The 72,089-nt window shown below is 36.3% G+C and overlaps 4 protein-coding genes across 7 annotated transcripts; all 4 read right to left on the reverse strand.

Moving 5' to 3' along the window:
- Positions 1-8,036: 8,036 nt before the first annotated feature.
- On the reverse strand, positions 8,037-14,452 carry LOC107767218 (homeotic protein knotted-1-like). Of its 2 annotated transcripts, none has more exons than XM_016586137.2 (5): positions 13,561-14,452; positions 12,980-13,102; positions 12,771-12,876; positions 9,234-9,487; positions 8,037-8,537 (listed from the first exon to the last, which is right to left on the reverse strand). In XM_016586137.2, exons 1-5 carry the CDS (start codon positions 13,939-13,941, stop codon positions 8,331-8,333), a joined length of 1,071 nt encoding a protein of 356 aa, XP_016441623.1. In that variant the 5' UTR covers positions 13,942-14,452; the 3' UTR covers positions 8,037-8,330.
- Positions 14,453-23,781: 9,329 nt separating this feature from the next.
- On the reverse strand, positions 23,782-26,518 carry LOC142167053 (uncharacterized). The gene is made up of 6 exons (XM_075227206.1): positions 26,100-26,518; positions 25,525-26,029; positions 25,009-25,201; positions 24,555-24,680; positions 24,160-24,392; positions 23,782-23,955 (listed from the first exon to the last, which is right to left on the reverse strand). The coding sequence occupies exons 1-6, from the start codon at positions 26,516-26,518 to the stop codon at positions 23,782-23,784; spliced, it is 1,650 nt and encodes a 549-aa protein (XP_075083307.1).
- Positions 26,519-41,825: 15,307 nt separating this feature from the next.
- LOC107767224 (endo-1,4-beta-xylanase 2-like) lies at positions 41,826-50,883 on the reverse strand. Its single transcript, XM_075226252.1, has 6 exons — positions 50,759-50,883; positions 50,573-50,638; positions 49,675-50,012; positions 49,433-49,592; positions 49,029-49,091; positions 41,826-42,089 (listed from the first exon to the last, which is right to left on the reverse strand). The coding sequence occupies exons 2-6, from the start codon at positions 50,606-50,608 to the stop codon at positions 41,958-41,960; spliced, it is 729 nt and encodes a 242-aa protein (XP_075082353.1). The 5' UTR covers positions 50,609-50,638; positions 50,759-50,883; the 3' UTR covers positions 41,826-41,957.
- A 9,357-nt stretch (positions 50,884-60,240) lies between these two features.
- On the reverse strand, positions 60,241-65,447 carry LOC107767219 (endo-1,4-beta-xylanase A-like). Of its 3 annotated transcripts, XM_075225984.1 has the most exons (9): positions 65,377-65,395; positions 65,232-65,283; positions 65,084-65,146; positions 63,977-64,344; positions 63,735-63,894; positions 63,266-63,618; positions 62,518-62,695; positions 61,727-62,260; positions 60,241-61,537 (listed from the first exon to the last, which is right to left on the reverse strand). In XM_075225984.1, the coding sequence occupies exons 3-9, from the start codon at positions 65,129-65,131 to the stop codon at positions 60,422-60,424; spliced, it is 2,757 nt and encodes a 918-aa protein (XP_075082085.1). In that variant the 5' UTR covers positions 65,132-65,146; positions 65,232-65,283; positions 65,377-65,395; the 3' UTR covers positions 60,241-60,421.
- Between the last annotated feature and the right edge of the window lie 6,642 nt (positions 65,448-72,089).

Below are 72,089 nucleotides of genomic sequence, written 5' to 3' on the forward strand. Positions count from 1 at the left end.
AATACAATTTACATACAACTTTAATACAATTTCGTAAGTATATTGTACGTCATGTCTTCTTCTTCTTGTTCGAGTTTCAATCTGAAATTCAGCCAAAATAAAATCCAATCCTCACCAAACACTCTCAAAAGTGAGATATAAATTCCAAAAAATATTTTTAATTCTTTACAACAACACCAAATTTAAACAAACAATAATTTTTGAAAGTCTAAATTCGAATTTAAAGCTTTTTTGGAGCTTTTTAATGGTTGTCAATGGTGAGGAATCAAATACCTTCAAAATTTATTGATTGATAATTTCAATTCAAACACCAATTGTGCAATATGAAAGGAGATTGCTAAGTTAAAACTCTATATTATAACAATTACAATTCATTGATGAATTCTTGGGGAAAAAAAGAGAGGATGAAAAGCAGAGAAAAAGAAGGAAAAAATTGGGAAAAGAACAAAGAAGGAGAGAGAGAGAGAGAGAGAGAGAGAGAGAGAGAGAGAGAGAGAGAGAGAGAGAGAGAGAGACGAAGAGAGAGAGAGAGAGAGCGCAGGGATGTAGATTCCCTATTCAATTCCTAATATAAAGGGATATTCATTTAAAACTAATTTGTATATAATTGGTAAATTGTATATGCCCATATAATTAAATTAAAACTTGATTATGGAGGGTAATAAAGTTTCATATAAAGTATATGAAGGTAAAAATCCCTAAATATATAGACATGTTTAGCATATATATTTTCATTTTCATTGTTATTATTATTTTTCATATATCTGTGAACTTTAAAAAAAAAACGTGCTAGAGTAAACCTCTTTAAATGCGGCTTCCACTTTTAAATATGGAACATCAAAATTTGAATGGAAAGGTTAATTATTTTTTTAAAAAAAATACAATGTAATTGTGTAACATGCTAACCAGAGATTTATGTAATATTGTGCTGAATTTACTTCTAATATGATGGTCTACTTCCATTTTGTTATAAAATAAAGACTATAAAGTAAAGACAAGTATAGAGAGAAACTGATATATTATTCAAACTTCAAACTTATGTACATAATGAATTGAAAACTCCTCTATTTATAGAAGAAAGGAAGCAGCTGCGAGGCTTTTCAGGAAGCAGCTGCAAGGCTTTTCTTTAGCTGCTTGTAAGCTGTCTGCATGAGCTGCTTGCAACCTGCCTGTTTAATAAGAAGCTGCTGCAAATCATTTCATTGAGCTGCTTGCAACCTGCCTGCATCAGCTGCTTGTAGATAAATTTCAACAGAGTACTAAATGGATAATCTTCTTCAGAAAGATTATCTATAGCGGAGTAATAAATGGACATCCACAATATAATTATTTTCATAACACTCCCCCTTGGATGTTCATTAAAAGGTATTGTGCCTCATTAAAACCTTACTAGGAAATAATCCTATGGAATACAATCCTAGTGAAGGAAAAAGAGTATACATATTTAGTAATACGCATTGCTAGCTGCCTTATTAAAAATCTTATAAGAAAAACCCTGTGGGAAAAAATTTTAGTAAGAAAAAAAGAGTACATCGCGTATTTTACTCCCCCTGATGAAAACCTTGTTTCAAATATTCGAGTCTCTACATTCCAATCTTGTATACCATCTTCTCAAAAGTTGAAGTTGGTAAAGATTTAGTGAATAAATCTGCCGGATTGTCACTTGAACGGATTTGTTGCACATCAATGTCACCATTTTTCTTAAGATCGTGTGTGTAGAATAATTTTGATGAAATGTGCTCCGTTCTATCTCCTTTTATAAATCCTCCTTTCAATTGGGCTATGCATGCAGTATTGTCTTTGTATAAAATTGTGGGTCTTTTCTCACATTCCAAACCACATTTTTTTCGAATAAAATGAATTATTGATCTCAACCATACGCATTCCCTACTTGCTTCATGAATAGCTATTATTTCAGCATGATTTGAAGAAGTAGCAATAATAGATTGCTTTGTGGAGCGCCATGATATGATAGTACCTCCACATGTAAACACGTACCCGATTTGAGATCTAGCTTTATGGGGATCAGATAAATAACTTGCATCTGCATAACCAACAAGATCTACACTACCTTTGTTAGAATAAAATAAACTCATATCAAGAGTTCCCTTTAAATATCGCAATATATGCTTAATCTTGTTCCAATGTCTCCGTGTAGGAGAAGAACTATATCTTGTAAGTAAATTAACAGAAAATGCTATGTCAGGCCTTGTAGCATTAGCAAGATACATTAGTGCACCAATTGCACTGAGATAGGGTACTTCGGGACCAAGGAGTTCCCCATCCTCTTCTGGAGGTTGGAACAAATCTTTATTCACTTCAAGTAATCGAACAACTATTGGTGTACTCAATGGGTGCGCTTTGTCCATGTAAAAGCATTTTAATACCCTTTCTGTATAGGCAGATTGATGGATAAAGACCCTGTCTGCTAAATATTCAATTTGCAGACCAAGACAAAGTTTTATCTTTCCATGATCTTTCATCTCAAATTCTTTCTTAAGATATTCAATTGCCTTTTGGAGCTTTTCTGGAGTTCCAACAAGATTTATGCCATCAACATAAATAGCAAGTATAACAAATTCTGAAGCATTTTCTTTATAAAAATACATGGACAAATAACATCATTTATGTAACCCTCTTTCAGCAAATATTCACTGAGGCGATTATATAACATGCGCCCAGATTGTTTTAAACCGTACAAAGATCTTTGTAATCTGATGGAATACATTTCCCGAGATTTTGAATATGATTCAGGCATTTTAAATCCTTCAGGGATTTTCATGTAAATTTTATTATCAAGTGACCCGTACAGATAAGTTGTAACCACATCCATTAGATGTATTTCAAACCTTTCATGTAAGGCTAAACTGATGAGATATAGAAATGTTATGACATCCATAACGGGTGAATATGTTTCTTCATAATCGACTCCAGGTCGTTGTGAGAATCCTTGTACAACAAGGAGAGCCTTGTATCTTTCAACTTCATTTATCATTCCTTTTTCGCACAAAAATCCATTTATGACCAACTGGTTTTATACCAGCAGGTGTTTGGACTACTGGTCCAAAGACCTCTCTTTTAGCAAGTGACTTCAATTCCGATTGAATTGACTCTTGCCATTTTGGTCAATCAGATCTTTGTCGATATTCTTCGACAGATCGGAGTTCAAGATTCTCACTATCTTGCATAATGTTAAGTGCAACATTATATGCGAAAATATTATCCACCACTATTTTAGATCGATTTAAATTAATCATATCACCAGTAGAACTTATTAAAAGTTCCTCACTCACTTGAGTTTCGGGTTCATTGATTTCTTCGGGAATCTCAAAACTAATCAGATCTTGGGTCTCTTCAGGAGATCCCTCATAATATCATTTTGATCATTTGTCGATTTTTTTTTCTAGGATTTTGATCCTTAGAACCCAAAGGCCGACCACGCTTCAGGCGTGCTTTAGGTTCACTAGCTCTCATGCTAGTAGATGGTCCTACTGGGACATTAATTCGGATAGGAATATTCTCTGTAGGGATATATGACTTAGTTATTCTTTTCAAATCAGTAAATGCGTCTGCCATTTGATTTGATATATTTTGTAAATGGATGATCTTCTGGACCTCCTGATTACATATAGAGGTACGTGGATCAAAGCGAGATAATGATAAAACTTTTCACACAATTTCTCTTTTGATTTCCTTTTTATATCCCCCTAATTGTCGGAAATTTGTTTCATCAAATCGACAATCTGCAAATCGAGCAGTAAATAAATTTTCCGTCAATGGTTCAAGATAGCGAATAATAGAGAGTGATTCAAACCCAATATATATTCCTAACCTTCTTTGGAAGCCCATCTTATTGCGTTGTGGTGGTGCTACTAGCACATATACAGCACATCCAAAAATTCGTAGATGGGCAATATTTGGTTCATGACGAAAAACTAATTGTGACGGAGAATATTTATTATAATGTGTCGGTCTGAAACGGATAAGTGATGTTGCGTGCAAGATAGCATGGCCCCAAACAGTAATGGGCAATTTTGTTTTCATAAGTAATGGTCTTGCTATCAATTGCAGTCGTTTGATAAATGACTCTGCAAGACCATTTTGAGTATGAACATAAGCTATAGGATATTCAACTTTTATCCCAACTGATAGACAGTAATTATCAAAAGTTTGAGATGAGAATTCTCCAGCATTATCAAGGAAAATAGCCTTTATATGATAATCTAGGAATTGTGCCCTTAATCGAATTATTTGGGCTAATAACTTTGCAAACGCCAGGTTGCGAGATGATAGTAGGCACACATGAGAATATCTTGAAGAAGCATCTATTAGGACCATAAAATATCTAAACAGCCCACTTGGTGGGTGAATAGGTCCACATATATTCCCATGTATACGTTCTAAAAAGGCAGGGGATTCAATGCTAACCGTCATTGGTGATGGTCTAGTGATCATTTTGCCTTGATAACAAGCATCACAAGAAAATTCATTATTTGTAAGAATCTTCATGTTCTTTAATGGATGCCCACTCGAATTTTCAGTAATTCGTCTCATCATTATTGATTCAGGATGGCCCAAACGGCCATGCCAAAGCACAAAAGTATTTGAATCAATAAACTTCTGGTTTACGATAGAGTATGCTTCAATTGTACTAATCTTTGAATAATATAAGCCAGAAGATAAAGTTGGTAACTTTTCTATAATGCATTTCTGGCCAGAAATATTCTTTGTAATACAAAGATATTCCACCTTCATTTCATCTATTGTCTCAACATGATATCCATCTCGGCGAATATCTATAAAACTCAACAAGTTTCTTCGGAACTTGGAGGGGAACAATGCATTGTCGATAATAAGTTTTGTTCCTTTAGGCAGAAATACAGTAGCTCTTCCGGAGCCTTCAATCAAACTTATATTACCAGAAATTGTAGAAACATTTGTTTTTTCCTTATGCAAATAAGAAAAGTATTTCTGATCTTTGAATATGGCATGAGTTGTTCCACTATCAATTACACAAATATCTTCATGATTGGTCTTTGATCCAAACATAATTTGAGGATTATCCATATTCTTCAAAATGACTTAAACAAAATAAATATGATAGTAAACATCATTTTCAAAGCATAACTTTTATTTATGTACAACAATTACATAACCATGCTATCTACTACAAACAACAAAAATTAAAATATTTACATTTCTACAAATTCACTACCGATCACATAACTTGTTTCTCCTTCTGGGAGTGCAAAATAATCAGCTACATCCAAATGCATGAAGTCTAAATTATCTTCAAAAATAAAATTTGCTTCAGCACTTTTCTTTGTCTTCTTCAGGGAGGTTTGATACAGCTCTACCAGGTGCTTTGGCGTACGACATGTACGTGACCAGTGCCCTTTTCCTCCGCATCTATAGCATGCATTTTCTGGCTTTGCTGTTTGCACTGCTTTATGTTTTTGTTCCTTCCTTTTCCACTGCTGGTGGTGAGGAGGGCTCTTTGGTGCATTATTATTACCACGATTAGAGTTTCCTCCCCGACCACGGTCATGAACACGACTGGGGCCACGTTCTTTTTCACGCTTAGCTTGGTGGAAGTTCGTCTCATTCACTTCAGGGAATGGGCAAGAACCAGTAAGTCGGCTTTCATGGTTTTTCATTAATAGCCCATTATGTTGCTCGGCTACAAGAAGATGTGAGATAAGTTCAGAATACTTTTTGAATCCCATCTCTCGATATTGTTGCTGCAGGAGCATATTCGAGGCATGAAAAGTGGTAAAAGTTTTCTCCAATATATCATGATCAGTAATATTATCACCACATAGTTTCAATTGGGAAATAACTCTGAACATAGCAGAATTATACTCACTGATAGATTTAAAATCTTGTAGCCTTAGATGAGTCCAATCATAACATGCCTGTGGAAGAACGACCATCTTTAGGTGGTCATATCTATCTTTCAAATTATTCCACAGTATGACTGGATCTTTAACAGTAAGTTATTCCATTTTCAGGCCCTCATCAAGGTGATGGCGTAGGAATATCATTATTTTGGCACGGTCTTGGTTTGATGCCTGATTTTTATCTTTGATGGTGTCTGTCAGACCCATCGCATCAAGATGAATTTCGGCATCAAGCACCCAAGGCATGTAGCTTTTGCTCGATATATCCAGGGCTACAAACTCAAGTTTAGAAAGATTTGACATTATTTAGAAAAAAAAAGTTCGTACCTCTGATACTTTCAAAGTATTTTCTCGAGATGGCAGAGTCTCGTGCTGATAACGTGTTATAAAATAAAGACTGTAAGAGAAACTGATATATTATTCAAACTTCAAACTTATGTACATAATGAACTGAAAACTCCTCTATTTATAGAAGAAAGGAAGCAGTTGCGAGGCTTTTCAGGAAGCAGCTGCAAGGCTTTTCTTTAGCTTCTTGTAAGTTGTCTGCATGAGCTGCTTGCAACTAGCCTGTTTAATAAGAAGCTGCTGCAAATCATTTCATTGAGCTGCTTGCAACGTGCATGCATCAGCTGCTTGTAGATAAACTTCAACAGAGTACTAAATGGATTGTCTTCTTCAAGAAGATTATCTATAGCAGAGTAATAAATGGACATCCACAATATAATTATTTTCATAACACATTTATTTTTTTCCCTTCTTTTTCATGTTGGGAGAATACATAATTACCCCCTCAACTAGTTTTAGTTTATCAATTACACACTTAAACTTTGCGAAAATTTTATAACCCCCCTAAACTATTTTGAAGTGGAATTATCACCCTTTTTTGCTGGCATGGCATAGAAAATGACTACACTCTCCATCAAACGCGTGAGAAGCAAGTAGAAAGCACTCTTGACTAGAAAATCGATAACGTTGACAGGAAAACTCCATTTTTGACCGGCCAAGCTCCATTACTCCACTTTTTCTTTCACTCCATCTATAAATTTTTTGCTCCATTCTTTCAAAGACCCGTCATTTATATCTCACTAACCACAAATCTAACTCTTTTATCTCACTAAAATTATTTGTTTGAATCATAGAAAGTAAAACCCAGATCATAAAAATTATTTAGTTGAGCTAAAGAAAACAACAGGTCATCCTTTATGCTTTATCTAGAAATTTACTTCAATGACAAATTTATATTTTTTTCTTTATCGAGTCTAGTATTTTTGTCAAAATATTCACTACATCACTTTTGAGCAATTTTTTCGCTTTGAAACATTTATTCGTTAACGAGGATAATAGTATTTCTAAGGTTTTAAATTTTTCATTATTTACATAAGAACGCAAAGGTGAAATGAGATTAGTCTTCTCACAGTTTTTTCTTTACTTTTTGAGCAAGCTCTCTACATTTGTTGATTTTTCAATTGGACGTTGGTGACTTGGTAGTGGTTTGGATTTGGTGGTTTCTTCGTGATGATTCAACGGGTGGTTTTAGTTTGATGGTTGTTTGGTGGTTCAAAAATAGTGAAAATATGATGAATAGAAGATGGTGGGAGAAAAAGTGAAAAAGAAAGCAAAAAATCACATTTAAAAAAATGACGTGGCAATACGTATGTAGTGCGTGAGTATCACTGTCCAACTAAAATCCTTAAGGTGTAGTTGGAAAAATAAGACAAGTTAAAAGAGGGTAATTTTATACGGCAGACCACGTGAAAATTTTATGCAATCCTCTGAATTGTAATTAAGATCATACCACCAAAAATTTCTGTTGATACAATATTTTCACTAATGTTAACAATATAATGCACAATAATAATAGTACTCCTTTTTCCGACAGTACAATGTTATTCCTAATATTTGTACTAGGACTTTTTATTTTGTTTATTTCAATCTCCAGGATTAATTTGTTCAATCAAAAGAGAATAAATTAGGATACATTTTCAAAATGGCTGATTATATCTATTTATCTTTTGCATGAAAAGTCTGAATAACTCGATGGGTCGAAATGAGTTTCAAGAGGATGCAATTCCATCCCTAAATATAAATTTGACACCAATATGATCCACAACGCTCATTAAATTACAGATTTAACACTTTCGCAGTAAAAACCATATATGGTTCATTACTATTTAAAATACCAAGTACAAAGGATACTCATCATATACAATTGATAAATTGAACAAGCTATTAATAAATACCCTTGCATATGCTTACAAGGCTACAAACATACTACTACAACAAAGCAACCATAATTAAACACCCTAATTTTACCTATTCATACTCACCTTACAAGGAACATGACTGTCACTCAAAGACAGATTTCCAAATGTGAAATTCTGCAAATACACTTCTCCAAAATCTCAAAGCATGTGAACAACTATGTTGCATTTACTGTCCCAAACGAAAAGGACCTTCTCCCATATAGTGACCTTCCATATAAAGAGCAGCTGCATTCTGAGGATGAAGACCATCCATTACCATGAACTGCATGTCTTCTGAAGGTTTCCAGTGTCTTTTCCTTTGGTTTATGAACCAGTTGTTTATTTGTTTCTGGTCCAAACCTGTTGTTTCAGCCAATGCCACCTTCTCTGACTCCTGCAAATTTATTACAAACTTAAATTGACACTAGACCAAGACCATAGAATTTAGAAATTTCTACATTAATTGTATATGTTTTTAAACTAGGTAACCTACCTTATTTTACAGAAAATAATTTCATTTTTTTTATAAACAATGACGTATAGTTAGGGGCGGAGCTGTCGTGACGCAAGATTAGAATTCTACCCCTTCTAGAGTGGTATCTCACTAATGGCTCGGGCCCCCCGGAAGGAGGCCTTCTTCGCCTTCCACCTAAGCTTCAGGAAAGTCCCAAAGCCAATCCCAAGGAACAATAAAGCTTCATAGGGTCTTTCTGTCCAGGTGCAGGTAGTCCGCATCTTCACATATCTATTTCACTGAGTCTATGAGACAGTGCCCAAATCGTTACGCCTTTCGTGCGGGTCGGAACTTACCCAACAAGGAATTTCGCTATCTTAGGACAACATACAGGTTCAGTCGAACCCAGTAGCTTTAGTCCAAGCTCCGTATTTGTATTAATAAATCTACTAAATATGTACAAAAATTAAATTTAGAACCTATACAATTTAAAACATGACTCCGCCTCTGCCTATAGTAATATTTTAGATGATTTAATAGTCTAAAAGTTCTTTTACACCGTTACTGTATAGAAGTTAAACTCATACCATATTAGGTGAAACAACGAGTAGTGCATATTTGTGTAGAGTTTCATACCGAAGGATATGGCCACTTGTAATGTAATTCCCACCAACTGAGCAGCTTCTGGCGTGCATCTTTGGGCAATTTCCCCTTTTTCTTCTTCTTGGAAAGTTCTTGTTTGAGACTACTTAAATAGCCACTGTATTTTCTCAGTAAGTGGTTCTTGAGTTCACGGTCTTCTGCTCGTGGATCAATTTCAGGAATTTCAGTTTCTCCACCACTGTTGTCCTGCTCCTCTTCCGACGATCCGACGCCTTCACACTTGTCCTCTGTCCATTTATTTATATCAATAAAGAAGATATAGGTTAATTATTCTTCACCTTGCTGCCTGAAATCAATAGTATCTAGTTTCACTCTCAATAATTGCAAAAGTTAAGTTCTTCAAAAAAAATCATGTCGATAAACTATTTTCAGTGGTGGATACTATAGCAACCAACTACTATGCTTATGTCTCAGGCAAATTAGATTTGGCTATAAGAATCCTAAACGTTGTTGCATAAACACTGAAAATTCTATATATTTTCTACTGGCGTATCAATCTTTAGTAAAGTCAAAAGACTGGTGGAAACTTAGTCCTTTTTTGTTTAACTATAAAGGATTCTCAAGTAGCTAATTTTCCTCCTCAAGCACAGTTTGGTTTTATTGTTCTTTTCTATCTAATGACACTAAACAGTTATAGTTTAATTCTTTGTTGTTTTTTTGGCTCACACAAAAGCATGAATTTTGCACAAATCGACCTAACAGCAAAGTAAAACGATGAACATTCTGTTTCAAGAGGGATCGATTCTCTATCAAGTATGTGTGAGAATTAAGTGGAATTTGTTTGGAACTCCTGCTGAAAAGATATTTATGAAAACCAATCACGTATGAGATGAATCCTGAATTGAGATTTTCTGTAATAGTGATTAAACAAAAGTTTAAATGAAGATATGCCTTACAATCAAAGCACCTTTCCAATTACTATATACGACAAGTATTCTTCCACATAGAGACAAATATATATTATATAAGTAATCCTCTAGAGTTGGCAACTTAATAGTAGAGGGGCAACAGACCTTATTCGACCAAAGAATTATTCTTGTAAAGTGTCTTATTCAATATGTTGATAAGATCCCAAAAGAGGAAACTTCTTTATCACTTCCAAAGAAGGAAACAACCCTTTCTTGTCATGCTTCTTCAATAATATTATACAAAAGAGTACTTTAAGGAAACAAAAGAGAAGTGTAGATGTTATCTTTTAAACTTCACGCAAGTGAGATAAATCCATATAATATTTCTGGTTGGAGGACTGTTTTATGATTGGTTCAAGAATAATTTCAAGCCCATACTATTTGGTACTTATTCATAGGGAGGGCAAGGGCAGCCTAGTGCATGAAGTATCCGCATTTACGCAGGAACCGAAGAAGGAATGGACCCAAGGAATATGATGTAGGTAGTCTATCCTGATACAAGTATTAGTGACTGATTCCACGGCTTGAACTCGTGACCTATAGGTACAGAGACAACTTTACCAACCCGTGACCTTGGTTGGAGGATAGTTTTATGATTGGTTGATGAATAATTTCAAGCTCATACCATTGGGTACTTGTTCATAGGGAGACAAAAATTAATTTCATTCTCAATCATTTCCATGGCACATTATGGATTGTTTTGATAACCAAGAAATTCCAAGGCGCATGGTTCGAAATTCGATCGATAATGCGCTCTCCTCTTTACTTTTTCGAATAAAATATTAAATTTTTATTTGTTGCAGTTTCGATCATGATATGTGCTTAACTGACACATTGTGCTCCGCTCTCTTACAATTAAACCAAAATCTGGATGGACAGCCAAGATACACGTGTATTAGACTCCAATCTTTTTTTAAAAAGAGGAAAAGAGAAGTCTAAGATAAACATAAAAGGAAAGAAGCTAAGAGGAATGTGGTACTCGAAGCAACAATAGTATTACATCTTTTTTCTCTCATATATTTTTCATGTCCATTTTCCTTAGCTCGTTGTTGTACCTTGCTTTACGAAATTACTTTTTGTACAGAAAACTGCTGCTTATAATCGCAAAAGAAGCAATTACAAAAATATATGATTAGAAAATGGAATCAACATGTCCCGAGAGACGTAGAAATTAAATACAGAAACTAGTGAAAAGAACAACTAGTTAGTTGAGAAGACCAAAATTAAAACTAAAGAGGAAATAAAATATTGGAAAAAAGATATCTGACAAACATGGCAGGCTACATGGTATAGCACTGATCATGAACAGAACCCAAATGGTCTTCATTTTCCAATGCCTATTAGCTACCGCAGAAGACCACGTTCAAAAGCAAACTCTACTTGGAAATGACAGCAATATTATTATACAATCTACCTTCGGATACATGCACGTATTTACATTTTTGTTTGTTGTATGAATCCGTGTTCAGCGGTAAAATTAGAAATTTCTCCGAAGATATTTAAATTTAAAAAAAATGAAAAAAATATTTGATAAAGGGTGTTTAATATGTGTTATATACCTCTAAAATATACAATATTTTGCCTATATGTACAGTATAATTTTTCGACAAAGAATAATAAACTACCATCCTTTTGACCACATGGCTTCGCTCTAATCACATTCTATTTTCTCTTTTAAGGAAGCAGTAATTTTACACCAAGTATATCCATTTATAAGATTGTGTTTAATCATACTATAACACAGGAAATTTAATATTACGAGTACATAGGAAAGTTAGGCAAGTACGTACTACTATAAAGACTCAAGTAGTTACTGTGGAGTGTCAGACAAATGTGTTTGTGAGAGAAAGATCATATATATATGTAGTGCAGAATTTATTTAGTGGGAACAATATTACCATTAAGAATTTGTCAGAATACACTGGAAATCTGGACCCATAAAGCTAAAGAAAAATTAAAGAAGATTAGAGAAACAAACGTGTGGCTTCCTCGTTGTTTATATCTGGAAGATTTGTCTGTCTCCCCATTTATTTATTGCATAATGCAACCAAATTATCTCTTTTTTTAACAATGAAGTATATACTATATTTGCATAATGCAACCAAATCATATATCTTCTTATTTTTAAGATTAAAGTAGTAGGAGTATGTACTATTACTCCACTCGTACAGTCGTAAATAGGGTTTTCTTACTCGACGCAGAAAAGCATTGGAAATGGAGACTGATGTTTTCGGTCAAAGCTGTCTTGAACGGAAATAGCACAAACATAGGCACAGTATTAAATGAACCAACACAAATTCTTTCTTTTTTCCTTCTTTAAGCATTCAAATAAGGAACTTTAACCAGTCCCTTTGTTTATTCTTCTCTCATTCTTTCCATGCTTGACAATTTCGATGAAGAACAAACTTCACTGTTCTCTACTAATAGTACCAAAGTTCAAAGAGGCAAAGTTACGATTTTAAGTATATGGATTTGGGTACGGGAAAACTACTTAATTCTGCGGAACTCGTAAGTAGAATTGTAGCTCCGCTAGTGCTAATATTTATGAGGAAGAAGAAAAGGAAGTAAGTACCAGAGTTGAAGATCCGGACGGGACCATTACCAAGCATATTAAGTTGAGTTTCGATTTTTCGCATGAAATCCATTGCTTCATGTAAGGGCCTTGTAAGCTCCTCTCTGTACTTCACTAGCATGTCATAATAAGCTTCCTGGATATAAATACAAAGAAATTCATGCCTACATTATTAAATATTAAATTGAAAAAGTAAAATAAAAAATGTTACTAGGATAAAGATATTAAAAGAAACTGACCATAAATTGATCAAGTTCTGGGTCCTTGGAAACATCCCTGTCGGTCGATGAATCTCGCTGCCTCACTTCAAACTCTTGCCGTACTGCCGATAGCCTCGCCACCACTTCCGGCGGTGCTCCCACCTATATAAAAATAATGACAGTATTAATAATTTTTAATTATCAATGTAATTAATTTATTATAACATGTTAATCTTATTTTTAAAATAACTAGTTGCATTTATTATGTGAGTAGTTATTTGTAATTATCTAGCCAACAAAGAGATCGACTACCTAAAAGAAAGAAAGTTCATTTCGCTTGAGCAAAGGTATGATTTAAGTGAAAACGGCTACTAAGGTTGAGCCTAACTGATTTAAAAGAGTCATATTCAATCACTCAAAATTATTCATAAAATTTATTTATACAGTCAAAATATGAAAATTAAACTAGTTTTCGGAGAAACGGAGACAAAGAATCAATTTATTTTTTATAAGTGAATTAATTCACTTTGGAATGTCTCAAGAAAAAAGATGAGCACTGAGCAAGCAATTTGTTCAAGCTATGTCAATATATTTACATTTAAGAAAAAAGTTGATACTACCTTTTGACAATCCATGTAAGCGTCCAAAAGGTTAGAACACTGAGGATGAGCAATAATCTTGGCTTTTAAAGCATCAACTTCACTACCAGAACTCTCACTCTCGTGATGATTTTGAACCGTCTGATGGTGATATCCACTACGAATAATCGAAGGGTACTGAAATGTATGATGATGATGAGAAGTGCTGCTGCCTCCTTCTGTCTTCACTATGGGATGTACCACTGCTTGAGATTGATCATAACAATCGCCTCCGCCTCCGCCGCCACTTGTTCTTCCATAAATAGATGAATTTGGGGATGAAAGAAGCGGAATTCCACCGTACAAGAAGTTATTACCTCTTTGAGATGAGTTCTCCCCCAGTTGATTGTAATTATTCTCCATTAATTACCCTAACAAGATATGGTAAAAAAAATATATGAAGATCGGCAACCCTAAATCAAAGATGTGGATAAACAGTTGAGAACTAGATGAAACCCTAAACAAAGTCTAGAATACTTATTATTCGTCAAACTAACACAACTATAGGGGGAAAGTTCATTTAACTCTTCGAGATCTCTTCTTTATTTGGTAAAAGAAACACACACAAAAAATAATAATAATTGGATATTTTTACTAGTGTTGTCTGGTTAAGGAGGCCAAGGAGATGAAGTTGTACTGAAGAAGTTTTGGAATGAACTTATCTTGACAACATAGAAGATAGTGGCTGTGAACAAAGAAAAAAGGAAAGGAAAGGAAGGGAAGGGGTAAGCTAGTGGCCGCTCCTGGTAGCGGCTTCGTAGATGACAAGACGTTCTTACGTTGAAGAATAAGGAAATGTATTGGAAAATATTAGTCTTTAGTTTAACTATACCCCCTATAATCCTATGCAGAGAAAACCACTCAATTATAAAGAAAGCATAATTATTTTATTCAATATATATATATATATATAGAGTTAGTTAGTTAGATCTTTTAACTTTCTCTTTCTTTTTGTATTCTTTTGCTTTTCCTATTACTTCCATGGGAAGCCCTTTTCATTTTCTTTTTCCTTTTGTGAGGTCTTTCTTTTTCTATTGATTATTTATTTCACTACCTTGGAAAAGTTAGTTTCTTATAATTGATAGAAAAATTGAGTTATATAAATTGGTTCAATTGTTTACATTATCAAAGAGGATGATGGCAAGGAATTGATAGAAGAAGCGTGTATTAGGCCTAGGTGGCAAACGTAGTTCCATAAACTCATGAACGATAAAGGAAATAGGAACATTGTGCTCGTGAGTTGAAGAACTCAGAGATACAGAGTGATTTTGGGTTTTGTAGCCGTATCAAGGTTGTGGAGTTTAAGGAGGCAATGCGGAAGATAAGCAGGGGTAAGGCGACTGCCTGACGAGATCCCATTGAAATTTTGGAAGAGCGCTGGTCGGGCTAGCGTAGAGTGACTTACTGATTTGTTTAATGTCATTTTCAAGATGGAGAAGATTCCTGAAGATTGGAGGTGGAGTTTGATGATTCCGTTGTACAAATACAAAGGTGACATCCAGAACTGCAATAACTATAGGGGTATCAAACTGCTGATTTACACTATGAAAGTTTTGGAGAGGGTGGTGGAGAGGAGGTTGAGGAGAAGTGTGTCTATTTTCGAGAATCAGTTCGGATTTATGCCGGAGCGGTCAACTACCGAAGACATTCACCTTGTGCGAAGATTGGTGAAGTAGAATCAGGAGAGGAAAAAGGACTTCCATATGGTGTTCGTTGACCTAGAGAAGCCTACGACAAAGTTACGAGGGAGGTTCTAAGGAGATGTTTGGAGGTTAGCGGTATTCCGGTAGCGTACATTATAGTGATTAAGAATATGTACGAGGGAGCTAAGACTCGGGTGGGGATTGTGGATGGTGACTCGGAGCATTTCCTAGTGGAGATGGGGTTACATCATGGATTAACTTTTAGCCCGTTTTATTTTGCCGTAGCATTAGTTGTGCTAACGTGACAAAAACAAGGGGAGATGCCATGGTGTATGCTTTTTGCTGATGACATAGTATTGATTGACGATACGCAAGGCGGGGTTAACGCTAAGTTGGAGGTTTAGAGGCAGATACTGGAGTCTAAAGATTTCAAGTAGAACAGGTCAAAAATAGAGTACTTGGAGTGCAATTTCAGATGACTAAAGCAGAAGTGAAAGTGAAGATTGATACACAAGTCATCCCCAGAAAGGATAGTTTCAAATATATTGGGTTTATAATCCAAGGCAACGGAAAGATTGACGATGATGTTGCTCATCGGATTGGTACGGCGTAGATGAAATGGAAGCTCACTTATAGGGTTCTCTGTGATAAGAATGTGCCAACAAGACTTAAAGGCAAGTTCTACAGAGTGGTGGTTAGACCGACTATGTTGTATGGAGCAGAGTGTTGGACCGTCAAGAAATCTCATGTCCAGAAGATGAAGGTAGCTGAGATGAGGATGTTGAGATGGATGTGTGGGCATACCAGAAAAGACAAGATTAGGAACGAAGTTATTAGGGAAAAAGTGAGTGTTGCATCGGTGGAGAACAAATTGCGGGAACCGATGCTGAGATGGTTCGAGTACGTGCAGATGAGAGACATAAATGCCCCGGTCAGAAGGTGTGAGAGATTGACCATGGCGGGACTAAGGAAGGGTAGGGGTAGGCCTAAGAAGTATTGGGTTGAGGTGATTAGGCATGATATATTATTGCTCCAGCTTACTAAGGACATGACCTTCGATAGGAAAGGGTGGAGGTCGAGAATTAGAGTGGAAGGGGACAGGTAGTGTCTCTTAGTCTTTCCCGTAGTACTAGTACTATTTTTGTATTTCTCTTATTCTCGTTTCTTTATTACTACATGTTATATCATTTGTGTCTATTGCATTATTGTTGCTATTGCTTGTTACTTTATTTTCACTATTCATTGAGCCGAGGGTCTATCAAAAAATGTTTTTCTGGCTTAACAAGGTAGGGATAAGGTCTGCATATGCATTACCCTCCCTAGACCTCACATGTGAATTACATTGGGTTTGTTGTTGTTGTTTACGTTATCAGAATAAATATCCAATTATAACATAAACTATTACTTAATGTTTATGACAAAAATGTAATTGTGTAATTCGAAATATTTTGTGCATAAAATTTAGTCTCTATAAATAATTCCAGTCAATATCAAAATTAATTCTCCTATTATTTAATGAAATGCTAATACTAGAATCTTAAGACTCAAACTTTTTTTTATATGACTATAGTACTATGATTCTATATGCTATAAATGATTGATTGGCTCCATATTTAGGTTACTAGTTAAGTGTTGAACATCATTCTAGGTGCCGAGACTTGACAAATGTGGAAGTAGGCATTTGTCGGAAGCAATATTTTTACCAAAAGAAATAAAAAATAAAAAATACAAATAAGCGAAAAAATCCTGCTAGTAGGTAAGTTTCTACGAAAGTCGCAAAATCAGACCCATCTCACATATAGGTGAAAGACTATATAAAAGCTAGGCCCAAAATCTTAATTTTTCTTGCACGACTCTCTCCAATGATAAAATGGTGCTCCGTGTAGCTATTCCCCTTTTGAAGAAAGCATACTAAAATTTTAATTTAACAGTATCATTTTTTAACTTTGTCCTAATGATCCTGTCAAAGGAAAAAACAAATAAAAACCGTCTTCAACCTTTAACATTGTATGTGCTTCTAAAAATGATAGAGACTAAGGGTCACTAAACTATATAGAGAATCAGGTTCTCTATTAGTTTCCACAGAACATACACAGCAGCAATTAGTAAATAACACAATAGAGTTTTACGTGAAAAACTCTCAACTCACGGGATTAAAAACCACGATCTACACTCGTAGGATTTCAACTTCACTACTGAGCGAACTTCAGATTACAAACTATTGTAACCTAGGAATTAACCTCTTAATCCCTCACTAACTTGTAATAACTCTATTACAAGTCCCTTTGTAATAACTCTATTACAAAGCTTACAACTCGACTAATTCTAACCAAGACACAAACACAAGGTTTATGGTTTTACAAAAGGTTTCCTACACAATGCTTCTAACTAAGCTAAGTAGGAATTACAAGTAAATCACTTTAACAAACGTGCAACACAACTAAGGACATATAATGACTCAATGCAGGAAACAGGTCCTTCGTTATGTTATTCTCTGTTCTTGACGCCTTGAACGTCACTTTCAAGTTGGCAACACACTTGAGAGGAATCTGATGAATTCTGAAATGTGCAAGTGCAATGTTTTACCTTTGCTTCATGTTAATATTACATAAATGCATCACTTGAATGATGTAAGCATATTTGGTACAAAGGCATTCCCCATAAAGTGACTGATGCACTATTTGCATTATTGCGTGCGTGCTGAGAAACAGTTGCAACCACTTTACAGTTGTGGGGAGTTGACTGGTACAGTCAGCAAGGGAATTGATCTCCATCTATTCCCTCTGTTATTTCTTTGACTCTGAGTGTTGGAACATGTCTCAGACTCGAGACTTGTTGATCTTGAGCACTTTAAGGATGTGGAGCAGGTTCCCCATCTGGTTCTGAACATTAAGTTTGTTAGATCATCAAAACATAACAGGACACATAACATATCAATTTCTCCATTTTTGATGATGACAAACTTGTAATTGAAATTTTCCCTGAGAACGAGAGTACCGTAAATAGTACCAAAAAAAATTATATTCCCCCTGAACCTGTTTCCCCTATGTTCCCCCTCAATTACTTTTCCCCATTTTGGCATCATAAAAAGACTAGTAATAAGCAATAAGCAAAGACGTCTACCAAGCTTAACTCATGCCACATGTGTCCACACAAACATAACTAAAAATATAGTAGAAGAGCAAAGCATGCATAGCAAAAGGACGGGATATACATTAACTTTGAAAATCAACAGGGAGTAGTGTCATTTGTTACATAATTATCCACAAAATAAAACAACAAAAAAGAAGTACCAGCCATTAAACATATCCAAACAGAGGAGACCAAAATAGAGGACATACAACTTGAACTTGACACTGGGAAGGGAACGATTTTAAGGAGCACTGGAAGGGGGAGGCAGAGATGAAGAGGCAAGAGTTCTAAGGGGGGTATACATTCGAGCATTTGCGGCCCCTTGCTCAGTGAGTAACCTCTCCTTCAGGTCCTCAAGCTGTTTCCTGAGATCAGTATTCTCCTTGGTTAGACGGGCAACCTCTGCGCCTTGTGTACTGCTGGAACCAGGTGCCTCCTGGACCTGAATAAGTTGTCCCTCAAGAATAACATTTCGTGCCTTCAACTTCCTTATCTCTTCAGTGGCAATGTTCTAAGATTCAATCAGTTGAGAGATAGTGGAATTGCTGACATTTTTTCTTATCGATGCACTCATACTCTTCTAAGGTGGTCTTGGAGAAGGTCTGCTTGTGAGTACCTACTGTAGCCTTTCTCAAAGGGAATTTGAAGAACTCAAATACTTTGGTGAGTAAAAACCCGTAGGGCAGGCCATTATTACCATCCTTGAAATCTGCAATTTTCTTCATGTGCTCAATCATGATACCCGGCAGATTGATAGTGGAGTATGCATCTAGTGCTTCCATGAGGAACAGGTCTACTCATGACGTAATGGAACGCCTTTCTGCACAAGGGAGCAAAACCTTGTTCACCATCTCGAATAACAACTGGTATACTGGAAAAAGGGCCTTCTTGTGTACCTGTTCCCCCTGTTGTACTGCATCATCCTTCAAAATGGTATTTCTGAAGTTTAAAGAACAAGTCCCCTCAATGGAGGATATTCTGTCAGTAGGCACTCCCAAGATAGTTCCGAACACAGCCTCATCCATCACAAAGTCAACACCATTCACATTCATGCAGATATTGTCATCCTTGACTGTGAAAAAGTCAGCATAAAAATTGTGCACCTCTGCCTCATACACCTTAGGACTCTTATTTGTGAACAAATGTATCCACTGTTGAAAGTCACAGATATTAACTAGTTGGCGCATTCCTGTCATGTCAAGAATATCATGGGCAAATGTTCTACCCCACAGCACCTTCTGGTTTCTCAGATTTTCCATTCCTTCATTCTTGGCCACACCCACCTTACTTCTTGGAAGAACCATGTTCCTTATTGGCACTAGCCTTCCGTTTCACTGATTTTCTCACATTTTTTTCTTTCTTTGCAGATTTCTCAGACACTTTCTCACCAGACTCCTCATCCACTTTCTTACCAGACTCTCCCACTTCAACATTGCCAACCTCTATCACTCTCACAGATGACTCTTTCCCAGATTTTGGAACAATAGGTTTATTAGAGGACTTACGAATTAAAGGACTGGGTTCCTCATTCACCTCGTCATCAACGTCAAAAACAAGTGTTGTAGGTGCTACCTCTTCATGTACTAACTTTCCACCCTTCACCAACCTTCTTCTCTTCTTTTCTTTCTTATTTTTCTTCAGATCTAACTCAAGAGCTTCCTTCTTTTGCAGCCTAGTAGTAGGTATTTTAGGAGTGGGCATTTTGGGAGTTGCCCTTCTACTCATAGCACTAATAAAGTTTGCAAAAGCCACATTGTCATAGTCCTCTTCACTACCCTCATTCTCTTTCTCAGACAGAGATCTCATCTCATAAGCGACAATGGTCAATGGCTTAGCATAGAAATGATGAGAGAGAGCGGGATCAGTACTGACCTGGGGTTCTTTTGAAGAACAGGGGGTTTCATCCCAAGTAGGAGCAGAGGGCTCTCCTTGGGCGGAGGGATCAGGTCCCTCATGTGGTTCCCTAGTAGTACTTTCAGGTGCAAGATTTTCGACAGGCACCAGTTCCCTACCCTCTTCTTGTAGACTATCACCTTTCCCCTGAGACCCATTGGTTTCAGACACACTTTCATAACCACCAACCAAATATCTCTCAATAGCTATTGACAACATATTCTCTATGGCCTCTTGTTCTTTCAACCCTAAAGTAAACTCAGAAGGCACATGAAGAATATTACATATAAAATCGGCAACATTCAAATCGAGACCTGGGGTAGTCATCGCTGATTCATCACCAGTACGAACCACACCTTGTTGTGCCTCGGAACTCTCTTCCAAACACAGACTGGAGACTTCTTGATTTTCTTCTCCCTCTATTGTTTCTCCCTCAGCCATTTTTTTTGGCGAGGCAGAAGGAGAGGTCGTAGCCATAAACCTCTTGGGATTTGAAGTTTTGCGACTCCGATGAGAACCAGAACTTGATTGGGTTGGAGAAGAGGCAGTGGGTGGTTGGTAATCTTGCTTAGGGATTGGACTGAGTGGCATAGGGTACTTAGACTCTATCACCGGTGTTTCAAGAGATGAAGACACAGTGGGGATGATACTGGGAATATTTGAGGCTTCGAGATTCTCAGACATTATGGAGTATAGTGAGAGTTTATGGAAGAAGTGAGTGTTTGGTTGTTGGGAGAAAAGGGAATTTTTGGCTTTTGATGTGAATAGTTATGAGAGTGATAGCTTTTGGGTTTATCTAAAAGGGGTGAGGGACCGGTTAGGAAAGGGCATTGATTTTCTAGGTAGGCGGGTCATTTCGTAACGGGTAGGACGCTTGGGTTCTAAAAAGGGATAAAAGGAGATATTGACATTTTAATCACGTGGCACCTTTTTAACCATTTAAAAATTATGCATGAGAGTACAAAAGAACTACTAACCTGTGTCAAAGGAACCAGGTTCTCTGACAGATTTTGTAAATATGAGCCTCATCCTTTTACCAAAGTGCAATACCATTAGTTCCTTGTTTGCTCTGTAATCGCCATGCTGTCTACCTGTAACGGTATAAAAATGAGTTAGACCTTGTTAGAAAATACTTTTTAGCTATTTTACATGTTCATTTCTTTCATAGATAATCATCGAGGGACCAGGTTCTCAGCTTGATTTTATCAACCCAAGTGCCAGACGATTCTTTTCAAAGTGCTCTCTGCTCAGTGCTTTGGTAAAAATGTCTGTAATTTGATCTTCTGTGCTGCAAAACTTCATGCAGATAAGCCCTTTTTCAATATTGTCTTTGAGAAAATGATGCCGCACATCAATGTGCTTTGTTCTCTTATGCTAAACTGGGTTCTTTGCCATGTTGAGAGCACTGGTGTTATCACACAGTAATGGCACATAATCAAAAAATACGCCAAAATCTTCTAACTGCTGCTTGATCCAAAATAATTGAGCACAGGAAGAGGCAGCTGCCACATACTCAGCTTCTGCAGTTGAAAGAGCCACTGAGTGTTGTTTTCTTGTACCCCATAAAATTAGACATGATCCCAGAAAGTGTGCCATGCCAGAAGTGCTTTCCTATCCACCAGATAACCAGCATAATCAGCGTCAGCATACCCAATCAAGTCGAAATTGTCTTCTGAGGGATAGTAGAGAACTCCTGCGTTCCTTTTAGATACCTCAGGATTCTCTTGGCAGCCTTCAGATGAGATTCCATTGGATTTGATTGAAACCTGGCACATAGTCCCACACTAAAAATGATATCTGGTCTGCTTGTTGTGAGATACAAGAGTGACCCAATAATGCCTCTATACATGGTCTCGTTCACAGGGGAACCAGGTTCATCCATGTCCAGACGAGTGGCAGTGGCAATAAAAGTATCAATGATTTTTTAGCTTTCATTTCAAATCTCTTCAGAAGCTCTTTGATGTACTTATGTTGATTTATTATTGTGCCCTTAGGAGTTTGCATGACTTGCAGGCCCAAGAAGAAATTCAACTCCCCATCATGCTCATTTCAAGCTCATTTCCCATGAGCTTTTCAAACTCCTCACACGGAGAATCATTTGTTGCACCAAAGATGATGTCGTCAACATAAACTTGCACAATGAGCGGGTTCCTCCCCCGTTTATTTAGAAATAAGGTGTTGTCAATTTTTCCTCTTGTAAAGCTATCTTATAGGAGAAAATTTGACAACCTTTCATACCTTGCATGAGGAGCCTGCTTCAGCTCATATAAAGCTTTGTCAAGCTTAAAAATATGCTCAGGATGCTCATGACATTCGAAGCCAAGCGGTTGCTTGACGAAGACTTCTTCTTTTAGAAAATCATTCAGAAATGCATTTTAACATCCTTTTGGAACAATTTGAATTCCATATGAGATGCAAAGGCAATGAGAATTCTGATGGCTTCCATTCGAGCAGCTAGAGCAAAAAATTTATTATAGTCGATCCCTTCTTCTTGATTGTAGCCTTGAACTACTAATCTTGCCTTGTTCCTTGTTGTGTTCCCAAACTTCTCAAGCTTATTTCTGAATACCCACCTCGTTCCTATGATAGTTCTGTCAGTAGGTTGAGGGACCAGGTGTCACACGCTATTCCTCTCAAATTGATGGAGTTCATCTTGCATGGCAGTAATCCAGTCAGCAACTTTCAATGCTTCCTTGATATTTTTAGGCTTAATTTGAGAGAGAAAGGCTGAGAAGGCAAGTGAGTGTCTTGACTTTGATCTAGTTTGAATCCCTAAGTCAAGAGGAGTGATCACATTCTGAAGAGGGTGTGAACTTTTGTGCTTCCAGTTAGACACCTGAAACTCATTGTGAGAGGGTCCAGGTTCTTCTAAATGTGACCCATTGTTGATTTGAGTCCTGCTTCTCTACTCAATATCTGGGGTTCCTTGCACAGCATCAATGACTATGTTCTCAGCTTCAGTTGTTGTGATGGGGGAACCAGGTTACTCTGCATCAGCTGGAGATACATCTGCATTATCATCATTTGATTCCTTGACATGACTCATCATGTCATCCTTTCCATTTGTCATATAAATGACTTCACCGGGAACTGTTGACTGCTCTACTTCTTGATCAATCTTATCATGTGAATCTTTCTCACATAGGTGGTGTGATTCATCAAAGATCATATGTATGCTTTCCTCAACACATTGAGTTCTTTTGTTGTAGACTTTGTAAGCTTTGCTTTGTGATGAATAGCCCAGAAAGATTTCTTCATCACTTTTAGCATCAAATTTTCCAAGTGCTTCTTTGCCATTGTTGAGGACAAAATATTTGCAGCCAAATGTCCTTAAATGTGTTAGCTTGGGTTTCCTCCTGTTCAGCAGTTCATACGGAGTTTTGTTCAGAAGGGACCTGATGATGCACCTGTTCACCAAGTAGCATGCAGTGTTAACTACTTCTGCCCAGAAGCTTTTTGCAATACCACTGTCAATCAACATTGTCCTTGCTATGTCTTCAAGAGTCCTATTTTTCCTCTCTACAATATCATTTTGTTAAGGTGTTCGTAGAGCTGAAAAATTGTGACTTATGTCATTTTCAGCACAGAATTCATCAAAATTTGCATTGTCAAACTCTGCGTCATGGTCAGATCTTATACACACAACATTATAGCTCATCTTCACCTGGATTTTCTTTACAAATGCAGCAAACACTGGAAAAGTTTCATCCTTGGTTTTGAGGAACAATGTCCAGGTGAATCTAGAATAGTCGTCCACTATAACAAAAATGTACTTCTTTCCTCCTCTACTTGGCACCCTCATAGGCCCACATAGATCCATATGGAGAAGATCAAGTGACCTTGAGGTGATGACCTCCTTTTTGGGATTGAAGGAGGACCTGATTTGCTTTTCTTTTGCACATGCATCACACACCTTGTGATCTTTGAAGCTTGACTTAGGCAGGCCACGAACCAGGTCCTTCCTAACCAAATTGTTCAGCAATGTAAAGCTTGCATGACCTAATCTTCTGTGCCATAGTTCAACATCATCATCAACAGCACTCAGACAAGTAAGATCCCCATTTTGCAAGGACTCAAAATCAGCAACATAGATGTTTTTGTATCTTTTTTCCATCAAGACCACTTCATCGGTCATAAGATTTGTGACTGTGCAGACTTTTGACACAAATTACACTTTATTTCCTTTGTCGCATATTTGGGAAACACTCAGTAGGCTATATTTCAAGCCATTCACATAGTACATATTTTTAATTGAGTGAGTGAGTGACTTCCCAATTCTTCCTACTCCCAGAATGTATCCCTTTTTGCCATTGCCAAAGGACACACTCCCTCCTTGTAGGGCTTTGAGTGAAAGGAAATTATCGATGTTTCCCATCATGTGCTTAGAACAGCCACTATTCATGTACCATTTTGGTTGTTTCCTTTCACTGCTCCCTGCACAAGAGAATCAAGGATTAGACTTAGGAACCCAAATAAGTTTGGGTCCCTTGTAGTGAGGAAAACGGAAAATTAAACTTCGTTTTATCCAGGTAGGCAATACACGTTTTTTAACGGAGGGACCAAGTTCCTTAGCAGTAGTTATCTTTTCAATAAAAACCTTATTTTTTCTGTTGGGCCTGAATTCTAGCCTTACAGTTTTCTTTAAAGTAACCAGTGTTGCCACAATGAGTGCAAAGCTAGTTATCAGGGACAGTAACATACTTGCTATGTGGATTGTAGGGAGTCTTTTCCTTTTGTAACCCGACTCCCTGTCTGTTCCCACCATTGCTTGTATACATGGCAGCAATTGTTTCAGAGGACCAGGTCCACTTTAGAGATTTTTTCAGGTCATTTTTAACTCTGCCTAGATCTTCTTGAAGCTGTCTGTTTCTTTCAAGTTCAACACACAGACTAGATTTCACAGATTTGAGTTCAATTTCAAGCTCAATGTGTGCCTCACTTGCAACTTCCTTTCCCTTTTGGACAATCCCAGAACAGTTTCCCTTTTTTAATTCCTCTATTGTTTCTTTTAGGTATATGAATACTACCAACAAGTCATCTCTCTCGTTTTCTATGTCCTCACCTTTTTTAATCAGAACACTCTTTTCTCTCATTTGATCCTCGATGGTTTTTTTAGGTCAACTACTACGATTACCAAATCATCTCTCTCATTTTCTACCTCTCCTAGCTCAATAGTTAAAATATTTTTATCATTTATAAGATTATGATAAGCATCAATTAAAATATTTTCCAAAGATATAAGCTTTTTCTGAGAGTGAGAATTCAGATTTCTTTGAACGTCTAGAAAGTTTAGCTCATCATCATCAGATTTTGCAATCAGGGCAAAGATAGAATCATAGTCAGCTGCTGCACTTTCAACTGCCATCATGGAACTGTCACCTTGTTCATCATCTTCTCCAGATTCGCTGGAAGAGTCTCCCCATGCAGCAAGAGCTTGTTTCATAACATTATCAGTGGTATCTTTTCTCTTGAATCTTTTGTTAGGAACCGGGTTCCTTTTGACTGCTTTGTCTGTGTTGTGCTTGTACTGATCTTGCTTGAGTAGAGGACAATCCTTGATGAAATGACCTGGCTTCCCGCACTTATGACATAAGCCATACCCTCTTGGCTTGCTGGAGCTGCCCCTTTTTGGAATGCCTCCATTTCTGCGAACCATCTTCTGAAATCTCTTTGTCAAGTAAGCCATATCAGCATCCTCACAACTTGATTCATTGTTGTCTATCTTGAGGACCAGATTCTTCTCCCTTTTGGGATCTCTTCTCTCATGATCTTTTTTTCTTCTTCTTCATTTCATAAGTTTTCAAATTACCAATGAGTTCATCAATGGTCAGCTTTTGTAGATCCTTTGCCCACGTGATAGCATTTACTTTGCTTTTCCAAGAACTAGGTAGTACGCTGAGTATTTTCCTGATAAGTTTGTTCCTTAGAATAGTTTCTCCGAGAGAATGGAGCTCATTGATGATGGAGGTGAAACAAGTGTGCATGTCCTGAATGGACTCATCGTCCTTCATCCTGAAGAGTTCATACTCAGTGGTTAGCATATCAATCTTCGACTGCTTGACTTGAGTTGTCCCTTCATGTGTTGTTTGGAGAGCTTCCCAGATCTGCTTGGCAGATTGACATGCGAAAATCTTGTTGTATTCGTCTGGCCCAATACCACAGACGAGGATCTTTTTTGCTCGAAAGTTCTTCTCTATAGCCTTGCGGTCAGCATCGTTGTACTCCTTCCTAGTCTTGGGAACTGTCACCGCTGATTCCCCAATGGTCTTCATAGGAACGAAGGGACCATCGCAAATACAATCCTAGAGCAGATAACATCCCAGAGCTCTGAATCTTCATCATGCATCCATGTCTTCCACCATCCGTAGTATTGGCCATTAAATCTTGGTGGTCTGTAGGTAGATTGACCTTCTTCAAAGTTTGGTGGAGCAGCCATGAGGATCCTTTCTAGGTGTTAGCCTGATAGAAAGAAACCGCTCTAATACCAATTGATAGAAACTAAGGTCCACCAAACTATATAAAGAACCAAGTTCTCTATTAGTTCTCACAGAATACACACACACACACACACACACACACACACACACACACACACACACACACACACACACACACACACACACACACACACACCAGTAAATAAATAACACAATAGAGTTTTACGTGAAAAACTCCCAGCTCACGAGATTAAAAACCACGACCTACACTCGTAGGATTTCAACTTCAGTCTGAGCAAACTTTAGATTACAAACTATTGTAACCTAGGAATTAACCTCTTAATCCCTCACTAACTTGCAATAACTCTATTACAAGCCCATTTGTAATAACTCTATTACAAAGCTTACAACTCGACTAACTCTAACCAAGACACAAACACAAGGCTTATGGTTTTACAAAAGGTTTCCTACACAATACTTCTAACTAAGCTAAGTAGGAATTACAAGTAAATCACTTTAACAAAGGTGCAATACAATTAAGGACATATAATGATTCAATGCAGGAAAGAAAGAAAGAGAAGAGAAGAAAACGGGGAAAATAAAAAAGAAAAAAGGAATTTTTTAGAAAGGGTTAGTATTACATTAAATACAACTAATTAAGTGTAATTAAATGTAACAACCAATAAAGAAATGACATCTATATAATTTAAGCATATTTTAATATTTTTCATCTTCCCACTCGCTTTGAGTGACGTGAACCCACCTTCTCTGTCACCTCATCTTTGAAGGAGATATTAATTTCACTATTGATAAGAATAGGATGGTATTAGAACGCCCGTAAAGGTTGATTCTGAAACTAACTTTTCGGGGCAAGTACAAGGTGCAACTTATGTATTTTTCCTATTTATAATATAAACATTATAAATTTAAATATTTATTTTAAACTTAATGAAAAAATTTAAAATCTTACAAATATTATTACATATTTAAAATCACAAGTTTTAAAAGTCTTATAGGTTATAATCACACAAACACACTGACATTATAAATTTTAAAATTTACAGTTTTTAAATTTATTAATTTTTTTCTTTAAGTTCCTCGTATAAATTGAAACACCAACAGGTAGGTACGGGTTCGCGCAATTCACATTTCATATGTTAGCTTGTGTGTCCCATGTGATCCAAGCACGCTATATAATTTGGAAATTCCTTTTAACATTTTGAGTGTAATATAAATAATTTATACTATGACTTTGTTCAATAATTAAGAATTTGGTGACCTAGCATATATATTTTCATGTTCATATGCCAAAAGTTCCTAGACTTTAAACAGTTTCGTAATTTTTTGCTTTTGAAATTTATGTTATTTCTGCATTTTTACAAGAAAATTCAACGATAAACAGTAGAAAAGGCAGTGACCACTGTGTTTCACTCTCATCTTTGTTTTTCTCTGTTGCATGAGTCTCTAAAACTCAGGGAAAACACTCAGCTGGGATAATAGCAGAGAGTACTGTTAGTGATAGCACAGATTTGCAGAAGAGCACATGCACTAGCTTAACATGGAGTCAGACTTTAGTTATTCAACTTTCACCTTGACTGCTGACAGCTCCCAACTCAGTGGAGGAGCGGCCGAACCGAATAGTTTTATTCCAAATACTATATTTGCTTAAAATATTAATTAAATTATATACAAATTATTAATTTTGAATCAAGTTGCTTAGAAGAACAATAATTCTGAACTCATAAACCTTCAAATCCTGGCTCCGTCTCTGTACCAACTGAGTTCTTCTCAATGTGGCATAGAGTCGAAGGGACACGTACGATATTAAACTTAAACCACTAGTTATCAATATATGTGTATTATCGTATGTGTATATCTTATTTTTAAACTAGTGAATTAAAATCTTCACAATTATAATTTCAGTAACTTATTGATCATAAACTTAACGACCCCTTGGAGACCGGAAGATGGGAAAGAGAGACAAGAATGACATATAAACGCTGGATTGATTAGGTTTCCATCCTGTTCGCTGTGGGGGTAGGAAACTGACTTTTCATATAGCTGCCGCGAAACCCCCACCACTCCACAAATTAAAGGCAAATCTAGGTGTATGTTTATTACTGTATACTAATAGTGTACAAATCTTTTACACAAATAGGCTAAGATAATTTACGGTAACATAAATTCAATCCTTCCCAAAAAAAATGAACTTTTCGAATTTTAAAAGTCAATTTTTTAAAATTTTAATTGCAAATTTTGACATAGAATTCTAAAGTTTTTTTAAACAAAATTTATAGGAAAAATGACACTGTATAATCGCTCTCAAAATAATATATATATATATATATTTTTATATATATATATATATATATATATATATATATATATATATATATATATATATATATACAAAAATTAAACAAATTTTATCGACTACTGAATATAAATAGTTTCTGGCGCGACCTAGAAGTGATAATACCCCAAATTTATATATTCAAAAACTATATTAAAAATATTATATGTCTAGCCCACTAGTAATCCTGTCCACTTTGGGCTCAGGCTCGCACGACTTTAAAACCCGTCACTAGGGTCTAAGTCTTGTTTACCGATGAGATTTTACCCTACCGTCGTTCAAGGTTGCACGCGGAGTGGTTCTGATACCACATGTAACAGCACAACCCCTAATGATATGGTCCGCTTAGGGCACAAGTTTATACGACTTTAAAATGCGTCACTAGAGTCTAAGACTTGTTTACTTATATACCTAGCATTTCTCTCGTGTTTTGTCGATGTACAACTTGTCTAAAGTGTCGCACTATAAGTCACAATAATTAACAATTTAAAATATTTAAAGGCATATAAACATACTGCAGTCGAAAAAATAACTTGTTTGACTCTCGAAATTTAAAAATTATTACTATTTTTTTGGGACGAGAGAAATACTTTTCTATAATAGTGTAAAATCAATGGCACTGTTAATATGTATGAAAGTTAAATAGAGAGAGACAGAATTAAACTCACACAACATATAATTATGTCACACTCCATTCCTAATTCAGCAGGAAGAAGTGGAATTTCAGCAGAAAGATAGAAAGATGGGGAGTTAGGAATGACTAAACAGAGAACACAAACTGACGACTGACTGAGGATTTTGTATCTTTTGGGGACTGTATACACTATTTGAGGACAGTGAGTGAGTTACTGGGAAATTCTGACTACGATTCGCCCGTAAGTCTCGCGCTACAAACCAGAAAGGGACCTCAATTCGACTACTGTTTGTGGCCCCCCAAACAGTTCCTTAGGTCCTGCCCAACACAAACCACTTTATCATCTTTCTCTTCTCACTCAACTTTTTCCGTTAACTATTAACGTAAATGTAAATAAATCTCCACTCTTTAAACTTAACAGTTTAATCGTCACATGTTTTTAGTGCCTAACCAATTTTTTCTAACAAACAGATTAAAAATTTGCAAAAATGTTACTATATAGTTAGCAGCTCGTTTTATGTAGAGGGATTTCAATAATTTATATATATACAAAAAAAATTATTTTTACTCTAAGCATCTTTTTCATTTTCTATGTCACTCATTATCATGTTAGGAGTGTGTGAACAAAGTCACATCGAAAAGTAGAAAAGAAAAATAAGCTAACTATAAGGAGTTGTATTCTTTTACTAGTGTGAGGCTTTTCGAAAAAATCATGCGGGCTTTGTCCAAAGCGGACAATATCACATCATATTAAGAGTATTTTTGAGCGGTTCTAGCCCAACGTATCAAAGAATGAATCTTCGTATATTTGACCCATAAAAAAGAATTAAATATACCTATTAAGAAGATAAAATTAAGTAAGTAAAAATATGTTATTTTTAATAATTTAAAATTTTAATTGAAATGATCACATTAATTAAACAAGCCTAATGCATGAACATTGGATGAGAGCTTTTATTTTAAAAAGCAGCAAAAAGACAATTAAACCAACTCCAATCAATATCATTTCTAATTCTGAAGTCAAGTAAAGTTTGTCCCGTACATGTTGATTAATGACAGTTTTCAATAAATAATTAATCACTGTGGAAATTAAATTACTACTCCTACTAATCACCTATCAGCAACAGTTCACAAACCTTTTCATTGGGGAACATTATATACTGTTTGACTAATCATATGATGTTAATTAAAGACTAGAAATTTAATGATCAGATAACAACTAGGTTTAATTAATATATTTGTGGGATAATGATAGGTTAATTTAACAATCAAATAAAAATAAATAGAATCCTAGGAGATAATATGCTTCGTACATATATGGTTCATGCATTTGTACTACAAGCAACGTGGATTAGCGTGGTTCACACATAATTATACTTTTACTAAGCAAGCTGGATAGATTTCATTTATCATCATACTCCTTTCCTACAGCTGCTTCAGCATTATTTGCTTTTATTAACAATAAGCTCACCCAACTGATAGGAGAGCTACATCATTTGCTAGGTTTACGCAAAGCTTAAGCATCACTCTTTCCATCTCATAATCCACATTGAAGTCCCCTTTTTTGTTTCCCAATTGGTGTCTTGATATGTGTATCGGGGATTTGATTAATCCGAATTTGTGAATAATAAAATTTATTAAAAGTTAAGTGTTTCATATTAGAATTTTATTCATTTACATCGCTCGAACATCAGACATCTAGTTAATAGTGAAGGAAACATATCTATCTCATCACAACATTTAATTTGGTAGTGCTAATATTACTCATACATGGACAATAAAATAAGACTTGGACCTACCCGAAAACCACGTAATTAAAAGGTTTATGTTAACCTAATCATGTTAAAATTTTCTCAACTTTTTAACCATTAAAAAGATAATCAATCTTCTACTTTTAACCATCAAAAAGGATAAATAATCTTCGCTTTTAGGTAGCATAGGCTCACTAAACAAAGTAAATTAATTTGCATGTCAATCGATGACAAAGGCGTTCAACGAAGGACAATGTTACCTTTCTCCTCGCTTTGCGACCTTTATGGAAAATATTTAATATTAATAAACACTTTAATTAAGTAAAGGTTACGAAAACAATAATGATCTCTACCATTTATTTCGTTTTCTATTTTTTTACACCAAAATAGCTCGACATTCTAAAACAACCTGTCTAATCAATGTCCTTTCCATGAAAATTAAAATTATTCGGCTCTTAAGAAGTAGTAATTGTGAAAATTCATAATAGTAACGCTTTTGCAGTACACATAGGAAGTGCATTATTATAACTAAGCGGCCCTAATGATAGCAAGTATTCCCAAACTATTAAGTATTAGGAAATCAGTCTCATGAATAAGCAATTCAAATACTAGTAAATTAAGGTTTAATAATGGCAAAACATCTCTAGACCTTGTGCTTGAAAGGAAAAATTTCTTAATATAACAAGTTTAAAAATGTAAAGAAATAATTTTGAATTTTAAAATTTTAAATTAGAGGACCTTTTACAATATATCAAAATTTTTATTTAAATCATAATGACATAAAATATAATATTAATTTAAAATTTACTAGATATAAAAAAGGTATATTTTTTAAATAGATTAAAAGAAAAAATACACAAATAAACTAGAACGTAGGGATAAAATTTTTAAGGAAGATAAAAAATCTCAGTTGGTTGGTATAATGAAGTTTTATCTTATTAGCAAGGATTCAATTTCCACATTATATTCCCTTCACTCATTTCCCCTTCCCTTCTCCTGTGAAGTAAAATAATAAAATAATAAATTAATAAAGATAAATAAGGGAGACATGTGAAGCTCAAACTCAGAAATCTGGTACACCGTTTTAATAAAAGGTTGTATTATAATACGTTTTACTGCTCCAAACTTAAAGCCATTCTTGGTTAAGTTTCATATGGTTGAGCCATTCTGATTCTGGACAGAAACCTTTGTCAGTCCATCGCGTCCTATCAACAGAAACCTTTGTCAGTCCCCACCCATCTTCACCACCTACCCTGCTACATAAGTCAAAAAGAAAAAACACAAACCAAACCACAAAAAATAAAAATTGCTTTCTCTTCCTTGGGTCATATTCTATAATGTAATTTATATATTTTATACATTTAACTCTTTTTTGGAAAAAATAAACTTTTAAAATTTTGCTACTTTAAAGATAATTATATACCTTTTTTGGGTAACTGATAACTATTTACCTAATATGTAAAAAGCTGGCATAAATCACAAATAATTTTATGGAAAAGAATTTTTATTTTGTCACTTGATCTCATTTTGAAGTTGTTTTCTTGTGAGCAAGAAGGTTAGCATAGAAGCAGTTAATTCTTTTAGTGAACTCAACAGCATATTGTAAGAGTTACTTTAAATTCTGCAATATTTTCATTAATTTATAACGGCCTTTATACTTTTTGATGGAAGATGAATCTATCATATGTGGGATGAAATTATGTTTTTGGGCAATCTGTTTGACCCAAAATTTAGATCTAAGTTTAAAAATTAGATTTAATAAAATAGAGTTAATCTTAGTCGATATTAATATCCAAAAGATATATTAACCGATTTTGTAACGGGATATCACGAATATTATTTAAGTAGCAATGAATGGCGACAATAGTGCTATATTCAATGATCCAAAAAATAATGAAAGTGACATTAAATAATAATAAATAGTAATGAATGATATTTATGTAAATAAAAGTATGCGAGTCACCCGAAAAGGGTGAGATTAATAAATGATTGATAAGCCTTTGAATATTCGGATTCTCTTTGGATCGTGGGAGAAAAGTTGGCTAAAGATCCGAAGAAAAGGTGTATTTGGTATGATATAGCAAAAATCTTCAAAGAATGTCAATGTGTTATTTTTTACAATGAGTGTCGAATCTCTCCTATAGCTACATATCTTTCTATTTATATGGGCACATGGGCCACAAAAAATCCTAATAGTACGGATTCGAGGAATATTCATTGAAATATTCTCTTTAAAATCTTATTTCTAAAACTAGTCTTTACTACTCTGCTAAAGGGAGTACTCGTCCTCGACCTCGCCTTCATCCTTCGTTGACATCAAATTGATGACACGTGGCGGCCTTTGAATGTGGGACCCATCTAAAAGAAATAAAGAAAAAGTTAGAAAAAGTTGCAAGTTGGGTTGCTGGAAAAAGATTAGCAAGTTGGGCGGCTAAGTCACAAAAATGTATTTCAACCGATGGCAATTTGCACTGCAAATTACAAAGAATAAATGTGATTGGTCTAATGGTAGGCAAGTTTTTTCTATAAATAGGAGGCTTCATTTCTCTTTTGAAACACACCAAAAATAAAGAGAAGCTAAGTAGAAAGCAAAGTAGTGAGAGTAATCCACAGATTGTTGTCTGTGAGATAAATAGTGAGTGGCAGTATTATTGTAGTGATGTGTTTTAAAATAAAGAGTGTTATTTCTTTCGAAGTTGTAGTAGTCTCTTGACACTACTAAGTTGTAATATTATAGTGATAATATTGCTCCGTTCGGGTATTGTATTTTGCCCCGTTAAAAAATTTAGTATTATTGTTACTCTCTTGTGTTATTATTGTTTGCTGTGGATATTATTTCTAGGCGGGATATATTTATTTTCCCAACAATATGGTATCAGAGCCATGAAAAATAATGGTACGCTATCTTTTCAGTACTCCCGTCTCACAAAAGATAATTATGAGAAATTATGTCTACGTATGAAAGCCATTCTTGGCTCTCAGGATGTATGGGAAATCGTAGACAGAGAGTATGCAAAACCCGATAATGAGGAAGCTCTGCCTCAAAATGAAAAAAAAAGGTTTTGGTAAAGACGAGGAAGAAGAATCAACAAGCCCTCACGCTCATCCATCAATGTTTGGATGATGCTATATTTGAGAAGGTGGTAGATGCTACCACCTCAAAGGAAGCTTCGGGGATTTTACAAAATTCTCTTCAAGGAATTGACAAGGTAAGAAAGGTAAAACTTTAAATTCTAAGGGCTGATTTTGAAGTTTTAAAAATGAAAGAATGCGAATGCATTTCGAATTATTGTTCAAAAGTAAAGGATGTTGTAAATCAACTATGAAGATATGGGGAGGACATAGAAGATGTCCGTGTGGTAGAAAAGATCCTTCGCACTTTAACACCTAAATTTGATTTGGTAGTGTGTGCTATTGGGGAGTCTAAAGATTTAGACTCTTTGATGGTAGAGCAATTGGAGGGCTCTTTACATGCCCACGAAGAAAAGATCAAAAAGAGACAAGAAGTGCTATTGGAGCAACTTCTTAAAACCCAGGCATCCTTCAAGGATTATGGAGATGAAAAGAGCTATCGAGGGAATGGACGGGAATGAGGTCGTGGCGGTCATGGAAGAGGAAGAAGTAACGGTAACAACTTCAACAATGAAGTTAAAATCCACCAGACATTCAGAGGTCGTGGTCGTGGACATAGAAAAGGAAGAGGACGTGGCTATTACCAAGAAAATAATGGACAAAAGTATGACAAATCAAAAATTGAGTATTATAATTGTCATACATTTGACCATTACTCTTGGGAATGTCGTAGCAATGTTGAAGAAAAAGCTAACCGTGTTGACGACAAGAAAGAAGAAGTTGAGTCAACGTTATTGATGGCACTCAAGGAAGAAGACAAGGATGATTGCAGCTCGTGGTATTTGGACAATGGAGAAAGCAATCATATATGTGGATGCAAAGAGAAGTTTGTGGAGATCAATAAAACGGTGAGAGGTAATGTGTCCTTTAGAGATACCTCAAAGATTCAAATCGAAGGAATAGGTACGATTATGATCTTCTGTAAAAATGGTGACCACAAGTTAATTCAAGATGTTTATTATGTCCCTAAACTAAAAAGTAATATTTTGAGTTTGGGCCAACTTCTTGAAAAGAAATATGACATCCACATGAAAAATATTCATCTTTGGCTTAGAGATTCAAGTGAAATTTTAATTGCTAAAGTGCATACGGCTAAGAATAGATTATTCTCTCTGAATCTTAAGACAATTGATGCAAAGTGTTTGAAGGCTAATGTGCAAGATGAATTATGGTATTGGCACATGCGATTTGGGCACTTGAATTTTGAAGCGCTCAAAACAATGGGAGAAAAGAACATGGTGCATGGGATACCATCAATCAACCATCCCAATCAATTGTGTGAAGCTTGTTTTCTTGGAAAACATGCAAGGAGGAGTATTCCAAAGGAGTCCATGTCAAGATCAACCAAACCGCTCCAGCTTCTTCACACTGATGTGTGTGGGCCAATCAATCCACCTTTCTTTGGAAAAAGTAAATACTTTCTACTCTTCATTGATGACTTTAGTAGAAAGATTTGGGTTTATTTCTTGAATCAAAAATCTGAAGCTTTTGCTGCTTTTAAAAATTTCAAAGTACTTGTAAAAAAAGAAAGTGTCTATGAAATAAAAGCTTTAAGGTCCAATAGAGAAGGCGAATTCACTTCAAAAGAATTTAATGACTTTTGTCAATCTCATGGAATTCATCGGCCTCTAACGGTGACTTATTCACCCTAACAAAATAGAGTTGTAGAGAGAAAGAATCGAACGATTCTTAATATGGCTAGATGTATGTTAAAAGATAAAAGTATACCCAGGGAATTTTGGGCAGAAGCTATATCTTGTGCAGTTTATTTGAACAACAGGTCTCCAACCAAGAATATTAGAGATCAACCCCCTCAAGAATCATAGAGTGGAAGAAAGCCAAGTGTCAAGCACTTGAGAATCTTTGAGAGCATAACCTATGCTCATGTGCCATATCAAGGGAGAGCGAAGCTTGACGATCGAAGTGTCAAGCATGTGTTTGTTTGCTATGATACGAGTTCAAAAAGCTACAAGCTATACAACCCAAGTAGCGGCAAGATGGTGGTGAGTCGTGATGTTGAATTTGATGAAGAATTGGCATGGAATTGGAAAGCTCAGGAAGAAACTTATATGATTTTTTTCTATACTTTGGCGATGAAGAAGAACCAGAGACCATGAAACTTGTGCATGATACAACTCCACCTCCTTCTCCAACCAATGTTGCATCTACTTCTTATCAACAAAGTTCAAATGAGCAGTCGCAAAGGACAAGGAGCATTCAAGAGCTCTATGATGGCACAGAAGAAGTTACTAATTTGATTTTTTATATTGTCTCTTTGCTGATAGTGAACCAATAAACTTTGATGAAGTTGTTATAGAAAAAGGTGGAAACAAGCGATGGAGGAGGAGATCAAGTCAATAGAGAAGAACAACACTTGGGAGTTAATAACTCTTCCCAAGGGTCATCGTGCAATTGGAGTAAAATAGGTATACAAGACAAAGAAGAATGCTGATGGAGATGTGGAGAGATACAAGGCACAACTTGTGGCTAAAGGCTACAAGCAAAGGCAAGGCATTGACTATGAAGAAGTTTATGCACATGTTGACCGCATGGAGACCATTCGTTTGGTGATCTCTTTGGCGGCGCAAATGAAGTGGAAGATCCATCAACTAGACGTCAAGTCAGCCTTTTTGAATGGCTATCTTGAAGAAGAAGTCTATGTTGAATAACCATTGGGCTTTATGGTCAAAAACCATGAAGATAAAGTGTTGCAGTTGAAAAAAGCTTTATATGGATTAAAGCAAGCTCCATGCGTATGGAGTAGTTGCATCGACAAAAATTTTCAAGACAATGGGTTTACTCGTTGTCTCCATAGCTATGCTCTTTACCTTAAAGTTTATACTAATGGAGATATCTTGCTTGTTTGTTTTTATGTTGATGTTCTTATTTTCACGGGTAATAACCCAAGTTTGTTTGAAGCTTTTAAGAAAGATATGTCCCGTGAGTTCGAGATGACAGACGTAGAGCTTATGTCATAGTACCTGGGCCTAGAAGTGAAGCAGATGGATGATGGAATTTTCATCTCTCAAGAAAGCTATACGAATGAGATCTTGAAGAAGTTAACATGCTCGACTGCAACCTCGTGAACACATCGATGGAGAGTGGGATAAAATTGTCCAAGTTTGATGAAGGAGAAAATATTGATCCCACATTTTTCAAAAGTCTTGCGGGAAGTTTGAGATACTTGACTTGTACCAGGCCGGATATACTCTTTGCAGTTGGAGTAGTAAATCGCTTCATGGAAGCTCCTACCTCCACCCATTTGAAAGTCACTAGAAGAATTCTTCGTTACCTAAAAGGTACGATTGACTTTGGGCTATTTTATTCTTGTTCTAGTGATTTCAACCTTATGGGATTTTGTGATAGTGATTATGCGGGAGATATTAATGATAGAAAAAGCACAACTGGTTTTGTATTTTTCTTGGGTGATTCTGTTATTTCTTGGAGTTCAAAGAAACAGTCTATAGTTACTCTCTTGACTTCTAAAGCCGAATATATAGCAGTAACATCTTGTACCCGTCATGCTATTTGGCTAAGAAGATTATTGAAGGAGCTCAATTTGTCACAAATTGAAGCTATAGAGATTTGTATTGATAACAAATCTGCACATACACAAGATATCATGATCGAAGAAAGCATATAGATACAAGATATCATTTCATCAGAGAATGCATTGCCAAGAAAGAAGTCGAGCTCAAGTATGGGAGATCTCATGATCAAGTTGCAGATATCTTCACAAAGCCTCTCAAGTTTGAAGATTTTCAAATGTTGAGATCAACACTCGGAATGACCAAGAAAATTTAAAATTAAGGGGGAGATTTGTGGGACCCATCTAGAAGAAATAAAGAAAAAGTTGCAAGTTGGGTTGCTGGAAAAAGATTGGCAAGTTGGGCGGCTAAGTCACAAAAACGTGTTTCAACCGAAGGCAATTTGCACTGCAAATTACAAAGAATAAATGTGATTGGTCTAATGGTAGGCACATTTTTTTTATAAATAGGAGGCTCCATTTCTCTTTTGAAACACACCAAAAACAAAGAGAAGCTAAGTAGAAAGCAAATTAGTGAGAGTAATCTAATGATTATTGTATCTGAGATAAATAGTGAGTGACAATATTATTGTAGTGAGGTGTTTTAAAATAAAGAGTGTTATTTCTTTCGAAGTTGTAGTAGTTTCTTGACACTACTAAGTTGTAATAATATAGTGGTAATATTGTTTCACTCGGGTATTGTATTTTGCCCCGTTAAAAGATTTGGTGTTATTGTTACTCTCTTGTGTTATTATTATTTGCCGTAGATATTATTTCTGAGCGGGATATATTTATTTTCTCAACATTGAAGACTTTCTTAATACTGATTAAGCTCACATATAATTATGATAATTTTTAGCCCATACACAATCCTTATATCATTAGCTATTTTTTAAAGTTAGTTTCAAGGTTCATTAGGTATTAGCCAAACAGTAAGGAACATTATGAACCATTTAATGGAGAATCTCAAGCTAATATGCAATGAGTGCGAAACGAATGGGATCGAGTTTAGCGCTTGAAAGCTATTGAAGACGAGTGAGTCAATTCAATGCTCAAGAGTCAAGACTAAGAGAAAATTCCACTTATTCAATAGAAGAGAAGTCTATATATGCGGATCCTCATTCAATATAATCTACGAGCTTTAAACTATTTCAATGGAGAATCAGATGAATCATAGGACTTTGCTTTCGACGCTTTAAAGACTCAATAACAATTTCATATCGTCCTTATTTGTTGCAGGCAGTTTATAGAAATATAATAAGCTCACGTCTGTCGGTTTACATCATAATATGGAAAAATAAAAGAAGAAGAAAGGATTCACATGTTGACTGTAAGCCCATTTCCTTAACTAATTCGTACCTCATTTTGTCCTCATTAGACCCCCTTTTATTCTAATTTCAATTCTTAATTGTTTGATTTAAAATTTTAAAGTGAACAAGGACAAAACTGTACACTCAATCTTGATTTCTTCAAATAATTAGTATGACCTGGATAATTACTTTATTTATTAGGATTACCTCCATTTCCCAGCTTTCCTTAAATTCTCTTGTTTTGCATTTTTACTATACTAGTGTGCTACCATTTTTGTGTAGTTCCATGAGAATAATAGTCTCTATACTAGTTTACCACTTTCATAAACTTCCCTTAAAAAAAAATTAATAGTAGTAGTAACTAGTAAGGGCTTCAAAATTCAGAGAGGAAAGATAGGCTAACAATGAACCCATGTGGAGTGGGGCAAGAAGAAGCAGTTACATGAGACAGGGAAAGGTACTGTGTTTGGGAGTTTGATGGCCTAACAAATAGTTTAATCATACATACTAAGGCAAGCAGATGGTGGGAGTCTATCAACTCGATTCTGACTTGTGGGCCCTATTTAAAGTTGGGCCGTGGGCCCCTTGACAATCTTGGATTATTGGAAGTCACAATTTTTTAATTTTAAATTTAGTAATGTCGATAGTATTATTTTCGACTTCTCTATTATCGATTTTTTTAAAATGATGTGAATATGCTTTTTTGAGTCGAGGATATATTAAAAACAGTATATTTATCTTCACAAGTTAGAGATAAAATCTACGTACAAAGTACTCTCTTAGACATCTGTTGTAAGATTACAGTGGGCATGTTATGTTGTTATTGTACATAATATTATTAATAGTGTCTTGTCTTGTTTTCTACAGACCCAATTTTCATCTTTTACCTTTTCTTTTTTAACCTCAACCTAAAAATGTGTCCATCTTATTCCAGGAGGAGCACCAAGGTCTATGGAACTCGGCCCAAGTGAGAATATATATACTTAGACATTGGGCTATACAAAAAGAATGGCAAAACATCTCTAGACCTTGTGCTTGAAAATACTCCAATGATTTTGACCCTATCCAAGGGCAATTGCGTAGATAGTCATTCTCAGAGATACTATTTAAGGATTAACCCGTATTTATTTTGTCCTGAAATTTTAAACTAAAAATCTCAACCCAAGACATTTATGTCCTGTAAAATTGAACTTAAAAGGTGAAATTTAGAACGAACTTGCTAATTTCTAAATAACGGTCCTTTAGAATGGCTACCTAGCGAAGACCCAATTTTTACTTTTTTTTTTTTTTTTTAACCTTTTTTTAACTTCAACCTAAAAACATGCCCATGTTATTCAAGGGCACCAAGGTCTATGGAACTCGGCCCCACTGAGAATATACTTGGACATTGGGCAACCCAAAAAGAATGGATCTCTAGACCTTGTGCTTGAATTTACTCCGATGATTTTGGTAGAAATGACACTAAATAGCGCTGCTACGGAGGAATTAGCCGGCCTGAATTTTAGTTTTTTAGTTTAAATTTTCAGGACAAAAATATTTTTATAAGTTAAAAATTTTAGTTTAAAAATTCAAGACAAAATAAGTATTAGCTAATCTCTAAATAGCATCCATGAAAATGGCTATTTCTGCACTTGCCCCATGATTTTGTCCTATTTTGAGCACACTCACTTCAATCTTTCGACTGAAAATTCATATTTGATGTGTTTCTTTGAAACAAGTCATAGTAATATTTCGAGCAATGTTAGGATTTCCCTTAAAAGTGTGTCGCACATTACGCTTTGCTCAATATTAGGATTTTTATTAAAACACATGCTTCACTTACATTCTGAGTGGTTGGGGTTCCCATTAGGTTTTATGCAAAAAGTTAAGGATTTCCCTTGACACAAATGTCTAACAGGGTAATACTGATGAATTAATTCATTTTCAGTTACTCCAATCATATGAAGCTTTTCTTCTATTAACTCACCTGAGAAGATACAAAAAAATAAACAAATGAAATATTTTGCATTAGACCCATGGACAGAACAGATGATAGAAGGCATGAGTACAACTTTTGCACAACACATAGTCATACTATAGGAGAGAGATTGAGTCAAAACAAGAACTACATATCGATGGAAATCACCAGTGCATCGCCACCCTTGTCAACCACAAAATTCTTGGTAATTTTCTTAGAACCAGTAATGACTTCAACTTCATAGGAGCCATGGAATCCACTAAAGCAGAATTGCCCTTGTTCATCAATATGACCATGAGAATGGGACAACCACTCCTGCTTAAGAGCAAGGTATCTTTTTCCAGCTTCATTGATGTCACCTTCTGCATTCACTAAATGTGCATTTGGCCGACACATGAACATCTCCCACATTCCTCGCAACATTATACCTTCAACAGCAGGGTGAGCATAAGCTTCCCGAAAAATAACTTCTAGATCATCAGCTCTAACATATTCATTGTCAGAAGAAACATCAACTTCATTGAACCAGATTGGAAGTCCAAGAATACCAAGTTTGTCCAGAGCAGAACATACAATGGGTCCAACAGGAGTGTCAATATGTCCCTGAATTCCTATTCCTCCAACAGATGCATCGCGCTCTTGAAGATCAAGAATATGCTCAAAAGGGGAAGATAGCGTGTCACTGCAATCCTCAACGAGAAAATCATTTCCATCTTTATAGTTGAAGTTCCCTTGCTGTGGTTCTGTCCAGTACCATTTCAGCTCATTATCGAGTTCATTGTCCAACGAGAAATACGACTTGTATGGTTGATGAGCATGAACAATAACATATAGCAGCAAAATCTTTAAGATCAGGTATGATATAACAGTCTCAATTGCTTCAGAAGGTACAGATTTGATGCTCAAGCAAAATTTCTCACTGAGCCATGGTAAAATAGCCAGAAGCAAAACATAAAAATAAAAAAATTGCTCCTGGTTCGTATAATTACATAAGATACAGAGCGGGGAGGATTTTACTAAATGTTTCTCTAATGTACTTTTGAGGCCAGTTTTGGCCCAACATTAGAGCTGCTCATTGGTGGAGCCAGAAATGGGGATTCAACTTTTACAAAAATAGGCTATATCAAGCTTATATTTCAAGTCAAGGGGATTCATGTTGGGATTGAAGTTTGGCGAATGAGAAATGGAGGGAAGTGAAGGTAAAGTGAGCTCCATTTTGCTTTGGAAAGATCAAATGTCCTGGTGGTGCTGGTAGAAAAAAAAGGGAATGTGCTTATACTGAGAAAACACTTTCTTTTAGGGGAATAATTTCCTTAAGGACACACTGTGTATTCAGTGGGCTCAATTTTAATCCGAAATATATTTACTGATTCTGGTTTCTAACAATCTCCAGTTGCTGTCTAATTTTCTGTTTTACTTGTTTCTATTTTATGTTACAGAAATTTACTGTTTCGTAATATTATATTATAGTAACACAGATTCTTAACAATCTTAAGGAAATTAATTTTTATATTGTAATCTGTATTCTGTTTTTGGAGATTAAAACCTATGTGATTTTCTACTCCTTCTGAATTTTTCTATTTCTGACTTGAAGATATAAAAACTTCACCGGAGTATTAAATTCAGAAACGATTTGAAGAACATAAAGATTTCATCGTTTTCTTGTGAAACAATATATAAAAACTTCAGTTTTTATTTATTAAACGTATTGTTTATCATTAATTACAGTATTATTTATTATTCTATTTTTTTGCCATTAATTGAACTCTTCTGTTGTTGAAAGTGAGAAATGGCAATTGATAATAAAAATCCTTCTGTGACTGTTACGGCAACGACGATAGCCTCGTCAAGCCGAACTGTTGTGCCACCAACCGAGAAACCCGGAAAATTTTCTGGAGCCAACTTCAAAGGATGGCAGCAAAGGGTGTTCTTCTGGCTTACCACGCTTAGTATGCAGAAATTACTAGTAAAGAACCTCCAGTGCCTGCCGCGGACATGCCACACAACGAAAAAACTTTATGATTGTTGAGGCGTGGAAACAAGCAGATTTTCTTTGCAAAGGTTACATCCTAAGTGCTTTGGAGGATGACTTGTACAATGTCTACAGTGCTATGAATACTTCAAAAGAGTTATGGGATGCACTTGAGAAGATGTACAAGACTGAAGATGCGTGCTTGAAAAAATTTGTGGTTGCCAAGTTTCTAGACTATAAAATGATAGACAACAAAACCATTTGAACACAAGTTCAAGAGTATCAACTTATTTTTCACGACTTTATTGCTGAAGGTATAGTAGTGAATGAAGCATTTCAAGTGGCTACAATGATTGAAAAATAACCTCATTCGTGGAGAGATTTCAAAAACTATCTAAAGCATAAGCGCAAAGAAATGAAGGTGAAGATCTTGTGATTCGTGTCAAGATTGAGGAAGATAACAAAACAACCAAGAAGAAGTCTTGTGGAAATTCAACGATTATGGGAGCTAATATCGTTGAGGAGACTGCTCAAGGGAAACTGCTATAATTGCGGAAAAAGATGGTCACAAAGCCCTTGATTTCCGTCTCCCGAAAAAGGATAAGAAAAAGGGCAGGCCAACATAGTGGAGAAGAATGATGACATTAATGATCTGTGTGCAATACTTTCGTAATGCAACCTAGTTGGAAATCCGAAGGAGTGGTAGATTGACTCTGGAGCCACGCGACATGATTGTGCTGTCAAAGAAGCATTTGCGACTTACTCTACTGCTGGTCCCGAAGAAGAGCTTTCCATGAAAAATACTACAACAGCCAAGATTGAGGGTTATGGGATGATATTCCTGAAGATGACTTCCGGCAAGGTGTTAACGCTCAACAACGTTCTTCATATTCCTACTATTAGGAAAAATTTAGTTTTAACTTATTTATTTGTTAAGAATGGACTCAAATGTGTATTTGTATCTGACAAAGTTGCTGTAAGCAAGAATGAAATGTATGTTGGAAAGGGCTACCTCACATAGGGCCTTTTCAAACTCAATGTAATGGTTGTTGACATTATTAATAAAATTTCAGCTTCTTCTTATTTATTGGAGTCAAATAATTTATGGCATATTCGTTTAGGACATGTCAATTACAAAACCCTGCGGAAGTTAATTAAATTAGAAGTATTGCCTAAATTCGAGTGTAATAAATCAAAATGTCAAATATGTGTTGAATTTAAGTTTGTAAAACATCCATATAAGTCTATTGAAAGGAATTCAAATCCTTTAGACTTAATTCATACTGACATTTGTGATATGAAGTCAACACCATCTCGAGGTGGGAAAAAGTATTTTATAACTTTTATTGACGATTGCACTCGATATTGTTATGTTTATTTGCTTAATAGTAAGAATGAAATAATTGAAGCATTTAAGCGATACAAGAATGAAGTGGAGAATCAATTGAATAAAAATATCAAAATGATTATAAGTGATAGGGGTGGAGAATATGAATCTCTGTTTGCAGAAATATGTTCGGAATATGGAATTATCCATCAAACTACTGCCCCATACACATCTCAATCCAATGGAATTGCGGAAAGGAAAAAACAGACATTAAAGGAAATGATGAATTTTTTATTAATCAGTTCCGGCTTACCACAGAGTTTGTGGGGGGGAAGCTATCCTTACAACTAACCGAATACTCAACAGAGTACCCTACAGCAAAACGGAATCTATTCCATATGAAAAATGGAAAGGAAGAAAACCTAACTTGAAATATTTCAAAGTGTGGGGGTATTTAGCAAAGGTACAAGTACCTGTAAAGACCGGGCCAAAAACTGTTGATTTTATTTTTATTGGATATGCTACAAACAGTAAAGCATGTCGGTTGGTTCATAAATCTGATAATCCCGAAATTCATGTTAATACGGTAATTGAATCAGATAATGTTGAATTCTTTAAAAGCATCTATCCGTATAAAACTGAATGCGGGTCGTTAAGTGAAAGACCAAAAACACCACGGGAAGAACCTAAGGAAAATACTCCAAGTGAAGAGGATCCAAGGCGTAGCAAACGTCAAAGAACATCTACTTCTTTTGGACCAGATTTTGTGACATTTTTACTTGAAAATGAGCCTCAAACTTTCAAAACAGCTATGTCATCTTCTAATTCAGCTTTTTGGAAAGAGACAGTCAATAGATAGATTCAATCAATTTTGGATAACCATACATGGGAATTGGTTGATCTTCCTCCAGAAAATAAGCCTTTAGGTTCGAAATGGATCTTTAAATGGAAAATGATGGCACTATTGACAAATATAAAGCAAGACTTGTTGTCAAAGGTTATAGGCAAAAGGAAGTCCTTGATTACTTTGACATTTACTCACCAGTAACGAGGATAACATCTATTAGGGTGTTAGTGGCACTGGCGGTCGTGTATAGTCTTGAAATCCATCAAAAGGATGTTAAAACAGCTTTCTTAATAGAGAATTGGAGGAAGAGATTTACATGAAACAACCTGAGGGTTTTGTGGTTTCGGGTAAAGAAAAGAAAGTGTGCAAACTTGTTAAGTCGCTTTATGGACTTAAACAAACACCCAATTAATGGCATGCCAAATTTGACCAAACAATGTTGGCAAGTGGATTTAAAATCAACGAGTGCAACAAATATGTTTCCATTAAAAACACTCCAGGTCATGAAGTCATTATTTGTTTATATGTTGATGACATGTTGAAAATAAGCAAAGATATGGAAGATATAAATGCTACTAAGCGCATGCTGACTAGCAAATTCGACATGAAATACTTAAGAGTTGCTGATGTGATCTTAGGAATCAGATTTCACAAGGCTCCACAAGGTCTAGCATTATCACAGTCTCACTACATTGAAAAAGTACTTGGCAAGTTCAAGAATTTGGATTTCAAGATTGCCAAGACTCCAATTGACGTGAGTTATGCACTTCAAAAGAATGAAGGTAAAAGTGACTCACAACTGGACTATGCAAGAGTATTGAAAAGTTTGATGTATATCATGAATTGTACGCGACCAGATATAGCATGTGCTATTAGCAAACTAAGTCAGTTTATAAGTAATCCCAATAAAATACATTGTATGGCAATGAAACGATTTTTGGGGTATCTGAAACATACCCAAGACTATGTTCTGCATTATAACAAATATCCCTCTATGATTGAGGGATATAGTGATGCAAATTGGATCACCGGATCATCTAAAGTAAAATTCACGAGTGGATATGTTTTCACAATTTGGGTTGGAGCAGTGTCTTGGAAATCATCCAAATAGACGTACATCGCCCGTTTTACAATGAAATTTAAATTCATAGCTTTAGACAAGACTGGTGAAGAAGCTAAATAGCTTCGGAATTTCTTGGAAGATATTTCATTTTGGCCCAAACCTTTGGCACCTATATGTATATATTGTGATAGTCCAATGGCAATAGGTAGGGCAGGGAGCATTATGTATAATGAAAAATCTCGTCACATACGACGGAGACACAATACAGTTAGACAACTACTCTCTAGTGGTGTTATCACGATTGACTACGTGAAGTCAAGAGATAACTTATCAGATCCACTTACAAAAGGCCTATCTAGAGAGGCAATTGAAAGATCATTCAGATCCACTTACAAAAGGCCTATCTAGAGAGGCAATTGAAATATCATCGTAGGGAATAGGGTTAAGGCCTAGGACAAGTCATCATGGCAGTAACTCTACCTAGCAAACTGGAGATCCCAAGAGCTAGGTTCAAAGAGATCAAACAAAGTTATAAATAACGGTTCAACATTTTCAATTAACTCAACCCATTCTCGTGATGAAGACAATGTTCAAAAATCAAGGTAAAGCATTAAGGCTTTTTGATGAGTCAATAAAGCTTAAAGCTTCTTAATGATTTGCTATGTCTGGCAGGAAATGATGAGATAGTGTGTCTATAGGATTACACGTTTAGAAATCACCTATGTGAGTGTGAAGTATAAGCCGCTTCAAGGGGAATGAAAGTAAAGGTCCATTCTCTAAGCACTCATGACACCAGACGGTGTTCATGGCTGAAACGAACACAACTGTGAGAACCATAGATGGTTAAGGGTTGATTGTATGACTTATGTTGTCTAGGTATACAACAAATCTCGACGGTTCAAGGATATCAAATCTACCGATTGACCGAGTATATCCGATATAAGTTCACTACGGAAAGTTCAAAGGTAAAACCTACTTATCCAGATGCAATTAATCCTTGCATGTAAATCACACACTCGTCCATGCATTCCTTTGTCTTATAGCCATTCCCCATTCATGTGGGGGATTGTTGGGACTGGAGTTTGGTTAATGGGAAATGGAGGGAAGAAAGTGAATGGAAAGTGAGCTCTATTTTACTTTGGAAAGAGCAAGTGTCCCTCAATAGTGGTGGAAAGAAAAATGAATGTGCTTATATTGAGAAAGCACTTCCTTTGGTATTAAATGGGTTGGAAAGAAAGTAAGCCTCGCGCCATCATCGTCGTCGCTCGCTCGGCTCGGCCTCAGCCTCGGCTTCGGTCAAAGATTGATTGATTAATCTTTTTGAACAAAATTTCTTTCATTTATTTAATTAATTAACAAAAATTCAACCCAAAATAACCCAGGACTCGCGACGCAACCCGATCCGTTTCTTTCCCGGATTATTTTAAATCCTTTTTCCGGAATATTTCAAACGAGAAACGTTTCCACTATTCCAACAGCTATGGTTGTTTCTGAAAGGTTGCAAACTTTTCAGAAACAGTGTCAGAAAATGACTATAAATATGCCTTAATCCCAGAATCTTTCCTAACGAAATTTTCTGAACTTTTTCTCCTTCTTCTACACAATTAAATTCCAGTGTGGTTTATAGCCTTCAAGTGGTTCGTTGTTTCATCGGCGTTTTAGGTATCATCACTCTGGTGAGTTAAATCGTTCTATCCTTGAAGGATAATATTGCAAAACCTCGGGTACTCGAGGGAAATAATTTCCTTAAGTACACACTGTGAATTCAGTGGGCTTGATTTTATTCCGAAATATATTTACTGATTCTGGTTTCTGACAATCTCCAGTTTCTGTCTAATTTTCTTTTGACTTGTTTCTGTTTATGTTACAGAAATTTACAATTTCATAATATTATATTATAGTAATACAGATTGTTAACAATTCAACCTTTATAGTTATCATGCATTTTATGATTTTTGCATATACATGTCTAGTAAGTAAATATTTTAAGCAGGGTACCGTATGAGCATTCTTGCTTCAATGTGACAAGTAGTCATAGATTTGAGGCGTGGAAACAAGTCTTTAGTAAAAATACTAGGGGAAAGCTGTGTAGGGTAGACGACAATTCTCCCCCTACTCCTACGCTAGTAGGGAAGCATTGCATACGCAGAAATCCCCTCTATTTCTCCTAATCCACTTCTCACTCACAAAACACTCAAGGTTTCCTTATACCAACAACTGTCACACTTACAATTTTGTTTTATCCACTCTAGGTGATGTTCATTTTCTACGGGATTTTAAAGAATTTTTTTATCATATTTTGATCTTCAGCTTATGATTCATGCCTCGAAGATTCTTGTGTAAAATGACAAAAACCCTTCCACAATACCTTGAATTCAGAAAATTTAACATATTCAAGAATTACAAACTAGCAAAACCAGTAAAAGAATAACAAGAACCCATACTTGGGAAAAAAGCAAATCCTCATTCACACCTGAGAATCAAAGTTATTGTAGGCAGTGATAATTGGTGCCTTCTCCATTAAATCCTTCGATTCCTATAGTAAAAATCTCACATGATTAGCGAAATAGCTTATGTGGGAAACTCAAAATGACAAATAAGCTGCCTAAAAAATCTATTTGTAGGATTCATGCAAAACAACCTTGCAGCCTCGTGCAGACCATCCATTTATGCGATCACCATATCGAGTTTTACTATGGTGTTATCATCATCGATAAAAACAGATGATGTGCCAGAACTCTATCCAAATAAAGGGAGGAGTCCTTTTGATAATTGACACAATTCTTAACTGTAATCTCCCAATATTCCCTAAATTTAACACATACTATCCTTCTGACATGAGAACAAGATGGAATATGGGCACAACACTGGACTTACATCACAAGTAGTAGAACTGGAACATGAGATCACTACTGATTTGATGAGAAGGTGAGCCCCAGGTGGTGGTCCCTCGAGATAAAATATAACTTCATTAGGCATTGTTGACAGGGAAAATGAACCTTCTAGCATCCCCCAACCATCATTTGATACAGATTTTCTGCACAGACAAAAAAGCCACCACGACTATTGCTTCCTAAACAATGAAAGGTACGAAAGACTAAATAGATACAGATTCTTACTTTTCACCGGATTGAAAGCTTGTTTCTGACTTTTGATACACCAGTTTCAATGTAGCCAGTACATTAACACAACCCTGAAAAGTACCAGAGGCGCCAACACAAGCAGAAACTGTGTAAGTGGAACCTGCAGATATTCTGCTCGTAATGTCTTGCTCTAATCCATGCCAACATTGATTACGTTTCGACACAATAGCGGTTGTTAATCCATTATGGTATCCAGAACCTGCTGGAACCACAAAAGCATCACAACCATAATTTGGGCGCCAGAAGTGCAGCCCATCTGAGAAGTCATGGTTAAGGATGATGTTCCCAGTGTCTGCTGCATTTTCCTTTGACATCTGTCAGGAAATATGATTTGTACGATTAATGAGCTTGAACAAAAACTGACAGTAGCAACACTTATTAAGATCAGGTATAATATAACTAACAGCCTTAATTGTTGCTGAAGGTGCAAATTTGATGCTCAAGATACATTTCTCACCGGGTCATAGTAAAATATGTCAGAAGAAAAAAAGTTTGATTCTAGTTCACATCAAATTACATACTAAGATTTAAGTAAGGAGGTTTTATACTAATATTTTTCTAATGATCAAATTTTGATACCAAATCTTGGCAAAACAATGTAGTTGCTCCTTTAGTGAAAAGTAGGTCACGTGGAATTATATACTACTTTAGCAGGAATGCTAGATACAACAGAGTGATTTTCATTTTCTATAAATTAGCCAAAAAAATGGAAATTATCAAAATTTACTTGTATTTAGCTCATGGCAAGTGCCTAGAAGATTCTCAGTCTAAAGTATTCAGCAAATGTTACCTTCAAGAATTACAAACTAGCAAAACTAGCAAAAGAATAGTAAGGAACCCAAATTTGGTAAAATTTGCAAACCCACATTCGCACCTGAAAATCAGAGTTACTGCTGGCAGCGATGATCATGGGTTTCTTCTCTATTCTCTCCTTTAATTCCTACAGCCAAACATCACATGGTTAATCTAGTAACTTATGTAAGAAACACAAAAATGCCGAACAATTGGTGCGTAAAAAGTTTCTTTTTAAAAGGAAATTCAACAAAACAAGAAAGAGTACCTGGGAATGTGTTTGTTGTGAACGAGGTTTGAAGATTTGGACGTGGAGTGCTTCAATGAAGAGAGCAATTCCATTATATACAAGTCTTGTTCTGTGTTGAGAAATTTTGCATGTCTGGTCTTGAGAATAACGCGGGACATGCACAAACCAATCACAACACCATTTGGTTTTAAGCGATTTATTTCTTTTCTAGGTAATCCAAACACCAAGTGTGTACGTAATTAATAATCCTTGTAATTCCCAAGATAATTATTCCGGCGTGTTCTCTTCTTACTTTCCCCGTGTAAACTCAATGTTAGGATCGGAATCCGGGTAGTACGGAATTTAGCCAAACAACGGTATAATGACAATAACAAAGACAATAAAAGTTGATAACAACGACAATTAAAGTAGATAAAGAAAACACAAATTTAACGTGGTTCGGTCAAAGTAACCTACGTCCACAAGCGGAGAGGAGCAATTTATTATAACAATAAGAGTACAAAAGAGAGTACAAAATTAGAGTAAATACTCTAATTAATCCCAAATACCCTAAGGGAATAACATCACAAAATCACTCCAAAGAAAGGGTTCACACAAGTGTTTCCAAATACTTAACTCTCATACAAAACACTCTTAATAAAGGAATAAAGGAAGAAACAAGAAATGAAGACTCAAGTCTTGTTGGTGTGTATAAAATGAACTAATGACCTTCCCTTTTATAGGCAAAAAAGTCTTGGTCTCTTAGGTGTAAAAGAAGAGATACAACTTGTGCAAAAGATATCCACCACACAATGCAATATTTTTGGGTCCCAAAGAATATTGCCAACAAAATCTACACTTTGCAAAGATATTTATGCTTATGTGAGATGGACTCCATTAGCCAAAATATTGGCCATAATTACACTCACCAATATGGAAGGATGTTGTCTATAGCAATGAATGGATTACTTCATCACACATACAAAAAAAAAATTAAAAAAAATGAATGCTAATAGTGATATAGCCTGTTTGGCCAAGCTTCTTAAATATTTTATTTTTTTCAAAATTGAGTTGTTTGGCTAAGCTTTTGGAAAACAAAAAGAAGAGTTTTTGAGTAATAGCAGAAAAAAGTTTTGGAGAAGCAAAAAAAAGTAACTTCTTCGCAAAAGCAGATTTTTCAAAAGCACTTTTGAGAAAAATATACTTAAATGCATTTTTAAAAGCTTGGCCAAACACTAATTGTTGTTGATCAAAAGTGTTTTTCAAATTAATTAGCCAAACACAAATTGCTTCTCACCAAAAGTACTTTTGAAGAAGAGAAAAGTACTTTTGTGAAGAAAAAAAAATTCAAAATAAGTTGATTTTTGAAGCTTAGTCATACATGCTAATACTCGGGCGTAGAGAACAGTAGAATTGTTTAGAGCATTTATATTATATGACCCAAACTTAGCTTTTGGAGGCAAAAAAAAAAAAAGTTCTGATATCTTTCCTTTTAGTTTTTTGGGCAAAAAGAAAAATTAATGTCATTCTTAAGAAATTTATTTGTTTGCTAAATTCAGGCTTTCGGCTAGGGCGCTTTAAAATGGAGTACTTTTTTGTGGCCTTAAGCAGATTTACAACTGTATATTGGCCTCTGTTTTAACAGGCAAAATTGGGACTCATCCCGGGGTAGAGCACTCGTAAAACGCTCCTGGGTTTATGTGTGGAGCTTAGTTCCGTAAGACTTACACCTCACCCGTCGGAGTTTACGCCTCGGACACGCCCAATGCCCAGCATACCGGGCTCGTCTAATAGAACTTTATGCAATTGTGTGTAAGTAACATTGTAAATCCTCAATTTTTCTTAATAATTGACTATTCAAAATTACTTTTTTCTTAATCATAAATCATTAAGTTGAGAGTATTTTATGCAATAATAAAAATAAAAACCAAGTGACAAGCGCGCATATGCCTATGTCGCCCCACCGATAGCCATCGTCAGTGCCCAGCCACAGGCAGATGCCAACAGCGCCGCACAGACAACGTCGCACGTGCAGACTCTGATGTTAAAGACAAGGTTGCTGCCAACAGACCTGCTTCTACCTTGTGGGAATCTAAGTCATTTTCATTGTAAATATAGAGTAGTTTTACTTCCTGTATTTTCATTATGTCTCCCTAGCTTAGTTAGGTCAAGTCTTGTAACTTTGGTTTATTTTTTTAAGCATTATTAGGGGGATCAAGAAATAAAACTTTCAAGCATGCAAATAATTCTCTGTATTGGTGTCTCTCCCCATCGACACCGTGTTGCCTTTCTGTAATAGCGTTCATTAATGCAATCAAGTTTTCTTTCATTCTCAATTCTCTTTTCTGTTCTCTCAATTGCTCTTGACATTGGTTTTCCCGTATGGCACTGACAGTCTCATCTAGCTTACGGAGGGGACCCCGGTTAGCATATCGTAACTGCACAGACAACGATTACTTAGCCTTACGTCGCCCTTTCGAGGAATCTCAGGAGGCGCCGCGTAACAGTTGGTATCAGAGACAGGTTCGACATCGTACGAGGGAACACATTGCCATTACAACCATTTCCGACCATGGTAAATCATGGGGACCACATTGCGGCCCGTGAAGAGACGGTTAACATACTACAACCCATCATGAATACGGTGCATGATCTAAGAACCAGCCTAGTGCAAAGGTTGGATGACCTGGACCGCGGGATGCGACAGGCCAAAGGTGATATTGCAAACATCAGTCGCGACTTTGAAGGAGAGTCGCAAACAGCAGCCACAGAGGCAGCCTAATGTTTTAGTAAATTCGAGGTCCTCCAATAGGAATAGACCGAGGATTTAGCCTATAGGGCACAAGAGGCAGACATGGTGACTGCCATGCAGCAAACCATAGACAACTTGACAAGCCGACTCAATGTTGTCAATGCTGCACTACAAGGCCTACTTCAAGGAGGCATAAACCAGATCGGGGGTATTGTGAACCTCGCCCATGTGCCACAAAAACTAAATATTCCTAAGCTAAAATCATACAATGGAGCTCGGAATGCCAAGGAAGTGGAAAACTCCATCTTCGATATCGAATAGTACTTCGATGTCGTGGGGGAGTTAGAAGAAGCAAAAAGGTAGCAACTGCTGCCATGTATCTTCAGGGTGATGCTAAACTCTGGTGGCGGGTGAAATACGAAGCCATCAGGGCCAGTGAAGATACTCTCGAGACATGGGAAGAACTGAAGGCAGCCATGCGCCTATAGTTCTTCCCCGAAAATGTTGAGTGCAATGCGCGGAGAAAGCTACGGGAGCTCCGCCAGGCTAAGTCAGTACAGTATTACGTACGAGAATTCTCCGCGCTCATGCTGAACATAAGGGATATAGGGGACAAAGACAAACTCTTCACATTTCTGGAAGGTTTGAAACCTTATGCATGTATGGAGCTGCAAATATAAAGGGCAGACACTTTACCCAAGGCGAACCAAGTAGCAGAATGTCTTGGGAACTATCAAGTGGAAGCTCGTAAGGATTGGCCTCAACCGCATGTCCAAGAAGTATACAAAGGGGGCTAGCCTAGCAATGGTGGCCCTAGCAGAAATGGAGGAGATCTAAGTACAACCAAATCTAAGTCTCCTTCCTCAAGTAAAAATAGTGTTGCGTCTCACAACAACGATCGGGGGAGGAAGCCCCCTTCAGGATGTCATCATTACGGCGGGCCACATTGGAATAATGAATGCCCACATGCACAAATAAATTCCTATCAAACTTTTGATGATGGAATGGATGACGACACAGATGATGCTGACCAGACAGAACCTATAGGTGCGTTCAACACACTTGTTTGTTCTATTTCTGAGGCCTTAGCAGGAACCAGTGCCGGTATCCGTATGAAGAAGGACCCATGCCTAACCACCAAGAAAGGAATAAAGATAGGGGATGAGGGGCCTCCTCTTAACCAAGAGAAGACCTTGATGTTCGTCGAAATGAAAGTTGATGGCAAGCCCATTCGGGAGATGATAGATATGGGCGCTACTCAGAACTACTTAGCCTCAACTCTGGTAGAGCGCCTTGGTCTAGTTGTGAGAAAGGGCAGAGGTCGTGTCAAGGCTATCAACTCACCGCCTCAGTCAGTGGGTGAAATAACCAAAGGGGTGCTGGTGAAGCTTGGTCCTTATGAAGGAAAATTCAACTTGTGTGTGGTGATCATAGATGACTTCGAATTGATAGTTGGATTAGACTTCATAAGGCAACCTAACATCATTCATGTACCTTATGCAGACATACTACTGATGATGGGAGCAAATGGGGTCAAGCCTTGCATTATCCCATGCACAACCATAAAGATGGACGCGGAAAATATCTTGGTCTTACAGTTAAATAAGGGAGTCAAAAGACATGAACCTACGTTCCTGGTTACCCTATGTATTAAAGATATTGAACGCTTTTCGGGTCCCATTCCTGCACCCATGAAGGAGCTGCTAAAGGAGTTTGAGACATCATGCCACATGACATGTCAAAGCGACTCCTGCTTAGGCGTACTGTGGACCATGAGATTGAGTTGGTGCCTGGTGCGAAGTCACTTGCCCGGGCGCCTTACAAAATGTCACAACCCGAACTCACACAGCTTCAGAGACAGGTGACGGAAATGTTGGACATGGGGATCATTGTGCCCTCGAAGTCCCCTTATGGGTCCCCTATGCTGTTCCAAAAGAAACATGAGGGCACTCTACGACTCTGTGTGGATTATCGGGCTTTAAACAAAATCACTGTAAAGAACAAGTACCCTATCCCACTAATGGCAGACCTGTTTGATAGACTGGGTGGTGCTACAGTGTTCATAAAATAAACCTAAAGACAGGTTAGTGGCAAGTCTGGATTGCTGAGGGAGATGAACATAAGACGACCTGTATGACAAAACATGGGTCGTATGACTTCCTGGACATGCCATTCGGATTGACTAATGCTCCAGCCACATTTTGCACCCTAATGAACCAAGTCTTCCAAGAGTATATTAATGAATTCGTAGTGGTCTACTTGGACGACATCGTGGTATATAGAAAAACATTGGAGGAGCACCTGGAGCACCTGTGGAAGGTCCTAGCCAGACTACGGGAGCACGAATTATATGTGAAGCTATCCAAGTGCTCCTTTGCCCAAAAACAGATTGACTTTCTCGGACATGTCAACGAGGAAGGGCAGATCAAGATGGACCAACAAAAGATTCAGGTTGTCACAGATTGGCCGCCGCTTAAGGATATCCACACCTTGAGGGTGTTCCTTGGCCTATGCAATTTTTGTTGGCAGTTTTTGAAGAACTACTCTCTCATTCCAGTGTCATTGACAGAACTCCTAAAGAAAGCCACGCCTTGGGATTGGGGTCCCAGGTGAGCGGAGGCTTTCAACGCATTAAAAGTAGCTATATCTAGTAGCTCCGTCTTGGCCCTCCCTGATTTGGCCAAGCCATTTGAAGTACAGACGGATGCCTCTAACTATGCTAAGGCGGAGTCTTGCTACAAGAGGGGCATCCAGTGGCGTACGAGAGCCGGAAGTTAAAGGATGTAGAATGGCACTATGCTGCCCACGAAAAAGAATTATTGGTTGTCGTCCATTGCTTACGCCTATGGAGGCACTATCTGCTGGGAACTCCGTTCGTGGTCAAGACAGACAACACACCTGTTAGCCATTTCATGACCCAGCCAAAGCTGAATGGCCGACAGGCCAGGTGGAAGGAACTCCTAGCGGAATTTCACTTCAATCTGGAGTACCGAAGTGGGTAGATCAATCAAGTTTCTAATACGCTTAGTCAAAGGGCTGATCTAGCATCGGTGTGCATACTCGCCACCCTAAGGGAGAGCAAGGTGGCCACCACTATAAAAGACCAGATACAGGATTTACTCACCAAGGATCCTGCTGCACAGTATTTGGTTGATTTAGTAGGACAAGGCTAGACTTTCCAGTTCTATATGGAAGATGGATTCTTGAAGGTGAAAGGGAACCGATTTTATGTTCCTAAAGGAGGTGATTTGCAAAGGACTCTTCTGATGGAATGCCATGATACTTTGTGGGCCGGCCACCCAGGTGAAGAACGCATGATAAGTAGGGATTTTGACTACTTATTAGCGCCTTTTAGCTTTCGCTTAGCCCAAAGGCGTGTAATTGTGTTCCCGAAAACTGATACAATATGCTTAATTGCAGGAGTATTGGAAAATGAGCCACTAAGATGAAATCCAACTCATGAAGGAGTGATCTGAACTCAAGAACAAAAACAGGCACAAAAGCTCAAAGTGCAGACCGTAGAATATCATCTGCGGCCGCAGATTGTGAAGGCAAGCTTATCAGAGACAAGTGCAGAATGCGGTCCGCACATGAAATGTGCGGCCGCAGAAGCTAAGCAAGATCAAAAGTTCAGAAAGTTCTCATTTCAAGCTAAAAAGAAGTGCGTACCGCACAATTATTGCGCATTCGCAGAAGATCGGTTGTGCGGCCGCATCTGCATTTGTGCGGTCCGCAGAAGAGCCATGTGCAGCCGCACTCAGAAATGTGCGGACTACAGAAAGAGAGATGTGCGACCGCACTCAGAAATGTGTGGACCGCAAAAAGAGAGAGATGCGATCACAGTTCAAAATTGTGCGACCGCAAAAGTCCAATCCTGCCAAGCTGAAGAAAAGTGCGGACCACACATGGAATTGTGCGGCCGAAAAAGTTCAATCCTGCCAAGCTGTATAAATAGAATAGTTTCATTTTTTTAGGGCAACGTTTCGAACTTTTGACATCAACAGCCGTTTACTTTGCTTCTTTTTAGTAGTTTTAGCTATTTTGAGCTTTTTGAATATTAGTTTTATCATTTTAGTCATTAATATGGTTTTAATTATCACTTTCTCTTCTTTATCTTCGGATTTAAGCATAAGTAGCTAGATTTTCACTAAGGTTGTGATCCATCCCTAGTGTGTGAATTTGATGGGTGTTTGGCTTATTGCTTGTTTATGATTGGGTGTTGATTATCTAGCCTTGTTCTTGCTTTTAATTGAAGATTTAATGGTTGCAAACATTATTTATACCTATTGACTCGGTCTCTACTTGAGAAAGAGAGACTTAGTTTAGGAAAACTTGGCTAGCACGAAATTGGGTCAATCGAGAGATTGATAAACCCAATTAAAGGGTTGAATATAAAGATAGTAAAACCCGACTTGAGCTTATTATCAACTGCTTTGTTCAATACCCATTTGAACTTGAGAAAGCCAAATTGGGCAAAATCACTCTTTGACCGAGAGGTATTGAGTGGGTATTTGAGTGTTGATCGCTAAAATACCCCCGACCAATAAAAAAAGCTTTAAGGTTTACAACCCATTAAGCGAATACCTAGGTGAAGGTCATAGCCCTAGGCCTTTTATTGAAAAACAACCAAAAACAATTTCCTAGTTTAAATTCTTAGTTTGTAATCTTAGTTTAAAATGTTAAAATTAGACCTAGAAACGACCAAATTTTGTGGAAGTGCAACTTGAAATAATTCAAGTTTATACACTATAATATATATCCCTAAGACCCATTCATAGCTCCCTGTGAAAAATCGACCCCGACTCCTTGTTGGGTATTATTATTGCATCGACTGTTTTCATATCCTCAAATATAGGAGTGAAATTGGACGAGATCAACACACCATGGCATTATTGCGCCGTGCTTATTATTGGCCTCAAATGGCTGATGATGTTGCGCAGTATGTGAAGACTTGCCTAGTATGCCAGAAAGATAAGTCAGACCGCTTGACACAAGCGGGACTTTTGGAGCCATTGCTTGTTCCAAAGAGACCCTGGAAAAGTGTTTCACTGGATTTTATCACTGGATTGCCCAAGGTCAGAGATCTCACAACTATCTTGGTTGTGGTAAATCGGTTTTCCAAGTATGCTACATTTATAGTAGCCCCAAAATATATATCAACAGAAGATACAACTCAACTCTTCTTCTCTCATGTTGTCAAATATTGGGGTCTGCCTAAAGACATCGTTAGTGATCGCGACTCTCGCTTCACTAGCAACTTTTTGACTCAGCTCTTTAAGTGCCTCGGGTCAAAGTTGAGCCACAGTTCAAGTTTTCATCCGCAATCTGATGGCCAGACGGAGCGGTTCAATGGCATGCTGGAGGAATACCACCGTCATTTTGTTACCGGATTGCAGAAGAATTGAGTGAAGCTTTTGGATGCTGCTCAACTGTGTTTCAATTCACAAAAGAGCTCTAGTACAAACATAAGCGCTTTTGAAATTGTTACTGGACAACAACCGCTACTCCCACACACTGTGAATGCCTCAAACATGTCAAAATCTCCTTGAACTGCTAGCTTCTCGAAGGAATGGAAGCGAAATTTGGAGATAGTGCATGCCTATCTTGTCGAAATCTCCTCAATTCTCTTTTTTGTTCTCTTAATTGCTCTTGGTATTGGTTTTCCCAAACGGAACTGACAGTCTCGTCTAGCATACGGAGGGGACCCCAGTTGGCGAATAGTTACTGCACGGACAACGGTTGCTTAGACTTACGTCACCTTTCCAAGAAATCTCAGGAAGGCGCTGTGTAACACAACTCATGCATTATTAATCTTTATATTATAATTCATCAATTATTAATCCCCACATTACAATCCCTGCACTACTAACACCTACTTTACAATCCTATGTAACTTGTCTCTAAACCAAACGACCTCTTTATTAATGAATCTTTTCCATTTCTTCCCTGTGATCCCAGATTTCAACAAATAAAACGGAAACTGAAATGGTTTTCTTTAGTTATTTTTTGGAGTGAACTTCAGTCATACAACTAGCATTTCTAGTAGTTATCAACTATCTTATATATGCGGTCCAAATGTTGGAAAATTTCCAGCCTTCCTAGCAAACTGCTGGGGAAAAATGAATGAGTGACATATGTAGAGTACTAATTATGGGTTCATTTGAACACACTAGCTTTGACTCGAATCCTATATATGTGATCCTTTATCTATCGGGGATTCACAACTTGAGTATACTGTTAGAGTGATCCTTATATTATTTTCTATGATCATTTTCTTGGTGTAAATATATTACGAACAATTCATGTACCGAGTCTCCCATTTTTCGGTATTGCATTAGCTGGATTCTTCTGTTTGGCATTGGCACTACCAGAAAAGCAGAGCACTTGTGCGACCTTACAAAAAAAATAAATGGACCAAGAGTGGTTCAGGCAGCTTTATAGACACATGAAATAGGCCAATCAATGGCCTGGGATCAGTCTTAATTACTCAGTCTTTTGCCATAAATGGCTTGCTAGTGTCTTACTGATTTTCATACCAATTCCCATTGCTTGCAGCATACTGTTATTATGATTGATTAAATACAATGACTGAGATTATCTGTTTTGTTCATTTTCAGGAATGACTTTAAGCAAGCAAAGGTCAGGGTGAAGGACTTGTTCAGATTGTAAGGTTGCTATTAACAATCTTTCAATTAAAAACTCCTAAGAAACGGTCTCTCAACCTGGTTACAGACTCGTGAAATAAGGGTAATAATGATGAACTAATTCATTGCAGTTATATAATCACATGAAATCTTTCTTTATTTACTCACTTGAAAATATACAATAAAATAAACAAATGACGCAATTTGTAAAAGACTCATGCACAGGATGGATAATGGAAGGCATGAGCACAACTTTTGCACAACAAACAATCATAAAGTAGGGTGATAAATTGAGTTAAAACATGACTATAAATCAATAGAGATCACCAGAGCGCCATCACCCTTGTCAACCACAAATTTCTTGGTGATTTTCTTCGAAACTGTAATGACTTCCACTTCGTAGGAGCCATGGAATCCGCTAAAGCTGAACTGCCCTTGTTCATCAATATGACCATGAGAATGAGACAACCACTCGTGCTTAAGAGAAAGGTACCTTTTTCCAGCTTCATTGAGGTCACCTTCTGCATTCACTAAATGTGCATTTGGTCGACTCATGAACAGCTCCCAGAATCCCCACAACATTATACCTTCTACAGAAGGGTGGGCATAAGCTTCCCGAAGCATAACTTCTAGATCGTCAGCTCTAACGTATTCATTGTCAGACGACACATCAACTTCAGTGAACCAAATTGGAAGTCCAAGAATACCAAGTTTGTCCAGAGCAGAACATACAATGGGTCCAACAGGAGTGTCAATATGTCCCTGAATTCCTATTCCTCCAACAGGTGCACCGTGCTCTTGGAGATCAAGAATATGCTCAATATACTTTTCAGGGGAAGATCGGGTGTCACTGCCATCCTCAACATGGTAGTCATTTACAAATAGGATGGGGGAAAGGTCTAATTGATGTGCAGTTTTAAACATGTTTACCCTGATTTCCTTACCCAATCTGTCTTGGTAGAAAGAACCATGCATCATCTCATTATTCACATCATAATGCTCGAACTTTCCCTTGTACCGCGTCAGCAGTCCTGTCAGACGGTTTTGAACAGCCGTCATCAAGTCGTTTTTGTTCAAGGATTGCACCCATGCCTGAACAGTGCCCACCACCTCCCAAAAGATACAGTGACCTCGAACTTGAATGTTGTTTTTTGTGCAGAAGTCCAGGAGCTCATCAGCATCTTTGTAGTTGAAATTCCCTTGTTGTGCTTCTGTCCAGTACCATTTCAGCTCATTTCCAAACACAGCCCAATTAAAATTCTTGACAAAGAAGGCATTGAAGTCTTCATTGTCCATGTTTGTTCTGCTTATGGCTGATCCAAAGGGGAAGCTGTTTTGCAGTTGTCTAACTCTAATAAATGTGCCATGCAAACTGCCTGAATCTGATCCTGAGAACTTCAACATGACGTCTCGCTTGCGTATCTGTGAAGAACATGGGCAAGAGAGAGAGTCTTTATTATAAACGTTTAATAAATTGCATATTTATACTCAAAGGCAGTGCTCTAACACTAAAACAGGGACGACTTCACTGATGAAACGCCTCAAAACAACTGATGATCATTACTTAAACACAATAAGTGAAATTACCATGAACAAAGAATTATGTATTACCTTTGCAGTTTGCCTCTTCAAGTGTCTAAACCGCGCACGTCTGTCTACTGGAAAAATTTGAAGCCCAGCAACCATTAGGTCTACACCAGCAGCAGGACCCTGAATATAAACCATAACCTTAGCTGCTTGCTTCTCAATTCTAAAAGATCCTCCAATTTCATGCCATCTATCGTCACTGATCTCAATTTGGCCCCCATTCACCCATTGGCTATCTACTCCAAGGGCAACATTTACGCTCTGAGGTCCTGATGCTTGTCCAATTTTAACCCATGCAGATACTTGATATGTCAAATAGAGTTTTACTTTATCTGTGATCATCTGAGCTGGACCCATCCAGTTTTGAGTACGCTTTGTAACCAGAATGTAACGGCCACTTAAAGGCTCATGAGCACCAAGGGAATCTCTAGCCATTGGAGGCATTATATGTGGTGAGCCTGTTTGAACACTCATTGTACAGTTTCCAAGTGGGAACCAGCCATTTGTGCCATCATTCAAACTAGTATTTGTGACTATATTAACACCAAACGCAGCATCCTAAAAGAGATGAAGAAATGAGATAGAACGTCGTCAAATGTCGTGCGGAGAGGTAATGGTCGGAGAAACATGAAAGTATTTAATGTTTAAACAGATCAACAGTTTAATTGCCAGTTAGCTAGCTTAAGTGGCATAAACTAACATGTTCTCAGAAAATATTGGGCTTCAAGTTCATCTATAATATCCTATCACCAAGCTCAAGGTAAATTTAAAAAAAAAAAAACAGCAGCTTCCAAATTTAAAGTAATTCAACTAACCTCAATTACTGGTGGAGAAGATGGAGGAGCTTTAGATGCATGCTTTATGACTAAATTATTAAGGAGGATATCCGTGCCAGGAGGTGGACCTTCTAGAAAGACAACAACCTGAGATGGCGAGTCATTTATAAGAAACTTCCCTTGCAACTTCACCCAGTCTTTGTCTGTGGCTTGGACACTACATACCACTAGATTTTGTTAAAACACTTCAGACGAAACATTAATATACATGGTAAATGGAAGATGGAAATCAAAACACGGATAAAGAAGAAAGGGATCAATTAAAGCACCACATTTTAATTGTCTTTGTTTCGAAACGAACCAAGTGGACTGCAAAATTCAATGTCAAAAGATATTATCTATCTGTTTTAGAATTGAAAAGTTATCAAACTCTAGAAACTGAAGTTACAACAGTACACATGCTTCTGACTATTGCACAGATGATTATCCACATAGATATGGAACAGAAGAACCAGTCAAAATCAGAAATTCCTTCAACAGAACAAAGTTGATTATGTTGACATCACCCTACGATGCATGAGCTGTTATAGAAGTGCAAAAAGAGAGATAACAGTAATTTTTGTCTTTTTAAATGCAGTTTGAATGGTTTCCAAGATCAGAAAACAAAAAATAGATGATAAAATATAGAAGATACTGCAAGGATAGAAGAAACAAATTGATGATAAGATAGTAGATACCATAAGTATTATTATATGCACATTATATAAGGGGGACTTGATTCACCCACCTGGCTATTCCAATGTACCGTTCACGGTTATCAGCTGCTTTAACATATAATGTACCGCGAAGATCTGCACTTGTGACATTGTTACCATAGATCCGGGCAACAGCAGTTACCTCATAAGCAAGCTTTCGCTTCACTCTTCCGGTTATATCTTGCTGAATTCCATTCCAGGTCTGTGTGCGTTCCGTTGCAGATGCAAAGTATTTTCCAGACATTGGAGTGATTTTCCCATCTGCCATAGAGTCATGCGAAGCGACCTTGCAGCCTCTTCCAGACCAACTATTGATACCATCATCAAATTGAGGGTTTACTATAATGTTATCATCATCGGTCGAAACAGATGATGTGCCAGATCTCTATTAAAATAAGGAGAAAATCCTTTCAGTAATACAACAAAGTTTGAATAAACTCGAGTAATCTCTAGACAAAATAGAAAAAGAAGGAATTAATATGGACATAGCATTGGACTTACATCACAAGCAGTAGAACTAGGACATGTGATCATTACGGACTTTATGAGCAGGTCAGCTCCAGATGGAGGTCCCTCGAGATAGAATATAACTTGATCAGGCATAGTTGACAGAGAAAACGAACCTTCCAATATCTCCCAACACTCCTTCGAAGCAGATTTTCTGGATGGAGTAAAACACTACCATGAGTATTGTTTCCTAAACAATGGAAGGTAACGAAGACAAGCTGGATACAGTATCTTACTTTGCAATGAATAGATAACTTGTTTCAGAATTCTGATACACTAGTTTTAATGTGGCGATGACCTCAGCAGAACCCTGAAAAGTACCAGATGCTCCAACACAAGCAGAAACTGTATAAGTCGAACCTGCTGATACTCCACTTGTAATGTCTTGCTCTAAGCCTTGCCAACATTCCTTACGATTTGTAACAACAGCATAACAACAGCCTTCCTCTGTTGTTAATCCTTTATGGTACTCAGAACTTGCTGGAACCACAAAAGCATCGCAACAATTGGGGTGCCACGAGTTCAGCCCATCAGAGAATTCATGGTTAAGGATGATGTTAGTAGCAGCATAGCTCCCAGTCCTTTTCCCATTTTCCTTTGAAGTCTGTCAGGAATTAAATATGTATGATTGATGAGCTTGAAGAAGAATTGGCAACAGCTACACTAGTTAACATCAGGTATAAACAGCCGAATTTCATCTCAAGATAAATTTCTCATTGGGCTATAGTGAAAGATATCAGAAGCAAAAATAAAAAACTTCTAGGTCTTTTAAAACTACATAAGATACCGAATATGGAAGATTTTACTAAATTTTCTTCTAATCCACTTTTGAGGGCGAGTCTTGGCGCAGTGTAGAGTTGCTCCTTTAGTGACTTGTAAGCCACGGATTCTAGGCGTGGAAACATCTTTTGTGCAAAAATGCAAGGGGAAAGCTGCTAAGGATATATACCTGTTCTCCCCCTACTCCCACACTAGTTGCATTTCATGCACAAGGTAAGCCGTTTTGTTTCTCCTAATCAACTTCTCCAACACAAAGACGCACAATGCCAGTGTTTCCTTATACCAACAACGAATGTGCTTACAGTTTCAGCTTGTGGAGATACTGAATGTTGTTCACTATCTATAGATTTGCAAGAAATTAATTACTAGATCATATTAGGAAATTCAGCTTATGGCAATTGCTACAGTAGTTCAGTCTCAAATGCTGTAAATCCTTCCTCAACCCCTCGAATTCAAGAATTACTAACTAGTGAAATCAGTAAAAGAATTGAAAATATCCATATTCTGCTTTCTAAAATGAACCCGCATTCCCCAATTGGGAAAAATGCAAAACCCCACCGTACCTGAGAATCAAAGTTGTTGTTGGCAGCGATAATTGGCGACTTCTCCATGCTCTCCTTTGATTCCTATAGGGAAACTCAAAATGTCAAATGAGTTGCCCAAAAAACAATTTTTTTAAGGATACATTCGCTAAACAAGAAGACAGAGTACCTGGAAATGTGTGGTGTATTGTGTACGAGGTTTGAAGAGTCGACGAGCAAAGCTGCAAACAAATAACCTCTTCATTATATACAACTCCTCTCCTCTGTTGAGAAATTTTGCAAGCCAAGTCTTCAGAAAAGCGCGGGACACCTACCAATTTTAACACCATTTTTCATTCTCTGACATAATAACTGTTTGCTCTTTTGGGCTTTAGCTGTCTTTCCTGTCTACTTAATCCAAACAACATACTAAAATAATCCTACTGCAAATTCCCAAATAAATATTATTATTGTGTTCTTTTCATTCCCCCCCCCCCCCCCTTTTTTTTTTCCTATAAATTTTGCTGGGGTGGGTTCAGAGAAATTTCAAGATTTATGTTAGTGGGGTATGATAATTCTGTAAATTTAACATAATATATATACATTTTGTTAAAGAAATTAATTACATATACTCCTAGTTTGAACAGGGGTGGGAAAGGAGATGTTCTATTTTTCAATTGGTGGATGCTTTGTTAGCAAGTTTTCTTTGTCTTGGGGCAATGTCCCACTAGATCCTATCTATAGTAATATATGTATGCTTGAATTTAAATGGAAGATTGCTACATAGGTTAAGTTAAGGCAAGTATTTCTGATATAAATGTTTTCTGATTCCTTTCCTTTTAGTTCTTGGGGTTTTATTTACAAGCCAAATGTCATTCTTAAGAAATTTGTTTGTTTGGTAAACTCAATCTTTCAGTGAATATATTGTATCACTTAAACTTACTGCATTAAGCAGATTCTCAACCGCTTTTTGGCTTTGCTTATACCTAATGTTCGGCGGTAAAAACTTACATGCATCTAGTGTTTACACCAAATCAATAAATACATAACATATGTCTTGCACATGAACTTTAGGTATTTAATCATGGTGAATTATGTACATTCTTATCTTATTATATCAGTCACTTAACCATGATGTATTAATATGATTTGATATAAATATCGGTGTCGATAAGTATTTACCAGGCTATATACACAATCTTGGTAATACCCAATTATTCAATTGTCCAAGAATGTTGAAGATCCTTTCCATTTTTTTCTCTGATCCCAAAGATCTCTAATAATTATAACCGCAAGTGAAAAGACTTTTTAGTATGAACATAAACTTGCATTTCTAGTACGTTATCCATCACCTTGTATGCAATCCAAGTTTTTGGAGAAATTTCCAGCCTTTCTAACGAAATGCTGGGATAAAACTGAACAAATGACATTTTTGTTAAAGTTAAGGTTTACAAGTTTTGTTTCAAAAAAGGCAAAGGAGTGATGATTGATGATGCCTGAGAGGATATTTATCCAAATATTGGCAGATTTAGTGTATTATTTTTCTTGAACTTGTTAAAAATTTCACGACGAGGCCAAAGATGGAAAAAAGAAACTGATTTCAACCGTCATTTTGATATGGAGAAGAAGAAAGCTAAACTACACTTTGCGTGAGGATTAATGTTTCCCATATACTAGAAAGAAGCTGAAAAGTTCCATAAAGTTTAGTTGGAAAATGAACATAGAGAAAGTTAGAAGAAGAAAATTATACCCCATTCTTTCATAGCCTATGAGGTCTTGTCTTTCTTTGAAAAGCAACTCCTAACAGCAAATAAGTAAAGCACACAAATGACAGACACTGCACTACCAAAATAGTTTACTTGACAAAGGTAACTGCCAGAATACGACTCAAACAGTCATTCCAATTAAGAGTGGTCTTTGTATTATTTCTATAAATAATTTCTTTGGTGTAAATATATTACATTAGAATAATTACTGAACCTTTGATTTCCATGAATCCTAATAAATGTATTTCAAGAACTGCATTAGCTGAATGTCTTCTGCGTCGCATTGGCACAACAAGAAAAGCAGGGTAGTCTCTGCTTATTGAACCTGCACATTGATATAGACTCTTAAACTGGTAAAAATTAGCTGGGTTAGTCACTTTTGGGCCAGCGATTAGAGTTTAGCTAGCTTTTCAAATGTATTGGTAAAGTAGTTGCTGGTCCGACTAAATTGATATTTTTGCCCGTAACTAAAAGCACGGAACATAACTCCAACAATCTGTAACGGAGTTGGAAGCTTTGACAAGTGGAACTCCAGTAAACTACGTTGAAATTCGGAATTTTATTTAATTTTCAGACTCCAGGAACGTTTCCTGATTTTTAAACCTTCACTAGTACAAAATCCAGAAATAATTTCTGAAATTTAAAATGTATAGTTGAAATTCCAGGAACAATTAATGAAATCTAAACCTTTATTTGTTCAAATTCCAGGAATGATTCCTGGAGTTCAAAGTTAGAAGAAGCAGCTTCTGCAATTGTTGAATTGTCTTCTAACTGGCCTATAATCCATGAAATCGGGCAGTTGCTATACTATTCTCATTGTCCAATCAAAGTTGAGCCAATTTTCTTTTATTTTGTTGCTTTTATGTGGCGAAAAATTCATAAACATACACAAAAAGAAGAAAAATATCTCAATCTCCTCACATAATTGATGAAACTATCGCCCTTTCTCAATATTAGAAGCAGACGAAAACTAAGTTGAAACAAAATTTAACAAAAAGCTGTTGGTTAACCTCCAAAAATTACACTGCTACGCTAATAGACTTCAACATCGAATTTGTTGACATGGGAGTCCCAAAAAAACGTGGCAGTGCATTGTGAAATTAGCAGGTTACTGTACCCTTGAGCTCCAGTATATACAGGGGTTCAATGATTCGGTTCGTCAGATTATTTTATAAAATTTGTATCATATCAAATTTTTGATTATTTAATTATGTATAACCAAAATTAAACTTACCGAAACCGTTCCGATCATGTCATTTCTCTTCGATATCGATACGGTTCGGTTAATTTTAGATATTTTTTTAAATGTCAGGTAAAAATCACTAGTAGAAGTAGAATGCAATAACATACGTACTTTTATAGTACTTCGCAAAACTCTCTAGACATTTTTACTGTTTAAAGGGTGATAAATTAATAAAACATGAAAGATGACTAGAGTATTAGATCCATCAATTATTCTACAACAACATAAAAGAAACTAAGAAAAGACAAAGAAAAGATATTAACCAAGTTGAGATTCAAGAATAAAGTATATGAAAGATTAAATATTCAAAAAGATAAATTTAAATCATATGAAAGGTAACATATTCAATACATTGTAGTTTGCTACTCATAATCGCTAGAATACCTTGTGTCTTGCTAATGAATATGCTGAAAAAAAATTAGTTTCAATAGGAGTAGCATAATAGTTTTGGGCTTTTAATCATTTTTATAATTCCAATGCTCAAAAAAATATTTAATGCTTATGATTTTTAAACTTAATATATAATATACTTTCTACATGTAAATTTATTCGGTACGGTTCGGTATTTTTTCAGTTTATTTTCACAAAATAAAAAACCTACACTAATTATCGGTACGGTTCTAGATTTATATAAAAACTTATGGTTTTATTTAAAAAAACCTAAAAATTATTTCGGTACGGTTCGGTTCGGTCATTTTTTAAATATCCATTGACACCCCTACCAGTATATATAGCTGGATATTAATCTGTAGAGAATTTCTGAACTCTAGTATAGTATGTTGGAGTTTCACTTGTCTAAGGTTCGAAATTCAGTAACGATTGCTGGAGTTGTGTTCCGTATTTTAGTTGGGTAAATTTTTGTCCAGCAATTTTTCCATGTGAAAAAAGTGACTAGATACTAATAACTTTTTAAATATCGGCTAAACTCTAATAGCAGGGATTAAAAGTGGATGTTTTTCAATTTTACACCTTATAATGTCATCAATCAACTAAGACCCATGAGATAATTGATCAAAAATATTTGCGAAAAAGACAGGAGTACCTATAAAAGTGAAAATATTTACCCTGCTCTACCCATAAAAGAATTCTACCCATTAAATAATTACAATCTCCTACCTATTTAATAAACAAACAGAGTATCTCCAAATAACTACCCACACTAATACCCTACCTATAAAAACGGAAAAGCTGCTCAAATTTGGCAGAATTTTACAAAAAATAGCGCACAAAAATTGAGATTTTCACCAGCATCACAGAATTGTTGTTGAAGATTTGAAGATCGCAAGCCTGAAAAAACAGAGCGAAGATGTTGATTTCTATTTCAAATTTGACTTTTTCTCCTTAAATTTTATAAAAGTATCAATCTGTTAGAATCATAGCAGCTGATTTGACTTTGGAAGATGCTGAAACTTTTGATACTCAAATTCGCATCGTATTATTCCGATTTTGATTTCGCACGTTACAGAAGTTTAGCGCTCAAACTTCTGAATTTTTAACTGAAAATTCTGTTCTCAGTTTGAAGATCTGGAGATCTGTAGGTTTGAATCATAACAGCTGATTTGAGTTCAAAAATATTCTGTTGAAATTCAATATTTGACGTCAACATTATTGAAATTTGCATTGTCGAGATTCGATTTTGTACATAAAAGTAGTTATAACTTAAGATCTGTATAATCATGGAAAATATACCAATTCTGTTGCAGCATATTGGAGGATGGGATGATAATTATAATTTCATAAACTTTCATGTAGATGCAATTTTAATAAAGACTTGTTGGAAATTTGAACAAATTCTCAAAGAGATTGCAAAGCAACTGCAAAAGGACAGTAACACAACAGTTATTCAATATGTTATTGCTCAAGGATATCCACCAATTATAATTTGTAGCGATATGAGTGTTAGTGTTTACATGGAATTGATAAAATCAAGTGTATGGATGACAACACTCTCACTATGTGTGTCGTTTGCTAAAAATACTATAGCTGCAAGCACCTCCAGTTTCGACGTTGCTACAATTTCATCAGAAATTGCACAATTTGAAAGCAGTGATATGATTAGTACTTTTGATGTGCAAAAAGAGATGACACTGGTATAGAACTTGATGATGCAAACATCATAACTAATCAATTTCATCAAAAAGTTGAAAAAGGACAAATTTACAAAGACAAGAACTTGTCGGCTCTCGTTATGAAACAATATGTCGTTAGAGAAAAATGTCAATATCGGGTTAATAAATCATGCCCAAGAAGGTTCGTCTGCATTTTTTCAAGTAATAAAAAACTATGTGATACTTATATAGTATATCAGGATTCTATATGAGTATACTATGTGAGTATATAATTGTATTGGTTTGTGTGTGTGTGTGTTTTATCAGTAAAACATGATATCGATATAGTATATATGTATGCTAAATCAGTATACTATGTGAGTATAGAATTGTACTGATTTGTCTGTATTTTTTATCAGTAAAAGATGATACTGATATAGTATATAAGTATGTTATATGAGTATACTATGTGAGTATAGAATTGTACTGGTTTGTGTGTATATTTTTTATCAGTAAAATATGATACCGATATAGTATATATGTATGATAAATCAGTATACTATGTGAGTATAGAATTGTACTAGGTTGTATGTATTTTTTATCAGTAAAAGATGATACTGATATAGTATATAAGTATGCTATATGAGTATACTATGTGAGTATAGAATTGTACTGATTTGTGTGTATGTTTTTTATAAGTAAATTATGATACCAATATAATATATATGTATGCTAAATCAGTATACTATGTGAGTATAGAATTTTATTGGTTTATCTGTATTTTTTATCAGTAAAAGATGATACTGATATAGTATATAAGTATGCTATATGAGTATACTATGTGAGTATAAAATTGTACTGGTTTGTGTGTAATTTTTATTAGTAAAATATGATACATAACTATATTTGTATTCTCAACAGGTATACCCTTGATTGCGTGGATGAAAGGTGCACTTGGAGACTTAAAGTATCAAGCCTACTAGCATCAAATCTTTTCAAAGTGACAGATTTCAATTATGTCCACAGTTGTTTAAATGATAAGAGATTTTGTTCACAAAAGAAAGTTGTCTCAGCTTTTGTTACAGCTGTGGTACAAGATAAACTTGTTGATCCAAAAACTATATATACACCAACATATATCCAAAGAGACATCCAAAAAGCATATGGTATGGACTTAAGCTACATGCAAGCATAGAGATCAAAAGAAAAATCAATGCAATTATTGAGAGGAACACCTAGTGAGTCATACAAGAAAATACCAACATATCTTTACATGTTAGAGTACGCTAACCCAGGATCAGTGACACGACTACACACTGAAGTAGATGAGAGCTTATTATATGCATTCATAACTATATATGCATCGATTAGAGACTGGATCTACTGTAGGCCAACAGTTGTAGTTGATGGAAGTTTTTTAAAGTCAACATATAGAGGGACCATACTCATGACTTCCACGCAAGACGCAAAGAGTAAGAAAAAAAGTTGTCTCAGAATCAGTATTGAATAATTGATGTACTTTACTATTTTAAAAATGCAATACAATTACATTCAGTTAAAGCAGTAAAAAAGATATTCAAATAACATATGATACCAATATGGTATACAAGTATACCAACATAGTATATAATTATTTTTCTACATACATGCACCTATCTATGACTATACTACTATATAAAATTAATATATTAATATTGTGAGTTGTAACTAATATTTTTTCCTTTGGTTTTATAGGACAAATTCTACCTCTTGCATATGCAATTGTTGATTCAGAAAACGATGCATCGTGGGAGTCGTTCTTTGTGCAGTTCAGAGAAACCTATAGACAAAGAGAGGGAATATGCATTGTATCAGACAAGCATGATGGTATATGGAGAGCAACTTCAATTATTTATCCAGAAGTCCCTCATTGTGCATGTATGTTCTATCTGTGGAACAACATAAAAACGAACTTCAGGAAGAGCCAAAAACAAATCAAAGAAGTATACTTT

The sequence above is a fragment of the Nicotiana tabacum genome, chromosome 12, assembly GCF_000715075.1.
Source record: "Nicotiana tabacum cultivar K326 chromosome 12, ASM71507v2, whole genome shotgun sequence".
Lineage (NCBI taxonomy): Eukaryota > Viridiplantae > Streptophyta > Magnoliopsida > Solanales > Solanaceae > Nicotiana > Nicotiana tabacum.

What these genes read in the sequence shown, in the direction of transcription:
- LOC107767218 (XM_016586137.2), bottom strand. Translation starts at nt 13,941, where the DNA reads ATGGAGAATAATTACAATCAACTGGGGGAGAACTCATCTCAAAGAGGT. An exon ending in CTTACATGGATTGTCAAAAG is followed by an intron (nt 13,103 to 13,560) that starts GTAGTATCAACT and finishes ATTTTTATATAG; the next exon opens with GTGGGAGCACCGCCGGAAGT. An exon ending in AACTCAACTTAATATGCTTG is followed by an intron (nt 9,488 to 12,770) that starts GTAATGGTCCCG and finishes ATAAATGGACAG; the next exon opens with AGGACAAGTGTGAAGGCGTC.
- LOC142167053 (XM_075227206.1), bottom strand. Translation starts at nt 26,518, where the DNA reads ATGAAGACCATTGGGGAATCAGCGGTGACAGTTCCCAAGACTAGGAAG. An exon ending in AGCAAAGTAAATGCTATCAC is followed by an intron (nt 26,030 to 26,099) that starts GTGGGCAAAGGA and finishes TATGAAATGAAG; the next exon opens with AAGAAGAAAAAAAGATCATG. An exon ending in ATGAGCTAAACTTTCTAGAC is followed by an intron (nt 25,202 to 25,524) that starts GTTCAAAGAAAT and finishes ATTGTCCAAAAG; the next exon opens with GGAAAGGAAGTTGCAAGTGA.
- LOC107767224 (XM_075226252.1), bottom strand. Translation starts at nt 50,608, where the DNA reads ATGATCATCGCTGCCAGCAGTAACTCTGATTTTCAG. An exon ending in GCAGTAACTCTGATTTTCAG is followed by an intron (nt 50,013 to 50,572) that starts GTGCGAATGTGG and finishes ATTTCCTGACAG; the next exon opens with ATGTCAAAGGAAAATGCAGC. An exon ending in CCAGTTCTACTACTTGTGAT is followed by an intron (nt 49,092 to 49,432) that starts GTAAGTCCAGTG and finishes TTTTTACTATAG; the next exon opens with GAATCGAAGGATTTAATGGA.
- LOC107767219 (XM_016586138.2), bottom strand. Translation starts at nt 65,306, where the DNA reads ATGAAGAGGTTATTTGTTTGCAGCTTTGCTCGTCGACTCTTCAAACCT. An exon ending in AATACACCACACATTTCCAG is followed by an intron (nt 65,147 to 65,231) that starts GTACTCTGTCTT and finishes GTTTCCCTATAG; the next exon opens with GAATCAAAGGAGAGCATGGA. An exon ending in CTTCTCCACCAGTAATTGAG is followed by an intron (nt 62,261 to 62,517) that starts GTTAGTTGAATT and finishes CATCTCTTTTAG; the next exon opens with GATGCTGCGTTTGGTGTTAA.